Raw genomic sequence first — 69,344 nt, 5'->3', positions numbered from 1 at the left:
GGGAGAGAGAGAGAGAGAGAGAGAGAGAGGATAGGTATACAGTGCATTTATTTGTTCTGTAACAGTAAAGACTAGACAGAGGGAAAACTGCAGTAGTCTTTAGTGCTTCTTGAATTGGCAATGGAGCGAGATGGAGAGCCGAATAACCTGTGCTGCGCTGTGCTTAGAGAGGGCAAATTGCTGTTTACCTGTCTATGTACTCAAGCATGACCCCTACCCTCTGACCCACACTGTTGCCCATGGAGATGGCCAGCAGTTTAAATTATACATGTGCCTCATATATTATGCAGAGGGAGGGTGCAGGAGAGACAGGCAACTAGGAGAGAGAGAGACAGAGAGAGAGAGAGAGAGAGAGAGAGAGAGAGCATAATGCTGAGAGCTATAAAAATAAAAAAAAGAGAGAGCATGATTCCTGTGTTTGGACTGCTGCACCTGCATCGCTATTAATGGCATTTTAAGGTAGCAGATGTACAGTATGGGGGCAAATACTAGCTAATTTTTAATGTTACTGGTATTGTTGTCTTGTTTCATTTCCTGGAACATAAGGCTGATCAATTATTAATCTTTCTTGCTTAGCAGGTGCTTTCATCTCAGGGAGCTTGCATTACATGCATCAGACCTGTAAAATATTCCATTCATAATACTGGCAGGGGATTGGGTTCACGCTTAGTGCTTCTGTCATGGTCAGGAGAACAGCAGCGTTCAGCATTCTCATCTGGGCGGTGGAGCCTGGGATCCTGATGGCTTTGTGTGTGAGGGGCAATATTATGTGCACATGCAAACATACACACCCAAACACACACACACACACACCACAGACCAGCAGCTCAAACAGTAAACTGCTTGCTGCATCACAACGTGGCGCTTTCAAGGACAGAGCAATTGGGATGAAGGCTAACACACGCACACAATCACTGAAATACATGTAACCAGTCAAGGACAGGGCCAGAACGCTCTCCTCACGTAACGAGGCAGAGAAGGTCGTTCAGTAATACAGAAGAGGGCACAGCCCGCCCTTTCAAGGACGAGGCAGAGCAAAGTGTACAATTGCTGTGAATCAGTGATGTCTGTTTTGAAAACCCTGAGGCGGCTGTAATTCCTCTCCTCAGTGCTGTAGTTATGCTGCAATGGCAGCGATAGCGGAGAATCCGTGACTTCAACAAGCTATTCTCCTGAGGCCAGCGAGGCTAACGCTGATACACTTCATTTCCAAACAGTCTGCGAGTCCTGTTGTACAACATGCCTTGCCGAAGTAAGGGCAATGTACGTATGTTATCTGTAACATTCTGTGTTTGTGTGTGTGTGTGTGTGTGTGTGTGTGTGTGTGTGTGTGTGTGTGCGCAGCTCCAGAACCAGGACTCGGTGCGAACCCTGCTGAAGCGGACGGAAGCGGAGCTGAACGTGCGCGTGGCCGACGCCCTGAGGAAGCAGGAGGATCCTCTGCAGAGACAGCGCCTCCTGGTGGAGGAGGAGAGACTCAAGTACCTCAACGAGGAGGAGCTCATCATCCAGCAGCTCCAGTCAGTGACAGTACAAGACTTTGAGTGACTGATTTATTTAAGCAGTAGGGTCTGAGAGGCTTTTTTCATTTTTAATCAATAATAATTAAATCTGATTTTTCTGCCAAGCAATACAGTTCTTCAGCTGTACCAGTATGAGAGGTGATTTTTTTTGTCAGTGTATTGATATTTAAACAGACAGTTATGTGGTTAAAGGTGTGTGTTTATCAGGTATTTTACAACGGCTTCAAACGTGACTCACAACATATATCCGTTTTATAATTAGCTGACTTGCCGGCCGATGCAGTGATAGACTGAGATTATAATTGTAATTAGGCCCGGCATAGAGCAAGATACTTATTAAGATCTGAAGTATGAGATGGTCCAGCAACTAATTGAAGTGACTGCAAAAGCAGAGAGTTACCTGGAGATTTAATGATTAGATAACTTGCCTCAGTTTCATAAGTGGAAATGTTCACTGTGGCAGTACTTCCGAAATTGAACTACATTTGAGTGGCATTTTTATTGTAGGCTTAATTGGTTGGCTTGTTAGATGATCTCTCCTAATCGATGTCTGTTATTCGCCGTTGCTAATAGCCATTTTATTTCAGTTAATTATTCATAGAACTTTGATTCAGCACATGACTTGAGGCAGATTTATTTGACGTTTAGTTTGTCTTTCATTTGGAGGTCTCGCTCATTCTGTGTGTGTATGCACGTTTGTGTGTGTCGCACACACACACACCCTCACACACACACACACACACACACACACCACATTCAGGTTTGAGCAAACTAGCATTTGTATAAATTTGCTGTACTGTTTTAGTTCCTGTGGATGTGTCATGCACTGATTTTAAAATCCCACTTTCTACTGCATGCAACATTGAAATATCCCTCCATGACTGCAGGTCCTCGACAGGATTTCTTTGCAAAGTTAAATTTTTGTTCTCTTTACAACTGTCCAGAATTCACAATTTAGTGATCTAGCTGCCAGTTAATTGAGCATTGAATAATTCTGAGAGAAATATTCAGTAAAATCTGTAGTGTAGCACAGGAATCTGTGGTGTTTAGCCTTCTGTCTGTTCCATCTCAGTGACCTGGAGAAGTCGGTGGAGGAGATCCAGAAGGAGTCGTCTGTCAACCACAAGCTGGTGACGGTGCAGGAGCTGGAGGAGAAGGCCACCGTTCTGAGGAAGCTGGGAGAAACACTCACCGAGCTGAAAAGTGAGTCACGCTTACTCACACGTGTAGAGTATGCATAGGCACAAACATATACACGCACCCCCCCACCCCCCACCCCCCCACCCCACACACACACACACCAACACACACAGTCTTTTACGTCTTATGCACTAATTACTCACCAAGGCACTGATTATCTGTCAGTCACTTGCAGCCAGTTTGTTAAACATTTAATCAGTTTCAAATTGCTCAAAAACTCAATGTCTCACTGTGAACCGCCTGAAGTTATTTACAGTACTTCAAAAAATACTTTGAAATGTCGTGTTTGGGCGTCGTGGTTGGCTTCCTGCATCACCCTCTCCTCTCTCCTCCAGATCAGTTCCCCGGCCTGCAGAGTAAGATGCGGGTGGTGCTCAGGGTGGAGGTGGAGGCCGTCAAGTTCCTGAAAGAAGAGCCGCACAGGCTTGATGCCCTATTGAAACGCTGCAAGACCATCACCGACACCCTCGCCACCATGCGCAAGTATGGACCAGAGCAACAGTGCATCAGTGCCTGCATTGCCCTTGTTCAACCTTATTAACGAAAACCAACATGCATATAGCAAGGTTTCCCTCTAAGTATCTGTGAATTGTGATGTGTTGAAAGCAGCAAATTTTAATAACATATCTGGAATCACAAATGACTTGCTTAAACTTACACTTGCTTCCAGGTAGAAACGTTTTTAAATAATTTGATGAATAATGATGGAAATGCATTTGTCCAGTAAATAATGACATAGTGGCATTTGCAGCCAAAGGTTGTAAAATATCAATCCACCACATGCTCCCAGTAATGTGCTGTTGCTCCCATGTATAAGACATATATCATGGTTGTATGGTTAGTTGTTGCATTAGATTATAGCATTTGTTTGTTTTTATCTTCGGACGTGAAATATGGTGAACATTTGCTGACATGGAAGAACAATAACAACTTGCCCAATTATAATCAATTCTTGAAGACTTTCCATTTTTACCTCCACCAAGGAGGTCATGTTTTTGCCTGTTTGTTTGTCTGATTGTCAGCAGCATATCTCAAAAACTTAAGAATAGATTTCCATAAAATTTGGTGGACAGATAGGCCTCGGGCCAAGGAACAACTGATTACACCATCGTCTAGCATTTTTTAGTCATAACTATGAAACTAACGGAGATAGAGACTTGATTCCAGATTCTAAGGGGATGTTTGCAAGCCAAGAAATTAATTTAACTAATTTAAGCGATTTGAATGATGTCTTTTGGTGTAACAGCAAGTTGGAGTATTGTTCAGCGTTGGCGGAGGTTTGCGCTCTCTGAGTTTTCTAACATTCAGCAAGCATGTTTATTCGCTTCAACCCAGCTGATGGAAGCGCACCTAATTTACATTTAGTTTTTGCTTTTCGCGTGACAGCTGGATGGAAACAAAGTGATTAATGAATTGCTTCTCTGTGTGTTATCAGACAAGCGAATGAGGGCGTGTGGAAGAAGCAAGAGGACTTTTCTAATCCTTCAGCCAAGCATGGCGAGGACTTCCGAAAGACCTCGGACTTTGAGATCCCCACCAGCCCTCCGCTCACCATCAACGACCTGGGTGGAGGCAACAGCCTGTCCAACTGGAGCCCCCACTCCAGCCACAGTCACAGTCACAGCCACAGCCACAGCCACAGTCACAGCCACAGCCATGGCCATGGGAACCCCTCTGGTCCTCACAGGGACAATCACCCTCCTGTCCCCCACAAGGGCAGAGCCCTGGAGGAGCTGGAGCGCCGCGCCGCCGCTGACAAAGTGTCGTCAGTGGAGGTCCGCCTGGTAAGAAACATTTAACTCTCTTTACACCACCTACATGGTCTGAAACCTTTTGTACGGCACCATTCTCATGTAGCAAATCATATGACAACGTACATATAATGTACATACAATACCACATCACTATACCATTACAGTGACCGTGTGTTTATAAAGTGTCTAGACCCGTCTCTCCTCTCTCCAGGCAGCAGAGCGGGACTGGGAGGAGAAGCGGGCCAGTCTGACTCAGTACAGCGCCCAGGACATCAACCGGCTGCTGGAGGAGACCCAGGCCGAGCTAATGAAGGCCATCCCAGACCTGGACTTTGCTGCCAAGCAAATCAAGCCCTCGTCCAACACACCGTCCTCCCAGAACCCCCAGAGCGGAGCGGGGACCCCGGAGCACCGCCCCAACAAACCCCAGCACAAGCTGTCTGGGAAAGAGACTGGATCCAGGCGTGGCTCCGGTAAGACCGAGAGTTCAGTGCTTCAGTACACATGTTTTATCATTGTATTCTAAAACGGATAGTTCTGGTCCTCATTTCTGATTGGCTGAGACCAAAATGTCAGCTTTTCAGAATAACTGCCTTGTTTTCAGCTTGACCACCATGTTTGAGTTTGTCTTAACCCAAGAACATGCAATCCTTTAACTTGATTTAAAACATGCAAATCATCAAAATTTTGCGTGTTTTGTTTGCACATGGCAATAGTGATATTATCGATTTAAAAATAAAGGATTTATTGGAACATTTGTGGTCTTTCTACTACAGTTTTGTAAAAGCAATGAGTGACTCACCGCAGTTTTTTACAGAGATTTTCAATCAGCTAAGTGGGTTATGAACACTCCGCTTCACGTTGTGCCTAACAACGCCTCTTAGCTGTTCTAAGATCACTGTAAAGCTTAATGCTTAATTATTACTCCTTTGTTCAAATGACCCAATTTACTTCCTTTTCCAGATGAGCTGACGGTGGCCCGGTATCGCACCGAGAAGCCCTCCAAGTCTCCCCCTCCTCCGCCACCTCGACGCAGTTTCCCATCATCTCCAGGCTTGACCACCCGCAGCGGAGAGACCCTCATCCCCGGCAAGAGTATAAAGGTGACCATACATTTTCTCGTATGTAGCACGATACATTTTTTCTGCTACCATATACCATCTTTCTTAAATAACCACCTTCATCCCTGTGTTTATGCTTGTAGAAGTCCGAGTCTGAAGAGACAGAGGGCCAGAAGCCTCATGTGAAGCTGAGGAGGGCCGTATCTGAAAATCCTCGTCCTGCATCTACACCCCCCACCCTGGCCTCTGGGGACAAGGAGGAGGGAGAGGAGGAGAAAATTGCTGCCGAACTGGAGGTACGACCTACTACAAACTCAAACAAGTGTTGTGCATTATGTTGATTATATCCTTCCAAGGCAGGTGTTCAGCGAGTGGGAAAACTGTATCATTTTTATTATTTATGGTATCTTCACAACCTGCCGCTGGCTTTTGCAAGCACGCACACACACACACACACACACGCACACGAGTTATGCTCACCATCGTTACCACATGTTCAAGCAGCAGGTGCCATATGTCCCCATGCCCCTGGCACTGGGAGAGCCCAGAGATCACACACAGCTCAGTCACACACATCATCACCCAGCGCTCACAGATCACGGCCAGACAGATGGACCCTGATGGCTGCTTGGGCTGCGTTTGAGACGGCCTGCCTGAAATTTGATGGAAAACAGAGTCATCCAAAACACAGTTTGGCTGTCTCTCAGTTTGTTCAACGCAACTCTGATTATTCCATCACTGTGATCCTGTTTTTTAATCCCCCTTGTCCCTCCCCAGCTGTTTGAGAGAGCCCCTCTCAGGCTCGCTCTGCCCCCTCCCCTTTCCCTGCCTGGTAGCCCTCGCAGCAGGAGCAGCGTGCCCCCCTGCAGCCTGGCCCTGTGGCCCTCTGAGGCCCCAGGCACCAAGGTAACACGCTGGCTGACCCAGCCTGCTGTGGATTGCTGCCCTCTCAGGCCACTGTCCCGCTCCTCCTTAACACCCCTCTACAGCACACCTGCCACCACCCGCTCCTCAGCCTCCAGCCACATTGACACACATACTCCTCTCCTCACCCTGAAAATAACCCACAGCACACTCCACAGTACAAACAACAGTGTCTCCCTTCTGCAGACATTATTGCTCACCAATGTCTCTCTTTGTTGTTGTTGATGTGCATGCATGCTGTGTTTACGGACTCCCAACCAAAAAGATATAAAACACACCATGAAATTCGAAAAAAAACAAGGTCTCATTTTCACATACTGCTGTTATCACCATCGTAACAACCGCATCATTACTTTGTTGTTTAGACTGGTTTGGAGATGGAGTTGTACAACCATATGACAATGTAATTATTTGATAGCGCTGTTACTATTGTTATCATTTTCACACACACAACATGAACATGAACACTTTTGCCTCAGGAAACACAACTGAAACCTTTCTCCCAGCCATCCTTCGCACACAGGTGTTACACTTGGAACACAAACTCACTCAGATTATTTTGAGTTCCTTTGTTCATATGCATCAATCCTTCACAAACACACAAACACATGAATTCTGTGTGAGTGTTTGTCTGCAGTGGGTTTGCAGTTGATAGTGCAGTGATGTGTGTGTGTGTGTGTGTGTGTTAGCATGTGTGACCAGCTATTGAAACCTTACACACTGTATCAATCAGTTGTCCAGCTGTGCTTTACTCGACTGCTCTGGCCTTGAGAGGGAGCAGCACAGAGCGGGCCACACAGCCAGCACTCTGGCATCACATGCAACGGTAAGAGGCCGACACACTTTTACACAGTGCTACGTAATTGACGTTAAAGTCAATATTGATACAGTACATGCTGAAAAACATCAGCATGTATGTCACTAAATCTTTTTTTTCAGTGGTGCTTGTTTATCTCTTCATGCAGTAATCAGTCTCACACAGGCGGTTGTTGGAGTGTGCCGAAGCTATGACCAATTGAATGTGTTTGAATTTAAATTTCAAGCCCTCTCCTCGTGTTACAGGCCAGGCGTGCGTCTCTCCCTCCCGTCCCCCACATCGTGTTGACTGAGTGTTTGCCAGCTTCACCCGCTCCCTCAGAGGATCCTGTCAGAGATTTAGCAAAGGGCCCCACAGAAGAGAACCCAACACAAGATTGGACCGGTCATCCCACGGTCTCCCAGAGTCAAGTCTCCAAGGAGAGGGATCCGGTTAGACTGTCCCGGAGAAGCCCTCCTCAGTGCGAGCTAAGGGTCCAGCGCTGTTTTGAGGAGGACACGCAGTGGAGAGAGGAGCTGGCCCTGGTGTTGACTGAGTTGGAGGTGAGGGTCGTGTCTCCCATGGAGGCCCAAGAGCTCAGCAGGATGGGAGGAGAGGTTCTGCAGACTCTGATCATCCCACCGCAGACTGAGGAACCCTCTGAGGTGCAGCTGAGCGACCGGCCTCTCCTGGTGCTCTTCAGGGAGGGAGTGACAGTCACAGAGGCCTACAGGCTGCTGCACTCACTTCTGGAGTCCAAGCCGGTGCCCAAACCCAGGGCAGGATCCTCCACCAGCAGCTGCAGCCCCGGGGGGCCCAGGATCTCTCTCCACCCCAGCCAGCAGCTCTCTCTGGTGGAAGCTCTGAGGAGAGGAATAGAGACGGGGGACAGGACATTAACACTTCAGTGCCACCCTGAATTTGAGATTATTCCTGAGGTCCAGTACCGCAAAGTAGACACTGTTCCTGAACCCAATGGGTCAGCTAGCTCCTGGAAGAGGGGAGAGGATATCCGGAGAAGCACCTACAGGAGGCTGGACAGCCTTGAGGAGACCATCCGCGAGCTGGAGAACACCCTGATGGAGATCGGTGGCCATCCCGCCACAGAGGACGTCTTCTCTGAGGAAACCTCCAAAAGCACACCTGTACAGATGAGTAGCGCTCCGGCCTCAGAGACCAAGAAGCCACCAGTCCCACCCAAGCCGTCCTCTTTCATCCCTCCATCGATCCAGGTTCATTACTTACACCCGCTGTGTAGATTCCTCTTCTCAAAGGGCATGCTCTTATTTTCTTTCTTTACCTCTTCTCTGGGTGACTCAGTATTGGAATTTCACTTTCAAGCGAGCGTAATGTTCTGATGTCTGCTCCCTGATGAATTGGCATCTAATTGTATTTCAAATTGAAACTGTGTATCACCTATTAAACTGTATTGAAGGGGACAGACAACAGACTCCGTCCCTACTTATCTGTTCTGTGATTAGTGCTGGAGCTGCTCTCCTGCTGGGCCCAGTGTTGTTAATTGTCTTTTCATCGACCTGTCCTGGCATCTGTCTTCTCTCTGTAAATCTGGTCAATTTCACTCCTTGTTACAATAAACAGATAATAAAAAATACATAATACAAACGCTCTAATTTCTTCACCTTTTCTTTCTCTTCTCTTTACTTCTCAGCTTTACCAGGTTTTTTGCCTTCTTGTCTGTTCTGCACTTTTTCCTCCCTGAAATCATTTGCCTTTTCATTGAAAACTGACTACAATGTCAATCTGTATTTGAAAGAGACTTACGGCGATATTCCACTCTGGTGTAACATTTTCATTTTTTAATACACTTGCCTAGTGTCACATCATAATTGCATACACGCTAAATTACCTGGTGAAATCGTGATCCCAGAACGCCAGAGAGAAATATCATTCGAGTCAATCCAATTAACTTGGTCTACGTCTTAGAGGTAGGATTGTCAGACCGCTAAGAGGAAAACAAAAGTTAGGAAGCAATATCATGACTGATATGGGACCCAGTATTGGTATTTGACTGCTCAGGAACTCCCATGAGGACAGGATTATTGAAAACCACCTCACCAAAGTGAAATATTACTTTTAATATACCTTGTTATTATCCAAGGATCATGTAATGAACTGTATTACCAGACATTGCAAGTAGCCAGATTTATTTATTTTTCAGCTCACCTCCAGCTGACCTCGGGGTAATGATGCCTCAAAGCGCGCATAAAACGCAACAAAGATTAGCGATTATCAAAAGCCTTCTTACATTCCTGCGTCAACAACAATTTCAGTGAAGTGTCTTGACAGCTTACAATGAAAAGAAAAGTGTTGCATGTTGCTCTGCGTGTAGCCTCCCACTCAGGGCAGGGCTGCGGTACTTGACAGTCACACTGTCATGGTGAGTTTCAGCACTCTGATGTAGAGCCAGGGAGCGTTTCCCGTGGGCAAGGCAGGGGGATTACAGAGTCTTCACACATTATTTCATCACTCCGACTTCAACCACGTTCATCACTCCAAATATGATCCTATTTCCTACCCTTGTCCTAACTTTGCATAATTTACTGACCAAATTCACGCTGACAAATGATCTACTTTGGAGCCCCATTACAGTTTAGTTCCAATCATTAGACTAGGATGAGGATTTATTCATCAAGCGTCAAGTATATTGTATATTTTATGTCTATATTTCAAAACTCCCCTTCACATTGGGGGATGGGGAGTCGGTGCTGGAGGATGCACAGGCCAGAACACTTCCCAGGCTGTTTTCCACATTGCACATTAGCATATCAATGAAAGACTGGCTATTTGAGGCTATTATAGTTTATGTTTTATCACTTCTCCTCGCAGCTAATGTCCCTGTGTGCAAAAGAGGCACAGTCGGGTGGAAACATGAGTGAATGCGTGTTTGTTTTTGTGCGTATTAGAGGCACTCGACAGAGGCACCCAACAGGAAAGATCATTAAGCGCACTGCCTCGTGGATCCCGCCGTGAAGCTAGGCTACGCAACGTCAGTTTTGATGTTGCATTTCTATATTCTTCTCTTTGTCATCTCTACTGATAGATGGTGAAACTCTGCGGAGTGGATAGTGCAGAATATCAGCAACGAGTGCTGGTCTTAAAAACCTCATTGGTCTCAGGGGACAGACTCGCTTGCTGGAATCAGAGTCTGTATTGAGTTGATGTCTGTCTGATTTATATACTAGAGCCACTGAAGAGGAGAAATGAAATGTATGACATGTCCATGGTGCGATTCACACTTGCTCTCCTCTCTCTCTTTCCCTCTCTCTCCCCATCCGCTCCGCTCTTTTCTGCCTCTCTCTCCTCTTTTCCCATCGACCCACACCTATCTATCCGCACCTCCGTCTTCCCTCTTTCTTCTCCTCTCCCAGGGAGGGAATACTTCCAGCATGGGAAAGGTTCTCCACTCCTCGGCCGCCTCCAGACTGAAGCACCTGCAGCAGAACAGCACAGACAAGAGTAAGAGCGGCAAAAGGGAGGACTTCCTGAAGAGCCAGGGCCAGCAGCAGGTATCATCTTTATCATCACTACCGCCACTCGTCACTCATCACCCGCACCCAGCCCTCTCTTTGCCCCCCCCTACAGCACTTCTTCACCTCCCCATTACACCCCACTCAGAAGATCCCCAGGGTAAAACTATCACACTGCAACACTCCAGTGTCGTACTCTGTCGATAGTTTAAACAGCCAAGGCGGTATAGGATTAGCGGTACAATTATCCAAACAGAGTGTCTGCAGGTCTGGAAAAAAGTCTTCAGATGTCTTAAATTATATTAGCTAAACCCAAAGGCTTAAAACGTTTTGAATATTGTTGAATATAGCATTGTAAGTCTTAAATCAGTTTTATTGCTCTTTAAAAATGTTGAGTTTTTTTTGGTATTTGTTTTTCAGTAAGAAATCAGCCTACTCATGCAGACCTGCGTAAGCCCAGATCTTCATAAATCTTCATTTTTGTTTCAGTTCTGAAATTGGTCTTATATTTCATTGTAACTGGTATTAAAAAGGTCTTAAAAAGTCTTAAATTTAATTCTATGAACCTTCAAGATTCCCTGCTAAAACCTCTTTCCATTCAAGGAACAATATGCATTGTCTGACATGGAGTGGCAGTTGCTGTTGTTTTTCTCCCATACTTTCACAAATTGTGTACCAGGAGATGTAATAGAGTCCCCTGACTATTGATTCTATTTATTTTTTGGGCTTTTATTGGCAAACATTGCAGTGTTTGGAGTAGGATTTGTAGGACTCAACTCAGGGATGCTAGATGGCCTCAGGAGGCTAGGAAATTGAACTGTTGAAGCATGTCAGTCCAGTAAAAGCAAGAGAGAAGTTCTTTTTTTTATTCTCACCCTGTGCACGGGCACGGGGTGGGGGGGGGTGGGGGCTTGATGTCATTGTAATTTGAAAAATAACAGGAGCACTGAAGTGCACCTAAACCTCCGTAGCCCTCGAAGAATTTGACAGGGAGTTCAGAGACAAATTCAGTTCTGAAGATTGCTGAGAAGTGAATGAGTGAGCGAGGGAGGAGAGGATTGGAGAGACGGGGAGAGTAATGAAGCTTAGGTCGCCTCAGAGTGAGAGAAGATTGGAGGAATCTCTTCAGTGGCACCTAATAAGGGGCCCGTTGTGTCACTTGCAATCACTGATTATTCATTATGAAGATTTCTTCAACTCTCCCCGTCTCCCTCTTTCCCCCCCATTTAGTCTTCCACTTTTCCTCCTCTTTATTTCTCTCTTTCCTTCTTCCGCTCTCTGTACCATCCAATTTATGCCTCTGCCTTCTTTCTCCTTCTCGCTCTCTCTCTGTCTCTCACCCTGTGCTGTGGAAGCTGTGGCTTTTCTAGCTTGTCTAATGAAAGCAAAATTAATCCCATTATTTCAGTATGACACTCGGACGCAGCACGCTCACTTTATCCACAAACTGTTCCAAACAATTATCGTAAAAAAGAAGCAGTATATGTGAAAGCGCTATCCTCAGAAGGACAGAAGATATTCAAAACAAACTGTCAGCATGGGCAGTTGGTCCCAAGCCACTTAGGATGGCAACATACCTCAACTGCAAATAGCAAATAACGAAAAGAAATTAAGAACATTAAAGATTCAGTTGAGCTGAACAAAAGAGAATTAACAATCAACTGTGTTGATCTTCACAGTTCCTCTGAACCTAATTTTGTAGCATTGTGAATAAGGGGGTGAGAGGTCAAGTAGTCGATTAGCGGGGAGCTGGGGGAGGTGTCAGTCCGCCCATAAACAGGCAAGGGGAATCTGTTCTGGAAAGCAGATTTCTCAACTGCGCTCATTTTGATGCTCCAGCTCTTTCTGCTGAGTGTCAAAATCGAGTTAAGTGAATATAAATGAAGCCTTAAAAACATCATTCAATGCCTTAAACATCATTCAAAGCATTTCCTAAAAATGCCACTTATGAAACTATTGATCGTTGACCTTACCCGTGGTCTCTTTAGGGAAATCACATAAATACCTTCAAAACTGACCTAAATAAACGAACTGCCGAGCACAAATTGCACTCTAAATGGCTTCATCCTGGGTCTACTTGTAGATTTGTAAACCAATCGAATGTATGGAAGCGGTTGAGACTAGTGTTTATGAAATCTATAAGCTAAAACTAACCTCTGTAACAACCATTCCTGGAACCACAGTGGGGACGGGACCTCTATATAGATCTGCAGCTGAGCAGGGCCAGTGCGGTCACATCAGTCTCAATATGTTTGTTCCATTTCTCAGTGACCAAATGGACACAGGTAAAAACACATGTATTAACATGTAGGAGATGCTCTAAATGTATTATTATTTTTTCGGGATGGTTTTGTGTGTATCTTTTATTTCAAATCTCTCATAAAGCAAACTGGCCTTGTTTATTTTCAGGGGCTAGTAAACACATCTTTGTCTTAAAGCTGTTCAGTAGATACACAATCCCAATATTAAGTTCGAACCCTATTAACCACGCAATGCAACGTAGCATGACATTGTAGAAAATATCAACACGATAATTTCAGCATACTATTCAAACCATAATGAAGCCCAAGTGCTGACGATTTAGCGTTGAGTTGTTGTTTTCCCACAAGTTGTTAATTTTGACAGCACTCATGTGAAGAACATTGTGGGCAGGATTATCTGATGTGTACTCAGTCAAACTTAGGAAACATCCTGACATTTCAGTGTACAGACGGGAGAAAAATCTGTCTACTAAATCGTTTTAAGTTCAGCATAATGAAACAGCTGAGCATGGACTGTGCCGTTCTCAAAAACACGCTGATTATCTGCATCTCATCTCATCAAATTGTAAAGGCGGTTGGCTGATTTGCATACAGCCTTTAAGAGCCAATTAAGGACTTTTGCCTACTCAATGTTCACCCCACCCTGTGCTGTTTAACCCATCACTGACACAGGGCCTGTGATCAATCCGAAGAGAAGTCTAATTATAACGACTTAAATAATGTGATGCATTCTGCTACTTTTTCACGACTAAAAACTAACCAGTAACCCGTATTTTTAACTATATATTCATGGGGATTGTGCCATCCAGCATAGCATCTAAATTCCCAGGACCCCCACATCCGAACTGTCAGATGCCTTATGATGCTGTAACCTAATATTTACCCCCCAAAATATTAGAGGTAAGCCTCCATGACATCCTGCACCCTCCAACTCACACCCATTCCACTCTTGACTGATGTTGTTGTTCTGACAATCAGACGTGCCCTCCATGGGTGACCTCTCTGCTTGGGCCACAGCTGAAGGTAAAGTCGTCTCTTCTCTAACCCTCTTCCTGGAAAATAACCCCTAAACGTGACCCCCAAACTCTTGACCCTCTTGCCAGCTCCTGTTGGTGTTTTAGATCATTCTCCTTCTTTTTGTCTCGTGTTTTCCTCTGGCCAAACAATGTCTTCTGAAGAGACTTAAATCACAGGTGCAAAGATGTCACATTCATGTTAATGTTTTGCACCATGCCTGGGCTGCTGGCCGGGTCCAGCTATATGATGTTATCTGTGTGTGTGTTGATTGTGGGTGTTAAGATAAACTGGTCCTTTCTTTAGATGATGCTCTGCGCCATTGTGCTTGGGCTGGCTGTTAGCTAAGCTTTACTCAGACACGTTAGAGCATTCCAGGCATGAGGATCCTTCAAATCAATGTGCTGGATAAGAACAGACAGTTCAAAGCCACAATTTCTCTCCGTTTGCTTTGGCACAGATCAAGGAGGGCATGACAATGTGAATCACTTTCATGCCGCAAAACTCTATTTCCATTTCCCATTTGGCCTCTTATTACTTCTGGCTGTAAAACAGGCTAGTTAAAGGTGCTGGGCATGAGGTGGGGGTTGGGCTTGTGAAGACCTATCCCAGGAGGCTGTCTTTTGGCAGGCGGCTCTGAGTCCGTGAGATGAAGGGAGGCTGCTTTGCCGCACTAACAGACCAGAATAAATGTGTCGGCCAGGCTTGAGAGGACTTCCTCAAGCAGAAGGAACAGCCCCGCTCTCTGGGGACGGTTGGCAGCACAGGCACTGGAACCGCAACAGAGCAGGTTAAAGCCTCCCAGCAGCCCAGAGTCGACCAGCACACACCTGCTCTCCTACCATACAGAGCTAAATCCTGTAATCCCCTCACAAATGCCTTTAAAAACTTGCAGGGCCACAGCAAAAACTTTACTCCTGTTGCCTATTTATAAAACTGCAATCGAGAGCTTTCACAAGATGTAAACTCTTCAACTCTTGTGTATATTGAAAATTTGTTTTATTTGGATTAGAGTTGGAAGTGTATTTGGGATTTTTTTGTATTTATTTATCCAGGCTTGGTTCCTTGAATAACTATGTGACTTGAAGAAGGTTATATCATTCCTGACCATGGCAGAGTCACACATGATTGTGACAAAAATGTGGTCACAACATAACAGATTCTCACTCTTGTCTCGCCCTGTCATCACTCCGGAGCGTTTTGTCTGTCTCCTGCCCATACACGTTACTGGGTCTCTCAGCTGCCTTCACCCTGTCTCCAGCCATGAAAGAGAGACAAATACCCGTTGTGAATGTGTTATCCAGAAGTCTCACACTGCTAGAACAGTGCCATCTGCTGACTCACTCCAGCATCACACAGAGAGACAGAAGGCGTGATGCTGTCCATCGGGATATTTTGCATTTTTTAATGAGTGACAATCATTAAAACAAGTGTCAAAATAGAGTGGACAACAACAGTGTAATTTGCATTTTCACTTTTACTGTTGTGCCATATTACAGAAGGTGTGTTTATCAGTGGTTTGGTCATCATGTGTAGATGGCAGTCTGTCTCATGGCTAGCATCACACATGCTGATATCGACCTGAATAACGGTCTCCTGTGTTTGTCTCTTGTTCTCATTTCACCCCTCCCTCACCCCCACACCTCTCACCCCTCCACCCTACTTGTTCTCCCAACACTCGTTCCTGCGGCGCAACCTCACCCACCCTGTCACCCTGTGTGAACCTGTGCCACCCTGCGCCTCCTGGCCTGCCCATCCACCTGCGCCTCTGTGACCCTGCGGCAGTGAGAGACCTGTCCTTGCCTGACCTCCTCAACCTCTTTCTCCTCCTATTCAGCACCACCCGACTACAGAGCTGCACGCATCCATCCACCCCCTTACTTAATAAATCAGCCCCCCGTTCTGTCCCTCTGAGGGTCTTGTTCTTGGACCTTCACTTCTCCAACGATTACTCACACTACGAAGTCTACACTGCTCCCCACTCTGTGTGTGTGTGTGTGTGTGTGTGTGCATGTGTGTGGGTGTATGTGTGCGGGTGTGTGTGTGTGCGTGCATGTGTGTGTTCTGCTAAGTGAATGGGATGGTGCTGCAGGGGACAGTCCCCAGCCACTACCACTACCAACTATAAGACTGTACTCTCTTCTATCATTCTCCCTTTATCCCCTGAACGCCTCTCATCTCTTCACGTTCCTCCCCTCCCCCCCACCCCTCTTCCTGCCCCTCATCTGTCCTGGGACCCTGCTGTACCTGAAGGCCTTGGGGACCAACAGCACCAGTGGCAGTATTGAGCCATACCTCTCTGGCACCAGAGCTGGCAATTTCTCAGGCCGGGTGCCCTCCGGTTCGGCGCCGTTCGCCCCTGGCCTGAGGAAGTATCCCCAGGAGGGGGCGCTGTCCTCCCTGACGGCCTCCTCCAGCCAGGCGAAGGCCCTGCTGGCGAGCCTGTCAGCCTCCAGCCTGAGCGCCGAGGCCCTGCTCCTCTCCTCCACCTTCCGGCATCACCGCCTGCTTCGCGAGCAGCGGGCCTCCTCCCTGCCCCTGCCCAGCGGCCGCTCCTCCTCCACCACTACCGCTGCTACCTCCTCCTCATCCTCCTCCTCCTCTTCGACTTCTCCCACCTCCACCACCCCGACTCCCTCCCCGTCCCCCTCCCCCCCGACCCCCCTGAGCTCCCTCACCCTCTCCTCCCTGGGTCGGAAGCCCGGCGGTCGAAGCCTTGAGAGCTCCGGCCTCAACAGCTACAAGGAGTGTGGCAGCAAGGCTCCGCCTAAGGACCTCTCCGCCCGCAGCTCCCACTGAGGAAGAGGTGGAGGAGGATGATGAGTACAATTCAAGCGCCATCACATGTGAGACGCGAAGAGAAACCAAGCGCAGTGGATTCAAATAGATTATAGAAAAGAGTGGGGTGAGCCACTGAAATTCCAGCATTCTTTTTCATATTTTTTTTCAGGACTTTCTCATTTTTTTAATTTTTTTTTTCTGCCTTTGGCCTCTCCAGTATGCAGAATCATCACATATCCATGGCAAGAACTTCTGTACTGTAAATGGAGTCATAGTCTCCTCCTTGGACACGTTTCCTCCTCTGATCTGGTTTCACGGTTCCTCTGCAGCTCTCCCACACAGTCGTACTGCCAGTTCCCCAAATAGAGAGCGCACAAACGGGCCCCCGCTCCCACCAACAGGCTGGTCTAACCTGATGTGGTCTGGATGGATATAGTGACAGCGCCAGTCTCATATGTACCCTCACCCATCGCATCATTTGCCAAATCTCACTCGATGGGTTGTTAGTGGAGTAGATAAAATATATAGACTGTGACTTATAACATAGAGAATAGAGATGCAATAATCACCAAGTGAGTACAATAATTGTGTGTGTTCAGAATAATATCGCTCTCACTCTTTTACTTGCATCACCTGGCAGAATGTGAGCCCGCCCAGAAAAACAGATTTTAAAAAGTAGATGGAGGTAGCGGTTGTGGTTTCAAGTTGTTCTGTGTTTAAAGGGCATCTGAGGCTTTTCTTGCGTCACCTGTGTCGAACTCTGAACTGGTGCTATATTTTCCTCCCTGTTTGTACACACTGTGTAAAGAGTTTACATGAATGTCCCCATTCCCCGAGCCTTTGACCCTGACTTTGTTGCAACTGTACATTCCACTGTCTAATAATAGGGGGTGAAATGGGTTGAGGTTTAATCGATCACCGGCTTTGTTTTCATCTCACCCTGTTTATATGTTTATATGTGTCCCTACAAAATGGAGTGGTGACGTAGACCATTATGAACAGCTTTCAGAAAAATACGCTCTGATTTGAGAGTCTGCACACACATTTCCTTTTGAATTTGATAATTATAATCACAAAAGCACATTGTAGGAAGCAGTATTATAAGAGCACATCTCTATTTAAAATGCTTTGAAGGGACCAGGAGGGGCAATTATACAAACAAATGAAAAAAAACTGAAAAAACAAAAACATAAATGATGATTCATACACAAATGTAGAATTGCCATACATGTGTAATGAATAGTGAATTATGACAATCAGGATGTACCCACAGCAGCAGCTCACAGGTTGCCCTGGTATTCCAACATCAGAGATCAAAACCCCTCCCAAAGACTCAAGCACACACACTGGTAACACACACACTCTTTCACACATGCCCTTCTAAAGCCAAGCTGTTATGTTAAATTTTTTATGTCACATCTGTTGCACCGCTGATAATGAGCACACTGGTATAAAATGCCACATGGACCAGAGAATGATTTATTGGTTTTCACAATTTCTGGAATCTGATCTACAGAATGATATATCAAGTAGTCTCTTTGGGGAAAAAATGGACGCTATTGCTTTTTTAATGCTGCCTGACTTTAAATTGAATTTGTTGGGAAACAGCTTCCGAAGTTTTCGGCAATTTGCAGGCCTCCTTGTAAAACATAATACCTTCTCTGAAAAAAAACAACAACTTTTCTTATCTTTCACTGCAACGAATTGATTACACACAAAAAGCTGTGACACTGCATTACAGCCGAGTCGATTCTGAATAGTGTTTAGAAGGGAAACAATCCTTACTAAATATCATTTTGTGTATATTCAAAGATCTCACACAGCTTGACCCTTAAGGAGGCAGAGAAGAGAGGATAGAAATATAAAGCAGGCACATTTTCCTCACAAACAATTGACCCTTTTCCCCCAATCTTTGACGAGAAGCACAAAGCTACAAATGATTTTGGAAGAAAATCAGCAAACAGCCCCAGGTATTGAAAATAGATCATCGATGTTACTCTTGCTTCACCCAGTTTTATAAACCTGCATATCGTAACATGAAGCGTTTATGAATGTTAGGCCTTTGGTGCTTCAATGACAGTGGTTGAGGTTGTGATTGTAGTTTAAAACACTTGCATCAAAGGCCTGTCAGTGTTTTCCAACAAGGAACTCTGAATTCAAGGAACCATTTTAAAGCTCCCTGTCCTCTGTGATGTTGCCCCAAGGCTGCCCACCGCGGGGGTGACGGGGTTGGATGGGTTTTCATGGACAAAGTGAATTTTCCAGTCGTTCACTACGCCGAGTGTGTAAAATCGATTCTTTGCGGCATTGAGATGAAAACAGTAGCTCGTGTAAAGGGGTTTGTGTCAAAGAGTAGGCAGCTCGAGGAGAGGGGATTAGTTTGGGGACATGTGTTTGAAGGCTACGTTAATAAGGCGGGCTTTGACTGGCCTCCACTGAGAGTGCTTGTGATATGAAAGACCCAAAGAGATGAGAGGAAGGGTTTGTCAGGATGTGACAGTCTGAGAGCCATTTAGTGGCTGTTCTTTCCGTGCCCCTTTCACTTTGCTTTGTCTTTGGTGTGGGCCGTCTGCAAATTAGAAACCGCTCAAGTGAGGTTATCCTAGGACAAAGTTTGACGGGCTTCAATTATGAACAGTATGTGCAATATATAATTAGCAGTCCTGCAATTTTACCATGGCAGTGCTCTTTGCCTCTGAAATAACCCTGCCTCTTTGCCTGCAAGGACCTGTAACCATGATTTTTTTTTCCCAGTGCCTCTAAGACTTTGTTCTTGCAAGAAATCTCCAGTTGATCTAGAGTTGTTGTATTGCAGTATTAGATCAGCAGCTCGGACGGAATAACACTTTAGCCCAAAGAAGAGACTGCGAAAACCGGTGTGTTGGTTTTCGCAGAAACAAGGAGACAGAGCTCGAGATGCAAAGTGTGTCGGGTTGCAGCCGCGGCATTCGACTGAGCGCTCCCCCGGTCCTAACAAAATGCAAAACTGCAACCTCGCAGCACAACGAGTTAAGCCTCACACTGGGCGCTCTGTAGCTATGCCAGGTTCAAGCCCTGGGTTTCATATTGAGTGAAGTCAAATGAAAGAAATTCACTTACTCATGCTGTTCCACACTCAAATCCATAACTCCCAGCGTTAAATTTGCTGCATTTGCGTCTGGTGAGCGTTGGGGAGGAAGTATTCACGCTTCGCTGCTTTCCCCGAGTAAAGTCTGAGATGAAAAACCCCAGAGTTTGCGTGACAATGCTCTCTGGAGTGATTTTCAAGACTAGTGTTATTGGACTGTGATTTCAACATGGCTGCAGGCTCGGAGGGCTTGTTGAAGACACTCACAGTGAACACCCCTGGCAATCAGAAAAACTCATGCAAACTTGAAATGAAATGAAACATAGAAGAATTATACATATATAAATATATCTTAAGTGAGATGTTTGTGTATGATATTATAATTGTGAAGAAAAGTGTGATATATATAGGCCTAGATTAAATTATATACTGTAAAATGTCATCATCTCTTCAGTTTTATATATTAGTGACCATTTTGTACAGATTTTTTCCTTTTTTAATTCATCAAGAGAGATATTGCATTTCACACGGGCAAATTATTTATTCATATGCAGAACATTTTTATATTTGTTTGAAAATATTATCTGTATAGATGACAGTTAGCCTCTGTAATATACACTGGAGTTCATTTTTTAATTCTAGGGTTTTCTTTATTAGCACTCTGAGTTTGATTTTGTTTTGATTTTGATTTATGAAAAGCTTTTCCCTTAAAACGCTTGTCCAGCACACTGTCTGCACCTTTGCCTCTCTATGTAAAGGGTCACCTTGAGGTGTAAGACCAGCGCCTGTGCTTAGGGGGCTTCTCTTGCTACTACTCATTTGTTGTCAGGGGTTGTTTTCTGTTCTTTTTGTCTGTTTTTGGTTCTGCCCCATCCTGTATTTGTGATTCAGTAATGTTGGAGATAGTCAGAAACACAGACGTTGTGGTAACTACTGTGAAAGGTGAGTTTGTGGGCCCACCTGCTTCATATAGAGCCTTGCTGCTGCTGATAGATAGATTGATTTATTTGGCTTTAACTGTCCTCTGTGTGTTATGGCTGCTTGTGAACAGGAGAGGCAGCGATGTGGATGTGGATGCTCAGTGGAAAAGCGTTAACAGAGAATAGAGAACAGGCTCTTTACCATTACAACAGGTGGAAATGCATTTTTGTTGCTCATTCTGTTCCAGTCGTTGCACAAAGTGGCTTTAGGTAGCAGTGAAGCTAAACCACACAATCGTTAACTAAAACCACAGAGATGGAACAATAAGGGAATTATATGGAATTATATGGATTTATAGCTTTTTTTTTTCTCTTATTTTGCCATTGTATCTTTTTTTTTTTATAATGAACCTACATTCTGTAGTATGTATATGAGATTTTTACATGAATGTGTGGATGTTCAAAAATCTTGGCATCAAAAATAGAAAACAAAAACAAATCGATATGTAAATAGACCAAGTCATTCCTAGCGAGTTCAACAAATTGTTATGTCCAAAAGAAAATGTTTTATTAATAAAATATGATGGGTACAAAGGTATAAACAAAACAATGCATGTATAGTCTCAAGCAATCGCACGGTGCAGTTGAAAAAATGTTGTCTACATGTTTTCTCAAAAAAATGAGAAAGAGAGAGAGAGAAAAGAGGTTCCATGTTAGAGGTTTACAACTGTAGAGAATGAAACATTATTTTGGTATCTGTGACACAGGCATGCTCAATCTTACTGTGATCTGTTATGTGGTGATGATGAAGATGATGATGTCGATGATGATGATGGTGGTGGCTAAGAGTGATGAACGATTCAGAATGCTTGAACGCACCCCAACCAGAAAACCCACCAATAATGGTGTACTCTTTCCACAGAGTGATTCTCCCATTTGTAGAGTAGTGTGATATAAGAACAAAATAATACAGAAAATAGATCTATAATATAATGATATATAAATTTAAAAGCCTACCGATACTGGAGATACTAATTTATCAGTGTGGATGCCATGATATTCTGTGAGAAATGTGTGTGTTTTTCCCGTGAGAAGACAGTAGGCAGTTGAACCTGCCTTCTTTTGTACATAATTTGCTGTGATTGTGTGTCTAATAAAGTGCAGCTCTCTTGTACAGTCGTGGAGTCTGGATATTGCTTCATGCTGAGTAGTTACAGTGGGGTCAAAGGTGTCTGGTTGTCTGTTTTAGGATGGCTCTTTGGAAACGTGCATACAAAGCTGTGGATGTTCAGGTCCCAACACTCACATTGTAGAGGAAATGCAAATACTGAAATAATTGTAAAAAAAAAAAAAAAAAGTAGGCCTATTAGGTAAAAATAAAGCTATGGGATCTTATATTTTTTTTATTTTTTAAAAGTAAGAACAACACTTTTTTTTTTACATCTAAAGCCATATGAGCGATACAAAGTATTAAAAATGTATTTGAGCAAGATTTGGAATCAAAGTCTTGGACTGTTGCATTACAAATAATATGTCTGTAATTATTTCTACTCAATTCTATTTACAGAGCAAAAATGTTTTAGAAAAATGAAACTTCCATAGACCTGTTATGTAATTTTATATATGTACAGACATTTTTTTTATGCTCGTTCTCTTCTCTGTATGTTTAAGTGTGATTCCAGTTGCATTATGATAATTCTTGGAGCAGAAGCGGCTCAGGTGTCCTGGCGCTGTGCCGGCCGCCGACCGTCTGTCCGCCTGTATGGCGTGTTCCTCAAATCTGAGGCAGAACACAGACAGGTTTAGTGAGTTTAAAAGTAGGGTTTCAGGAGCTCACAGCATGTAAAACATCAAACATGACAACACACACACGTTTAATACATCCCCATCTGGCTCCTCCAGGAAGTATCACATTACGTTTACCTGTGATGATGTCCTCCAGAGCGCCGTCCTTCCCCTCGCGTACCTGGGGCTTCACCTGCCGCTTCTTCAGCTCCGCTATCAGGTCCATCTGGGGCATCTTGGGCATCATAGGCGACTGCCAATGGTCAAAAAAATAACAGCCGATTATAATCCTAGATATTTATAATATCTAGGATTATAATCGGCTCCATAATAGGATCCCATTATAAAGGTTGAAAAAAGTATAAAACTTAAACTGCGATTTCTCAAAAAGTACAAAAGGTATCAAAAAGCTGAATAAGAGTAATAAAGTGCTAAAAGTGGTGACCCGTTTAAAATTTGAATGGAGTTTCTAGCTTAATGTATGAAAGAATAGTTAGAGTTCAAAGTGGGCATGGTTTGAACAGTCCTCCCATAGTTAGTCCCATACTTACATTGTAAAAAAGGCTAAAAAGGCATTTTGGTAGGATCATATTTAGGTGATTTTCAAAACTTTCCCTTCATACAATTCCTTAGGACTTTTTTTCTCTCATTCAGAACATATTGAGTACACAAAATCCATTGAGTTTGTTTTTGTTGCAATTTGTGAGAGGTTGACCCACATTTTTGGGTAAAATGCCTGGACTATAATGTATTTCTGTACATTTATAATTACACACCAACAACCAATCAATAATAATCTCTATTATATGATTTATATAGTGTACAGAGTGGACCTTAAATCTCCTACCTTTTGTGCCCCAGCCTTGTTGGGAGATGGTGATTCTTTTTCCTTACTGATCTCACTCTCCATTTTCTTTTTCTGCTCATTGTCCTGCTCTGCTTTCTGGGTTCAGTCAGGGACACAGGAAAGAGTTGGGATGATTCAAGCATTGGAACACATTGTAAGGGATAAATATGAGAAACCTACCACACATCCTCACCTTGTAGGCCTTGATGAAGCGTACAAATGTAGGGAAAAACATGGAAGGCTGTGTGGTTTTGGGGTTCTCTCCGAAATACTCTACCACAGAGCCATACGCCTCCTGGAGGGAGAAAGACAGAGTGAGAGAAGATGTGACATGTTTGTTTATAGAAGGTGTGATAAGGTGTGTCAATGAAAGTTTGTTTTGGATTGTGCTCTAACCTGTGCTGTCTTGCTGTCTTTGACTAAAGACTCCAACAGATCACAGTTGGTCTTGATGAAGTCCTTCAGCACCGGGCTGTCGTCCTGCACCAGGAACTCTTTCTTGGTCATCTCCATTCCCCGTTCTAATGAGCGGATATCATGAAGAATACCGTCCAAGGATACTGAAAAAGAAACACAAATACATTTAAACTCATGAATGATTTACAGTAGCAAAACTACATAATTGTGTACGTATGTACCAAGGGCAGCCTTGTCCACAAAGTGTAGATCTGAGTAGAAGGAGACCAGGTCGGGGTATTTCTCCTGGACGATGTTGGTGATGAAGTGAAGCAGTGTCTGGGAGCGATCAGTGGACTTGGTCTCCAGCAGCTGAAAAGTAAAGACAATGATGGAGTGGATTTTTTTTAAGGATTTCAAGGTGTTTTTCATTTTTTTTAAGGTACTCAGAATGTTTGTCTTGAAGTGCAAGAGTCAGTATGTAAAAGAAGGACTACTTACAAGGTCCAGACTCTGCAGACGAAACCCGTAGGCTGTGCCCCTCTTACTGCTGTTCATGTAGTTACCAAAGGCTAGAATGATCTGAAGGAGAACAGATGAGATGACTTACACACACTCACAGATTTTGGATGCTCCATAAGCACGCTGTAGTCTCTTTTACTTACTTCTAAGATCCTCTTCAGTTTGTCGGAAGACTTTATGGACATGGAAGCAGAAATGAGGGAGTTCAATTGCTGTGGATGAGGAAAAAACAAAAGAAATACATTAGTTTTGGAACCTAAATCTCAAATCACACGCACCAGTTGTCACCTTCTAAAGGGTTACAGTCTGCTTGACAAACTCACCGGCTGCAGACGCTTGACAGTCTCCGGGAAGTTGCCCATGAAGGTGAGGGTGTTTATTCGCTGGCTCAGACGAGGAATCTTCCCAAAGCGAATCATAAATTGGTCTTCGTCAGACAGCTCCTCAATTGGACGGCCCTCCTTCTCATAGTTGAGCAGCAGCTTCACTTCATAGTCTGATGGTATGAACCGCTCCAGTAACTCCAGGAAGTCTAAGGTCAGAGTCCGCTGGTCATACCTGGACAGAGAGTGGTGAATATAGTAACATTTGGATAGTTAGGATAGAAATTGCAAAGGACGAGTCTCAAAAATGTCAGGTGGAGAATAGAGAGAATGAAGACACATGGATGGAACAATACAGCAGATGGTCAGAGAAGTTCGTACGTCTCTATGGCAGTGCAGATGTCAGGTGGGCTCATTCCCCCCTTGCGCAGCGTGATGGCCAGATTCTTGGCCTTGTTGGGCTCGATCAGCGCCACCTTGCTGGGGGTCTTCTTGGCCACCTTCTTTACAGAGGACAGGTCTGCTGGGGCAGCCTGGGCCTTGGTCTTAAACTGTTCCTCAAACATCTCCATGTTCAACTCCTGATATACACAGAGAGCGAGAGGTGGATGGTAAGAGATAGGAAGCAGAGAGGGTTAGGGGGGAAAACAAATTGTTGTTGGGTATTCTCACATCAAACTGCAGTATTCTGTCAGGATATACAGTGCATGTAGAGAATGGAGTGTGGGCCCTCTTACCCCTAAGATCTGCTCGTCATCCAGCTCGTTGAAGACAGTGCCTGACACCTGGTTGGGTTGTAAAGCCTGCCAGTTTAACAATGGCATCCTGAACTTGGTCTGGACGGGCTTCCTGCTCTTAAACCCTGAGGAAAGAGGGAGTGATACAAAGAGAGAGAACACGAGAGAGAGGACAAATGGTGTAAGATCTTTGTTAATCCATTGCATGACAGACGATTGTTTTCCAACTTATGATGCTTGTCGGTACATCTTAGAGCCTATCGTCATCCCTTTCCCTCTCAGTCAGTCTCCTTACCAGACTGAGCGTTGGGTGCTCCAGGTGGAGGCGGGGGTCCACCGCCAGGCGGGGGAGGGGGAGGTGGCGGACCTCCTCCGGGAGCGGGAGGAGGCGGAGGTGGAGGTGGGACAGCTCCGCCAGCCCCCGGTAGAGGTGGCGGTGGAGGTGGGACAGCTCCGCCAGCCCCCGGTGGAGGTGGAGGTGGAGGAGGAGGAGGAGGAGACGCACTCTCCGCTGGACAACCAGGCAGGGGAGGGGGTGGAGGGGGAGGGGGCGGAGCGGCGGAGGGGGGAGGCTGGACGGTGAGGATGCAGAATCGGGAGCATCGTGGCCTGGGGCGCTGGGCCGGGGGGGATCAGAGGCCAGCGCCGGGACGTATTCGACCACGGTGACGGGCACCACCTGGATGTCCAAACCCCCCGAGGCGGTGCGTCCCAGCCGGATCAGACCCTTGTCCTGCAGCTCCTGGACCTTCTGCTCCAACTCTGAGGAGCTCTGAGGGGTAGTTTGTGTCAGACGCTCCCTGTCCCGCTCCCTCTCCCTGTTCAGCTCCTGCTCCCTCTCCCTCTGCTGCAGGGCACTGACCTGGGAACAGGACTCTCGCAGGCTTTCCTGTAACACACACACACACACACACATAGATACAAGAAGGAAGTTTCGTGTTTAAACAGCAGGAGGAAGTTATAAGATTCACCTGAGAAGATAGGTGCAAATGCTCTCTTATCTTTGAATTTTGTAAATTAAAAAGATGACTTATTGAAATAAAGTCAACTGCCATCATTTTAACCTGATTTCAGTAAATCATTGCAAGAGTGGTGCACCTCTCTTGGCTAATTAATCTCATTATACCATGTACAGGTCATGGGGCAGTACTTACCTTGAGCAGCTCAGTCTCCTTGGTGGCCTGCATGAGCAGAGTTTCTAGCTCAGTCATTCTCTCTGCAGTCTGACCCTCAATCTCCTGTAGCCTGGCACTCAGCTGCAACACAACACATGAACAACACCAACAGCATTTAACAACCTACACCATTATGGACAATTTGCAGGAATTTGCCTCTCCTTTATCTTGATTTTCTTATTTTCTTCACTTTGTCTGTGTATTCATGGCTGACCTGTGAGTTGTGCTCCTGCAGTTCGTCCACATGCTCCAGCACCCCTCCTCTGTTCTCAGCATCCTCCAGCAGGGCTCCTACATCAAACACATTGTCCAGGTAGGCCTGGATCTGCACCTGCAGCTTCTCACTCTCTGTCAGCTTCAGACTCTAACACACACACACACACACATACACACACACACATTAAGTATCATAGCACGAGTGAAGTCAATTAGGGACTTGAGCGCTCAACCATCTCGTGAAAAAGCAAAAAAACCCTGCTTACCTCCAGATACTGGTCTAATCCATGGTGGGTAAACTCATACTGCAGATGGACCCGGAAGTTCATGTTCTCCACTGAATGGACCACAATGTTTATGAACTGCATGCAAGCCACCTGAAGACGGACGCAATCACATATGACCATTAATTACCAGTCAGCCTCTCAGTATATGTGGGAAACTATCAGGCAGATTTGCTTGGTTTGTGGACCTACCATGAAGTCAATGTTGCTGTCATCACTAGTGAAGTACTCCATCAGTTTCTCAAAGCGGTTCTTTTCTCTGCTCACCTAAGATAAGAGGATAGGCATATCTAAATGTTTACAGGAATATTCATTTACATTGCTGCCCACATGGGGGCGCAAGCAGCCAGGTCGCCTGACTTAATCCGACCATAAACACAGACTGTTTTTTGATAACTGATATTCATTACATGTGGTAACTTCTTCAACAATGCATGCATCAGGTATATTTCGTAGTTCTTCATTGTACTTGTGTTTAGAATTCCAACATGCACGTACATACACACACACACACACACACACACACACAGACACACGCAACTCAGTTCTACACAAGTTCTAAACATGACCACAGTGCATGTGAGGGGTGGACTGTGTCAGTCATAAGATGAGTAATAGGAGAGGGGAAGTCTGGAACAATGGTATGACTGAATGACCAACAGTCAAATGGGAACATGTAATGTGATGAAATTAATAATATAAACTCTTCTCACCTCTTTGAAGTTGTCAAAGGCAGAGAGAATGATGTCATGTCCCCCTCTGACAAGGCACACGGCAGCCAACAGCTCCAACACGAGGGCTTTGGTCCTGTCACAGAGGAGGGGGGTAAGATATGGATCGACAGATGGATAACACACACACACACACACACTCACACAAATGCACTTACCTGGGATTCCTGCTGTTGAGACTGAGGGTGATCTCGTTGACACAGCGTGGATGAGTCATCACCAGGTTAAAACCAGACTGCAAGCAAAAGAAGAACATAAGCAGCTGACCCAAGAGAGCTGATGTGTTCAAAAAAGTGCAGAAAATGTGTGTTGTGTCTTTTGTTTCTGTGTGTAGTCGGAGTGTAGGCTTGTCAGAGAAGAGCTACACTGCAAAAACCAAGTTATTTAATCAACAGCAAGTCATTTAATCTGACATTAAGTCTTAAAATCTTATTCCAGCAAACAAGTGAAAACAATGTACTGAAACAAGTGAAACTGCAATGGAGACAAGTGGACTTATGTCATCCCATTGGAAGAATCTAATTTCATGACTGAATATGAGATGAATGACTTGTTCAGATGGACTGGTTTTGCAGCATTAAGGGAAGAAGTCCGATGTAAGACTCTACCTGGTAGTTCATGATGGCTCGCAGACACATTATGCATACATGCACGTCGTCTCTCTGGGTGGCTAAATGGGGCTTTTTATGAATCTTGTTCACCAGAGTGGTGCTTAACCTGCAAAGGGAATACAAGAATAGGTAGACGTGAGCTAATACTTCTAGAGAAGAAAAACGACGCGCAAATGGTTACATGCTGAGGCCCAGATCTGCTAAGAGGGGTACAAGTTATTACCACATACAAAAATAATGGTTGTAACTGTCTGCAATTCTGTCATGCAAATGAGTTTGACCACAGTTAGTAGTTAGCCAATTATAACAAGACCCCAGGCGCTGTTTTGATGTTCTAGTGTGCGTGTCTGACAGCTGAAACATGGCATCAGGTGGAAGGGGAAAAAAAAGAATGAACTTCTCAACAAATGAGCGAAGAATATGTGTAAAGGAGGCTGCGAAATATTAATGTATTCTTCATGGTGGCAATGTCTCCATGTCAAGAGGAACTGCTGTCTAGCAAAAAAATACCCCTGAAATTTAATGAGGAGCAATAAAGAAAGTGTTGTATAATTAATCTCTGTAACACTGAAACACCTGAAAAGGCATATTGATTAGGTTAAAAACACATTTAGTCGGCGCCCCAATTTGCTGCATATTTTATAGTAATAAAAAGCTGCTACATTTGGTTAATTAATCAGAGCCATCACTTTTTATAAGTGCATCTGCATTAGTGAAGCCACACACATTTAGTCGATCCGGGCCTGAATATGCAATTAAAAAGACTGATTTGCGGAAAGACAGAGATAAGGTTTGGCTCGACACAGTTCAGCCCCTCTGAGAAAACAGTCCTGTCTTGTGGCACCACATCACACCGTGATCACGTCGTTTCTCCCTTGATTGATTCGGTTATATATGTTTGTTTGTGCAATCAGGTAAGTTGAAAGTTCCCTTTTGGTCAGAATTCATAATGTGGAGTTCACCATGTATACAATCTCATCATGTATACAAGATCTTTGGGTTCTTCATATGATCTTCTTTATTTGTGTATTATGGATTGTGAATTATCATAATTTATTGACTCAGCTGATCCTTGCTGCTGTACCTGACTAATCCTTCATGTCAGGAGGTTCCTACCTTACAGTCAGGGCTCGAGCCGCTCTGGTCATGCCATGTGACTGGGAGCTGCTGGTGCTCTTATTCAAGTCTTCCATTGACCTCTCTGTAGGCTTTCCTCTCTCCGACAGTGTGCCACCATTCTCAAGTCCCTCCGTGTCAAACCTGCGGAAACGTTTACACATACAGGATGAACATACATACAGATATATATCATTTTACTGCACAAACGCCACCGGTTTCTGAGAGAGTTCATATGTTGCTGGCACTCACGTGGCATCGCTCTGTGCATGGGACAGGTACTCCACCAAAATATCCAGACCTTTGTTCTCCTCATTGAGAAACTCCTGGGCCCATCTAGAGAGAAACAGAGAGAATGGATTGAGCACAGAAAGAGAGACATTTTTGTTGTTATGTACTGTATATTCTGTGCTCAGATTGGTTTTCTTTGCTCTGCTGCACACTGGACTCAAACTGCCTATTAAGCATCAAACCAGTGGGGCCCATCCTGACTTCACATGCTCACCCGATGTGATTGGTGCGAAGGGAAATCTCCAAGTCTTTAAGGACCTGGGTGGCATCCTGGATCCGCTTCTTCAGCTGGAACAAGAGAGAGTCAGTATTCATGAGCCTTTGTGGACTGAGAAGACTTAAAATGTGTTAAATGTGAAAACAAGGTGAGGTTTTGCACCCACCCTGCGCGGCACCCCTCCTTGGTCGTGGTAGAAGCTCTTGATCTTGGTCAGATAGGTGGAGGGGGGGCTCTTCACCTGGAAGCGCTCCTGGGACAGACGGCGTCACAGAGGACGGGGGTCAAAGTTTGCTTTTGACAGAACTAGCAGTGCACAGCGTCTATAGTTAGCGTCGCTTGTGCTATTAAACACAACAGCCACAAACCGCTCTCTGTTTCCATGCCGACGCCTCCATGGCATCCGTTGCCACCACAGAGCCTTGCTGCAAGGTTTTACACTGCGCTCTGCTCTGTACCACACATCCATTTGGGAGGTTTATGTAAATGTACAGTACAGTACAGTGTTTCATTACTGTGCTCCAGTGAACAGAACTGTAAGGCTTAATAAGATATCGGTATGTTAAGGTCTAAATGTGAAACCAGCTCTTAATCAGTGCTTTAGGTAAAAGTGCTCTTACCTGATCACAGACCAGCTCCCACTTCTTTTCATTGTCATACTGACTCAATAGCTTCAGTTTATCTGGGGGCAAGTTCATGTAGCTCTGAAAGAGAAGAGAGAGGCCGGTAAAAACCTACAGAAACTGAAGTGATCAGCTGGATTATGTATTTCAGAATGTGATTTTGGGAGGATGCAGTGGGAATATTATATGTATTTATTATTTCTATCTTATAATTGTCAGCTTTGTAGCTTTATATGATTTTTAAGGATTCTTTTTGTTCTGCATTTCATGTTAAGGCCTCTACTGCCGTTCAGCACCTAATTATTCCACATTGTCATTTGTGTGTCGCTCCTGCGTATGCAGTGATGTCAAATGTTATCAGACCGCAAATGCTTCTTCAGAGTAAAGCAGAAGGATGAAACTGCCAGGCTGAACCACAGAGATGACTCAGTGTTTACATGTATGTATTGATGGTTGTCAATGGGTACGATCTGCTGCAGAACACACAATTTTGTACTGGTACATAACGTTTCGAGAAATGATTGACTCACCCTTTCAGAGTCTATATGTATGTGACAATTAAGTCTAAAAATTCTCACTAGAATGCCCATACTGAAGCCCATACTGAGGATTGTCCTGGGTTAATGAAACGAGGCACATACAGTGGCATGAAAATGTATGTGAACCCACTCCACTACTAAGCAATTCATTATTTTTTTTTAACAAATTTGAATTAAAGAGAGATCATCATAAAGGTTCTAACACTCACAAAGAATAGTGTGGTATGGCAAATAATGCAGAAGTCAAAACCTTTCATCATTCACTCATCGAAAAATAGTCAAATTCAATGACCTACATTTAACTAAATACTCTCACATGCTAGAGTTTTTTCTTTTCATTATGAGTTTGTACTGTCACGCACATTTCTATAAGCTGCTCTCCACTTTATGAAGCACTTTGCACAGATCTCAGGAAACCCCACCTTCACAAAAAAAAAAGAATCAGAAACTATGCAAATGAATATAATTTGAGCGGCTATATACTGAAAGCAGGTGGGGTGATTTTCGTAGGTTTAGCTCAACTCATCCTCTGCCTATAAATGCCATTTCTGAGTAATCGCTCTCTTCCTATGGTGAGGCGTGACACTTGTGTGTAATGTATTTAGAGACAGCACCCCCATCCAAAGGGAATGAGTCATAAGTCATTGAATGGCTTAATGAATGTGGAAACAATATAAACCGTACTATGACTGTCCCATTCACCAGAGCTCAACCCAATTGAACAATTATGGAAGATTCTGGACCAAATGAAGGAATTTCTCGGGGAAGAAAGATGTAGCATCCTTCAAATAGACTTAAAATCTATCTCAAATGCCACTCAAGCTGTTCTGCTTTGAGCCAATCACCCTAATGAGACATTCAGTGTTGGTGTTTATTGTGATAGTTTCCTGTAATCTCAACTGTACATATGTTTAAGACAAAAATAGAGCAAGTATGCATGGTCGTGAACTGCTACTCAGCATTGTGAGAGACTGACCTACGCTAAAATATGTTGTTAAAATTATTGTTTTATTCTTTTTTTAATTGGTGTGAATCTGTTACTAAAAGTTACTCTTCTTGGTAAGGAGTATGTTTGATCATATTCTGATGAGTAACTTAATAAAGAAAGAAAATGTCATATCGCATCATCCTTTACCTTTTAGAACTTTAGGATTATTTTATTCAGTTTGGATTTTAAATAAAACAAAAGTTGAAAGGTCTTTGGCTACTGTTGATGTGCATTGAGCATGTAATCCTATTCTTCATTGGGTGTTATTAGAAGGCATTTTTCAATCTTGACTCCACCAGTGAGGGTGTGGTTGTACAGTGTGCATGCTCAAGCAGCAGTTTGTGGTTTCTTTTTAACACAAAAGAAGAAAAAAGAAAGAAAAACGGAAATGGCCTCTTGCCTTGCTGGGGAGTAACAGGTTTGTGTTTGGTGGGGTGAGGGAGGGGTCTCATGGTGGTTTTTGTGGGACAACACTTATAACAGAAAAAACACATAAGACTTGTGTGCATGTTCATTTGCATTGACTGCCATGAACATTAAGAGTGTCACAATTTATAGACACAGTGTAGAAACTAAGAGGAAGTCCAGTTCTCAGGTCCTGGCTGAGTGACACAAAATCTGGACTCCCAATTCAACATGATCACCCCTCTCTCTCTTGCTGTGCCTCTTATACACAGTTAGGGACAGATGGCACAGGATGATGCGCGTTTAGATTTTAGATTAATATGAATTTGGTGAAAGAGGGAAGTGAGGTCATACTCTCACATCACACAGAGGGACTGCAGGGCAGGAAACAGGCAGAGGCCGCCCTGGTTCAGTTTCAGAGAGAATCTGCATGATATGTCACACATATATTCCTAAATAGTTTCCCCAAAACCGTAATGATGATTACAAACATGAAATCGCTTTGTGACTCGTGTCTTCAAGCATGATGACATGTGCATTCTCAGAGGAACAAAGGGTTTGTCATCTGAGTGTAAATGAAAAGGTTGGTGGATGATATTTAGGAGAAGAAAGTGTTTAGCAATGAGTCAGACATGAACTTTTGTCAATTGTGATTATTGTGAAATTCCAGAAACTTTCCCCTTTTTCAGGATTTTTGAGACAACTTTGGGAATTTTTAGGTACATTTTTGAATATATGCACACTTTGGGAATCTATGCATTATTTTAGAGTATTTTTAACATTATTATTGATTGTCTTTGTACCTATATTATATTAGAAAGGAGAAAAAATACTTAATGAGGGAGAATCCTGAGAAGGGGTGATGTTGTTTTAAAACTTTTCATTTTCTTTTACAGCAAATGCCACTACTGTCAGTTAAAATAAGGATCATTTCTCAGACAAAGGGACTCTCACACTCAGAAAAGGTTACTAAGACAAAAAAAATAAAGTTGTTGGCCATACTCCTTCTAGTTACCATCCTCTGAGGAGGAAACATCTTGATGAGCTGTTGTTGTTCTCTTTATGTGGCTCCTGCTTCAGCGTTGTTGTGTCTGCAGACATTGACAACAACCTGCTGATGTCACTAATTAGTTCTCCTGGTTGAACTGATCAGCTAACAGGTGAAGTCAGATAAAGGGGGAGTTTGAGTTTGAGCTCACAAGTCGGAGCTAACCTTTAAAGATCAGTTTTGTCAGAGAGAAATGTTTTATACATCCTCAGATTCCCTGGACAGTTCATCCTGTGTGTCTCCTTTTGAAAACATTCATTATCGTCTCCCATAGCCAAGAGACAAAAGAGGAGATTTTGTCCCACCCATAACCTGTGATGTCACACCAAAGCACCATATGGAAAGATGGTGAAGTGTATTTTTCTGGGAGGGAGCAGATAGCAGCGCTACAGCAGCACCGCATAAAATAGAAAATATATAAATCTAATTTCGATTTCAAACTTCAGACAAACTTTGTATGAGTTCACATTCTCAAACTTCTAATCGATGTTAATGGAGCAGCTGCAGGCTATTTGTCAGCCTGACATAACAGCTTAGAGCCTTGGTTCTCTTGGTTATTTATGTTTGTTAATACGAGTTAGACTATCCTAAACCATAAAAATCAGATTCTTAAATTGATTGGTATTCCACTCAATTTGGTGTTTTTTCCACCACATCTAAAAATAATGTATCAAAAATAAAGTCAGATTCAAGTGCTTTGTCATCCCTGACACTAAATAACATAGGTTTTGATAGTCTGCCTTATTTTGAATACTTAAAATATTCATCACCTTCATCAGGCTGCATGTTTTTCCAAGTTGTTGCAAAAATGTTGAAATAATGATGAAACATTTTGCCTTCCGGTCTCATGGTCTTTCTCATGTAAACTGTGTTGCTCAACTTCCTCTTGGAGCCAGCTGCCCAGGCAGCTCCAACAGACGCTTTCAAATGAACAAGAGCAAATGAAACAAGCCACTTTGATGAAGCCGACCACAATTGTTGGTCAGTTTGTTGATGACTTGTCTCCACTAGTCTCCACTGGCTACTACCAATTTTCCACTCCACTTTTGTGCGAACATCATTGGGCAAAGTGACAGGTCAAATCACGCCTTGCTAGATCTTGTGCCATTCAGACGGCTTGTTAAGTCTGGCTCTCTGAGCTCACCAGACACACCGCCCTCTGGATCCAAGTATCTTAAAAGACTATGTGAGATTGCAAATGGGAAAAAGAGGCCAACATAATGTCCAGTGTGTTCAGTCAAATTGCTGTTTGGCAGCACAAACCACTATAGTCTGAGTGCAAAACTGCTCAAAACACAAATCAGAGTACTTGCTACTTATTATAAGCTGTAAACTGATAAATTTGATGTATGTTTTTTTTCTTAGCCTCTTTGCCATGTGTACCTTCATAATCTTCTTAGCCTCTACATGTAAATACCTAACTGGCATTGTGCAAGAAATATAGCAAGTGTATGAAGTCTGTATTGTCATGTGCTGTCCAGGGTGTGTGCCCTCTGCCCTCCTCTCTGCTCACTCACCAGCACCACGTTGAAGCGCTCCTCCAGCTCCTCCTCCGGGGGCATGGGCAGTTTGGGGGGAGCCGGCTGCTTCTTCTGCAGGGTCGGCGTGGGGTCGCTCAGGCCCGAACCGGCCCCCACAGAGTTCCTGGCCTCCCGGCCCTCGGCCTGCTCCTGCTCCGTGCCCCCTGCCGCCGCATTCCCCATCACTAATCTCCACAAGTAATCCAGGAGGAAAGGTTGAGGCAAACTCCCTCTCCTGAGAATTCGGTGTATTCCGAAACAAGAGCGAGCCCGCGACTCTACAAACACTCCAAAACTCAGCGAGGAAAAAAAATCGTAAAAAGAGCAAGCAGACCTAAATCAAACCACGTCCTCTGTTTTCTGCCCTTTGGCCTTTCAGTGAGAGCAACATCAAGCCAGCGGCCTACTGCATCTGCCTCGGTCCTGAGGAGAGGGAGGCTGACGAAACAAGGCTGCTCGCCCTCATGTCTGTCCTCTCTTCAACCTGTTCCTCTCTCTCACAACCTAACAAACCTTGAAAGTGCCTGCTGTTATGGCACTCTGAAAACGACCCGCCTATATCTTCCCTCGCTGCTCTTTACACCGGTTGACCGAGAGCTCCTCTGGTGAAATCAGCACAGAGGGCTGCGAGAGGAAGGAGAGGGGGACTTTGACACACACTGCAGCACAGACAGAAACCGCAGCAGCACAAAAGCAGAAGAGTAACTTCCTGTGCGAGGTAACAGCAAACACACAGAGTGCTGGGGGTGGAGAGGGCCGGGCGGAAGATGAACGCGGTACAGGCAGGGCGCATGGCAGGAGGATGGACGATGGACGATGGAGGTGAGGTGTGGGGACGGGAGAGAGCAGTGACAGTGTCCGAGGATGAGAGACACAGATATGCAGGCATTACACAAATGTAAAGTGAAGAAAAGCAACTCGCTGAGACAACTTTTCCTCCCTTTACCATGAATCCACCTGCTTTGAAATATAAAAGTTATTCATTTTCTTGCAGCTAACTTCCTTTCCATTTAGCCTAAGGTCAGATAATTCTGACCATTCCCATTCACATGTGACTGAATTGTTTGTTTGTGTGTTGTTTTGTGTCAGGTGAGGTGCACTTTGGGTAAGGCAGAGAGGATTGTCCAATAGCGTCCCTCTGTGTTTGAAGCCGACTCCTACAGGGAGTGCTGCTGCCTTCAAGGTCTCCTCGTGAATTCCTGCTTCTGAGTTTGGAAAACATAAATCAAAACAGCGGCAGAATGAAGAGGAGAAAGTGTGCATCAAGGATGTAATTTATATTTTAATTAGTTAAATGGAAAAAAGCTACATATCATAGTAGAATACATTACTTTTATCATCAGTTGTTGACATGGCTTCTGTGCTCGCCAGAATGATGCCCTATAAACATCATATCTCTGCAACTTGGATATCACATAGACAACTACAACTTTCCCAGTTGTATTTACCACTTTGATGTATCATTCATGTGCATTTTAACTCCTAACTACTATATTTCAAACAACACTTTGAGGCAACATATCTCAGGGAGTGCCAGTCCGTAGTTGGTATTATTTTTCCAGGTGTAGCTGTGAAAGTAACAAATTATTTATTATTGATTAACTTGGCTGAACATTGCTACCAATAACAGCTATTTGAATGAATAGAAACTGTTATTCGATACTAATTCCACGTTGCGCCCAGCAGCGGGCGCACTTTCTTCAGTCTTTCACCCTGTTGTTTATGATGCCTTTAAGTGTTGTCGGAAATATTGCATTTGTGAGTAGAAAGTACGTTGAAGACCCAGCAGAGTGGTACATACGACTGGGAAAGTCACTTAGGACGTATTTTTTTTTGACTATTCGACCGCAGCCTCGGAGTTGTCCGGTGATATCCAGGTTGTCGTCTGTGACGTTTAGGGGGCGGGGAGCATGGATGGCGTGCCAAAATTTGCTGGTTAAAGTGATGTTTACAGCAAATTTTGGTTAATAATTACAATAGCAATTGCACGCCTGATGTGAATTTATCTTCTTCATTCTGCCACTGCAGCCCAGTGCCACTTGAGTTCTAAAATCAATTTTCTCTCATTTTTTACTACTTTTAGTGTTAGTACTTTCGACAAAAAACACTTGAACCTCGATAAGTCTTTTAAGTAGGAGTTTACGAGGAGAACGTGAAGGCAGCACAAGTAGTTAGATAGCATTCCAAGATGACGGATCCAACGTCGCCGGAGGACCACTGGAAAGTAAATAGCTTGCTAACTTCATAATTTTCTTTAAATGTTATGTTCATTTGATGTGTCACAGCGGTGATTTGTGATGAACACTGTGTCAATGACAAGCAGCTGAAGTTGTGCTATCGAGCAGATGAGCTTTGTTAGCTTGTCAGCTAACGTTAGCTAGCTAACTTTTGCTAACGTTGCAGTGCTGTAACATTAACTTTGTTAAAGGGCAGCAACAGTAAAGTTAGGTGTATGTGAGGTAAGAAAGTGGTTTGGTCTACTTTGCATTGTCAAGAGCATTGACTGAAACTTTACATGAGGTGCTGTGTCCTCATTATCTCCGTGTGTTTGTAGTTGACCACTAATTAGCTAACGCTAGTTAGGAAAATGCAGCTGTCACAAAGAAGGATGTGTCACTGTGCCTTAACCTTAGTTGTGGTGGTGTTAGTGTGGTTTGTGGTGTGGTGTCGTGCATCAGCCCCCGTCCCCCAAGTACCCCCAGATAGAGATGCTGTAGACTTCAGACCCCCATTTGATAAAGGGGTTTGTCTCAGGGATCCTCATCTGAGACGTTTTGTTGTCTGTCTCGGCTGTATGTAGGGAGATGACGGGGGGAGTGAAACCTCTGATCAGAATAGTTAGTATAGTAACCTTTATTTACACAGGGAAAACACATTGAGGGCAAGCCCTCTCATACAAATATGCCATGTTTACAAAATAGCAATATAACGCAGTAATACAATAATAAAATACGATGATAGAAGGAAATGTGGACAACACCCACATACACACACCTAACCCCTCTCTCATTTAGACGCATAGACCTACATACCTAATCTCAGAAAAGTTTATTTTTATTTATATACACTCTGTGTATACGTAAGCCATTCAGCTTATAGTGAATGGCATAATGGTGTGATTAAACTATTCGTTATTTTTCTGGGGACCCCCTGGAACCCCTCAGGGACCCCTGGAGACTCCGGACCTAACCCGAACCACTGCTGTTGTGTGGTGTGTCCTAGATTAGACAAAGGGTCTATGCTGAAAGCACAGGTCATTCCTGATTTAGCCAAATCAGGACAATTGTCAGTGGGGGTTTAGACTACCTGTCGTCAGGCTGGCTGTTGGTCTATTGTTGAAGTAGTTAAGGCAGCATCATTTCCCCTTGTTGTTCCACTCTCTCAGTCTCTCTGTTTTCTCCTCTCCACATCTTCTACTGTTTGGTGATGGCTCTGCAGACTGACGGTGCTTTCAGCGACAATGGCTTTGACCACAGTGAGTATTTAGTGAGTTCAACTCCCAGTGTTGGAAATCAGCTGTCATGTCATTCAATATTTATACTATGTGATGTCAACCTTGAGTTTCTGGTCTCAGGGATCTGTCTGTCAAGCTATGTCTGGTTTTGCATCTCACAATGAAATTATTTTGACATCTTCCTTCCCCTGTAGGTTTCTTTACTGAGACAAGAAAGGGTACCGTTGTCTCCAGAGCCAACAGCATCGGCTCGACAAGTGCCTCTTCAGTACCAAATACAGGTATCATGTTGATAATGCACTGAATTTGACAGACACTGTCATAGAAAATGTCAGAATTTGTGCTACTTTTAGATAGTGATGTAAATGTCAGAAATAAATCATTTGTTTGTGCGACTGCCTGAAGAAATTGAGTGATTTAATAAAAATGCATACACTTGTAGGCTTTATTATGTGTCTCTCACACTTTTTTACATTATTTTTTTAATGCCTTCAAATTGAATTTCCAAGTGACCCAGTTCAGTTTGCCTTTTGAATGTGCTTTTGTCATTGAGCACACAGTTATTCTTAGTGTTGTCACGGTCTGAGCTCAGCAGCATGTTTCTTCATCAGTGTCTTGCTTCTCTCTGGTACAGATGATGAAGACAGTGACTACAGGCATGAGACGTCGTATAAAGACTCCTATAAAGACCGGCGGAGACAAGCACACACACAGGCTGAGCAGAAACGTAGGGACGCTATCAAGGTAAGGCCACAGTAGACAGCGGTAGGACTTAGGTCTCTGTGACTCATCTCAAATGAGCTGCAATCATTTTGGAAAAGTTTTAGAATTGGATCGTATTTTTAGATTTCCATTTTCTCTGTAGTCATGAATGGATTTCTCTCTTATTCTAGAAAGGCTATGATGACCTCCAGTCAATAGTACCAACCTGCCAGCAGCAGTCTGAATTTGCTGTGGGAGCTCAGAAGATCAGCAAGGCTACTATTTTGCAGAAAAGTAAGATGTGGTTTATAGTGTCTCTCTATGTACAATGAGATCCATAAGCATTAGGACAGTGACATGGTTTGAATCTTTGGCTACCTACAACGATTACTTTGGATGTTAAATAACTCTGTGACTATAAGGTTAGAATGAAGATTGTCGACTTTAGTTTGGGGAGAATTTTTCTGCCTTATTGGATGAACAGATAAAGGACTACAGCCTTTTTTGTACATAGCCCATCTATTTCAGGGTGCTAAAACTATTTGAACGGATAAAGATTACCCTTTATTACAACCAAATACATCTCTCAGGACTTCATCTTGTAAGTGGGATTGGGTATACAGGTGAAGCACAATTTATACAATAACAGTGCTATAAAAGGACTATAATAATGTTCCCACAAAAGTGTTTCTACAGCCTTCTTTAATTTACAGACTGAGATGGAAAAAGGGAAGATGACAGGATTTCCAGATACAGGAAACGACTGTAGAGAGATCACGCCTATGGGAAAATAGAAAATTGCCACCAAGTCCTTTTTAATGCTTGTATAAGTCAGTAAATCCCTGACTGGTGCATTTTTTTTTTTTTACAGCCATTGACTACATCCATTTTCTTCACAAAGAGAAGAAGAAGCAAGAGGAGGAAGTGTCCATGCTGAGGAAAGAAGTGATGGCATTGAAGATCATGAAAACGTAAGACAGTGGTTCACAAACTTTATCAGCCAAGCCCCCTGTTGTGTCTTTTCTGGTGTAAAACAAAGGCCCAGTGGCTGGTGAAACAGGCTCTCCCTGCTTTAGGATGAAACCCATAAAGACATTTTGCTTCATTTGCATTCTAAAGTCATCTATGTCCGACATTCATAGACAGATGAATACATACATGGAAATGGAAATTCTGGTGCCAGACAAGCAGTGAAAGCGTTTCTTAGCTGATGGCCTACTGAGTTTGATGCTGGCACAGAACATTGTAGAGGCAGTATGAGATCTGCTGTTCCACATATGAAATTCATAAGCTGAGGGAAATAACGTATAAGAACTTAAAATTATGCGTTAGGATATTTTATGTTATCAGAATGCGCTTAAAGGGATAGTTCAGATTTTGGGGAATTGGGCTGTTTTTCCTACTAGAGTCAGACAAACTCGTGGGTGCCTAATCTCGAACCAGTTCTTTGCATTTCGACAGCCAAAAAACCGGCTCTCAGCCAGGAAAACTGGTTCCAGAGTGGCACCAACACTTTGCTGGTCTAGAATAAAGAACTGCTTACGTCAGGGGCTGGATTATCGTGACCAATTCCGCCATTTTGGTTGTTGTGCTTGAAGTTGGCGCTAGTGTTGCTGGGAAAGCGGAGACGTATACAGATGTATACAGTGACGTAATGACGTGGCTCTCTAGCCCGTGGAAAAGCAAACCGGTTCTTAGGTTTGCAAGTTGAACCAACTGCGAACCGGCACCAGCACCAGCACTGGGTTCCAGTTGGTGGAAAGGGGGTATTTGTGCAGTTTGAAGGTGGATCAAGTAGCAGCTCTTCTCAGAAGTAGGGAAGCTGCAGAGGCCAACCAATACATTTAGGGTGTAGGGAGAGTTTAGGATTTCTTTGCTGAAGAGATGTGGCCACTACTCCCATTTTGACTTAAACTTGTTTCTGTGGACCAGTAGCAGCTAAACTGTAAGTTTTGCAGCATTGTAATAATGCCAGTGCCTTGTGGTTTATCACAGGAACTATGAGCACATAGTGAAGGCCCACCAGAACAACCCACAGCAGGGAGAGGAGCAGGTGTCTGACCAGGTCAAGTTCAGCATCTTTCAGAGCATCATGGACTCGCTGTTCCAGTCTTTCAGCAACTCCGTTTCAGTGAGCAGCTTCCAAGAACTCTCTGCCTGCGTCTTCAGCTGGATTGAGGAGCACTGCAAGCCCCAGGTAAGGAATATTTCCGCACACAGCGGACAGCAGATTAAACACCATAATAACTTGTACTGAAGCTAGTGGCCAGCACTGCTTTGTCCATTTTAAGATGTTTAGAGACTGTGGCAGTGTGGTTAACCTGTGCCTCCTCTGTTCCTTCCTAGACGCTGAGGGAATTTGTTGTTGGAGTGCTCCGGCAGCTCAACGGCCAGCTGTATTGATCCTGTACAACCTCTGGACCCAACTCACTCCCAGAAATTGACTCTGGGTTTACTCTGGCCACTCAGGGTGCGGTAAAAACTTCACTCAGCCAGTTCTGTCGCCCTCAGGCCACACTGCAGTATTTACACTCACTTCAGCCCACCAGTGACTTGCAGGCTGCAATTGGATTGCCTCAACCCAAACCGTTGGTTGAGATGAAACGTTGCATTGGATTAAGTGGTTATATGTGTGAGAAAGAGCCCATGACAGTTTACATAAATGCATAGCCTGGTTATATTTCAGCCTCTGCTGACTAGTCATATTCCTTACTACTATTCTGATAGGAAATGCAGGAAAGCTTTCTCATCCAACACAGGAGCTCAAAATATTGTCAAAATGACATCAAGAGTTTGCAGCTGAATGCTTTAGATGCACTGGGTAGACAAAATACAACTGTAGCCTGCATCTTAATGTAGTCTCTGTCTGCAGGAGCCACAGAGGTGCCTCTGTTCAGACAAATCAAACCTGTAAATCAGGTGGCATAAATGTTTAAAATTTAAGGATCATTGACAAAATAATTCAACCATATTGCAAATATAAAGAGCGTTTTAAATATGGGGAGTGACTTATAAAAAAAATAGTCTAGCCTACATGGAAAAAATTTGTCGTGTTGAACTTGTACCAGTTCGGTGGAAGAGTTGCTGTGTTGAACATGTAATTTTCAGTGTTCACTGAAGCGTCGGGTTCAGTGAATAATGACTTGCATTGTTGTTTGAACCAAGACTTCAATATCGGCTGACTTTGCAGCCATGGCTTGAGCTCTGACATTTTATGCACCTGCTTTGTGCACATTTTCTACTTCTCCAGTTGACAGTGCTCAAAGGTAGGAGTCAGTTATCAAGCAGAGGTAGGATTAATCTGGCCGTAAAACTAGAGTGCACGTTGTTTTCCTGCAAAATTCAGCTGTTAATTTGAACAAGACTAAAACTTGTGGAAGTTATTGAATTGGAAGTACATGTGCCACCTGTTGTTGTTGAGATGTCAACAACACGCCTTTCATATTGCAGTTTGCTCATCAATGGGCAGAGAATTATTGTTGTTTTTTTTAATCAACAGACTCAACATAATTTCTTCTGTTGATGCAGTGGTTTTAATGCCAACATGCTAAATGACAGCCTTTGCATTTATTTTGTCACTGGCTCTCATGTTATGATCAGGGAGGGGTCGTTTCAAATGGTGCAGTATGGTGCAGCACCACATGTGAATTTTCAACACCACTGCGTTAATGTCCTGTCAGACAATGTAGGATTGAGCAGGATTGATTTTTGACCCCTGTCTCGTTTTATTGCCTGTTGCTGGGACTGTTGTCCTTTTTAATAATTCTCAAAAATTTGCCTAGTATATCACCATCCTAAGAGTGAAGTCAACACTATGTGAAGAAATGTATGAAACTGTTGTCCTCGCTGTTTAATTTACCTAAAATATAATGTGGAAATAAGAAGTCTACGAAAACAGAAGATGGGGTAAAAATCCAAGAGCTGGACAAGGTCTCAGGTCTCCATCTTTACAGCCAGTGTTCCTGTGAAACCTCTTACATGTTTTCAGAGATAAAGGAGGAAGATTTGAGTTTGGTGATTTTATTGGAGCAACATTCTGTTCGCAGTTCAGTGTCAAAAGTTATCATCAGGAACATTTAAAGTCTTTACAACTCTGACTGTTAGAAATATTCAATGAAAGAATGTACAATGGGATGATCAACACAAGGTGAAGTGAAAATGGGACAAAGACCCACAAAGTAACTGAAAATTGTGAACGACTGTCCATGCTTTGTACGTTACAAGTCTGTAAATGCAGTTTTCAAACACTGGCACCAAGACAGACTTGAAACGTTACATTTCAGTGACATGTAAACAATAAGCAGAACAACAAAGGATGTGAAGCTGTCAAAGGTGTAATGAATAATTTGCAGAGATTTTCACCGTGAGCTCAGGACATCATTGGTTTTATGTTCAGGCTTTAAAAAGGGAATTTTTGAGTAGATATTATTTGGGAGATGACAATCTCTGTGCTGTCTAATGCTGTAATGTAGTGTTGGTGTCTTGCAAATGCAGTCAACAGATGGTGATTGAGCTATTTTTGTATACTTTCAACTACAAAAAAATGTATTGTTTTTCCATGTCTTGACTTTTATTAAACATTGTTCAAAAAGATATTAAAGATATTTGTTCAAAAAAAATCTTGAAAGTTATAAATAAACTACTTGCTCTGGTTTATAGATAGTTCACACATGTAATCTATTTCCACAGCTTAGCACTGCATAGGCTTACACTGATGAATCAACTAAAAACAAGTATTTTCCTGTTCTGTCAAGTACTCGGTACAACCACCTTACAGTCCTCATCCGTCTCCACACCGACTTCTTCCTGTGAGGAGAGAACCAGGAACATCATTCTATTGTTACCAAAAATGATAGCATACAAACAAAATAACCATATCTATCATGCTATTATTTTCCATGAAGTTGTGGCTTGAATTGTAGCTTTTCAACTCACTAGGAACTGCTTCTTGCTCTTGGGATATCCCTCCAGAATTGCATTCATCATGTCTGATGCCTGAGAGAAGCACAGCACAAAGCAGTTTGAACATTTGGTTGTGAAAAAGTATATAAATATTTGTTTGTCTTAGTTTGTGTCAGAAGGACATTGTAATCATGGAAATTATGTAATATAAAGGTCTATGGCAAATACAAGAACTCTATCTACTAATGTACTTGTCATATTAGCCTTGATTTGAGGAACAAAATATGTATTGCATTTTATAAACAAACTGCAAAATAGTTCAATGCATCATTTATTGTTTAGCCCTCATTTTAATGTAAGTGGGTAGTCAGAATAAACATCACCATTCGCTTCCTCTTTTTCCACTCTTTCACGTAAACATTGCGATCTTTGTAAACCTACAACAAAAAAAGGGAAGATGGGGGAAGAAAAGGGAAAACACTAAAAGCCATGTACTACATTTTATAAATTGGTAAATTACAACAATCTTTACTAGATTTCTGAGATGAAGGTTCACTCTAATTGACAAGCAGGAGTGCATCCCCCCCACCTTCTCTTTCTCTTCTGGTGTGACATGGTTTGTGGCCGACTTTATCTTCTCCAGACGCTCTCTGTACCCAGAACACTCTGCTTTCAGCTCGCGGATCTCTGACATCATTTCCTCTGTAGTCAGGGAGCTGCTGAGCTCCTTCAGCTCTGTTACCACAGATTACACAAGATTGCACAACATCCCCTTAAAAAAAAGGCAGTACAACAAAAACAACATGGTGCCTCAGGCTTAGAAAAGTCCCATCCAAAATATTTACTGTACTTGTTAATGAAACCGCAACAACCCATGGCCTACAACAATGTAGACTGCAAACATCTTGACATTGTGTAAGCTTTGACAAAGATAAGCCACAAAAAAAACAACCTTTGAAGAATAATTTTGTCTATCTGGAAACCATACATTACAGAAAACGGTGTAACCCACCTGCATCCAGCTGTCTGCAGCTCTGACTGATGGTCTGCACCTCTGTGTTGAGCTCGGAGATCTGACTGTCCATTGCCTTCAGATCTGCATCTTTCACGTCTTTGAACTGAGCCTGTGGGGACGTGTGTGGTCAGTTTGAATTGAAAATACATCATTACTCCAAGGATCCAGCTGTACAAACGGGATGTGTTAATTCAGAGCCGAGTCTCGTAAGGCCACACTAACCTGATCGGCGAAATAAATCTTTTGCTTGCCGTATATTTTCTCCTTGATCTTGCCCTCCAGAGCCAGCTGCTCCATGGCTTTGACCACCGCCTGGGAAAACAGGAATTGGCAAATTCATCATTAACTGTAGCTCAAGCACGCACAGCATTTTTACAGATTAATTTTAACCTCACCGTTTTGCCAAATCCATGCTGCTTTTGTAAGTTACAGAAGACATCTTGGGCACTGTAAGGACGGTTCTTGTCATTCAGGTAGGCAAGGATGAGCGTCCCGCCTGTGGATGACAGCAGGACAATCTGATAATATGAGCATAAACAAAAGATCCCCACTCTTAGATTTTATATAGCTCAAACACCTCTTACAGTCCTTGAGATTAATTGATAACAATACGAATGTGACCTTCCTCAAGCACTTTGATAAGTTATATGACCCTCCTGCCTTTTGAAGAACAAATCTGAAATGTAGACACCGACTCTCCTTATCTATCAGACTCTCCCCATCTATCAGACTCTGATAGATAAGGAATTGATTGAGAGATTTTGTTAATATGTACAAACTTTGTGATGTAGTCACTCTTCCTTTGAATTCAATTGCCTGTCAATCTGTATTTTGTGTTTGCTTATAATAAATGAAAAAAAAAATCAGATAATACAGTATGAGGGATGCCAAGAGTTATGCTCAGAAACATTACACACACAGAGAGTCTGTGTCAGTTCACCAGACAAGCACAATATTTTAACAAATAATAATATTTTCATATCATTCATATAATAAACATCATACTTTAACATTTAAGCGATAACTTGGAAGTTTTGGTGATTTTATGAACACAAATTCCTGATGGACTAACATTTTTTTGACCGCCTAACGCTGAAGGCATAACGTTAAGTATGAGATTCATTCACGTCCTTGTGTTGATATCAGCTTGTCCCACATTGTTAGCCCAATGACAGAAGAAAAATAAATATTGTTTTGATCACAGGTTTCACTCTCCCCACTGTGATCTCCTCAACTAGAAGTTATGCAGTTCTTTTCTAAGTCATATCAAACACAAATCTCCCCAGATTCGGTTATTTAAAACATCAAATCTGGCTCCGTGGTGAAATATGAATATATTTGGGGTCCTTACCTGCGGAGCTAGCTTACCTTGTTGGCTGTCTGGCTAACGTTAGCTAGTATCGCTTCATTCAGTGAATACTGTCTGCTAGCTGTCAGATCTAACGAACGTTGTCAGCTGGATAACAATGTCAACAATACTGGCTATCTACAGTCACTATATCCAAACATCTAACTAACGAGCTAACTTGAAACTTACCGTTATCCTTCTTGCTCATTTTCCTTGATTTTGACTCGAACTCAGCCGAGTTTCGCGCGGAATATGCGTCACAGAAAAGATCGTTTATGTTTTAGAACGAGGGCTCACTCGACAGTACAGAAAACCGTTTTTAGGTCGGCAATGTGGGCGTTATCCCTCACGCCCGCCTCCATGCCTCTAAACATCCAATTAAAAATTTTAGCTCTGGATATTAACCGTACTTTCAAGTTTATGCGCATTTGCTCCAAATATACGGAGCCCCTAAAGTCCCGAAAGGTGATATTTTTTTATCTTGTGCGCACAAGTTATTATCTTGTGGGAACAAGTTATTATCTTGTGCGCACAAGATAATTAACTTGTTCCCACAAGATAAATATCTTGTGCGCCGCACAAGATAATAACTTGTGCGCACAAGATAAAAAAATATCACCTTTCGGGACTTTAGGGGCTCCGTACAAATAAACCTAACATGTTTCCTGAAAATACCTGCCTCATCAGCCATACTTCGTGATGAGGTTTGTGGTACCCGGAAATCGGGTCGGAGTGAGAGCTCTTCGTTTTTTCCTACTCTCATGTCACAATAAAAACACAGGCTCGGACTCAGACCGTCACAGCAAAAACTCTTATTTGATGCAGTCCTGTATGTCGACTGAATAAGCCAAAATTTGAAAAATGACAGTGAATGACTAACTTGAAATACTATTTTGTCGTCACTGCATTTCACCATTAATAAGCGAATATACTGTATATTATAAACATGCGGTTGAACTTGGCCCTGATTGCAAATGCTTGCTTTTTTGCCTGGAGACTTCTGATTAGTCTAAAGAGCTTTGTTCATCTGAGATTACGTTTCTGTGTGTGGAGAGCAACGGCTTCACACATTTTTTGGCTTCATCAATTATTTTGGATGTGAACTGACAGATGATAAATGTATAAATCCAGTGTCCAACCACTGGAAATAATCCCCTGTGGCGCTTCCGTGAGCTTCTTTTTGATCTTCTAGCTCAGTGGCTGTGTGTGGTTATATTGTTCCTAATCGCTCTAGGATTTTATCTATTCATTTCTTTTCCCGTGAGGCAGTTTCAGAAGATATTAAATCTCCAATGATTTTGATTTTGATTTGAGTCTAGTTCCAACATCATTATCACAAAACATAACAAACAATTATAAAACCATTAATCATTAACATGAAAGTATAATCCACACAAACTTAATTGCAAACATTTTATTTAATAAGATTTGCACATCAAAACATATCAAAACCAATTACAGAGATGAAAATACACTACTGTGCACATTACATTATTATACTGACTATAGATCACTCATATTGAGGAACTGGAGCAACAATGAGCAACATTCTTGTTAAAACTGAAGTGATCGAAACAAGTCATCCTCTTCTTCAGCCTCAAAAGCCCAACAATTTCCCATCAATTCACATTATTTCTAGTCCATCTCCATGAACGTGGATCCAGCAGTTCTATCTATTGTACTAAATCCCCCACAGCTATGATTTTCTTTTCAAAATGACACAATGAAATGGAGCAATTTGTTTTTCTCTATTAAAAACCCAGCATTCTCAGTCTGATTGTTTGAAGTACGTATTTCAGTAAATCCCAGCTGTGGCTCATTTAAGTTTGAATGACCAAGTGCCGTTCCCATTTTAACGTTTTGACATAAAAACATAATAGAGGGCTTTGTTTGTCCATCACAGGGAAATCAGGCTGACCAGCACAAAATAATGTTTACTGCACCCCTGTTTTCTTTTCATATACAATAACAAGCTGATTTAAACCTTTACAAACTCACACTTTTAAATAGGCTATCAGGAAAAGTTTCTATACCAGATTTTCATGTAAACATGTTTCCCCCCTACAACAGTAAAAGATCCATGAATTGAAGAATGTTCGATTTTTCTCTTAAAAAGATCAGCATGGCTGTCAACTACATGAGATACAAAGATGGGGACAAAAATATAGTAATTTGCTTAAATATTGCTATTGAACAAGAAAGAACAAAACAAATAAACCTGTGAGGGCTCATCCAAGGTATTAAACATGGACACAATATGTTCACTGAGCTGTATTGAAGAAAATGAAACATATTTAACTCCTCCTTAATTCACACAGAAAGAAAAACGGGATGCGTACCACACCTTGAGGGACACATCCATGAATGCAATGAGCATCAAACATTGTAACATAACATCCTAAATTCCTCTGGGTCTGGTACCTTAAGACTATACTGTCACATTCTCTCTGTAAAATAGATAAAATAAGCTTTCTAAAATGTATGAAGATGCCTTCAAAGGATAAACAGAGGAAGAAAAATGGAAAACAGAAATGAAAAATGCACAAAGAGCAGTAATTGAAGCTTCAATCCAAAGAGTATACCATGCTTCATCTTCGAAGACTATGCTATCCAGATCCACAACTACTGACAAGTGCTTAACAAAGATGTGAATTCATCTCCGTAAACAATTCACATCAAATACACCATGTTGTCTTCAAATAGACCAGAGCCACATGCTACTTGAAAAGACAGTAAGGGCACTAAACTTCAACAGCAGCCTGGTGAACTGCTGTTTCTGAAAGAGTGCCGGGAAAGATTTAACAACCTGGGTCTTCTTCTTGATCGTTTCGCCTTGTAAACACCAAATGAAAAAACTCTGCTCGATATCAACTTCATTACCACTGTTTCCAATCACTAAATAAACTTGAACATGAAATGATGTCAATACCGAAGAGATACTGCTCAAACTTTTCAGTTGGAGGTTGTGTAAAGTTGTAAAACAATTTGTCAGCGCAAACCAACAGGAATGTCATATTTGGTCCGATGTTAAATAGCCCTGTGTGTCTACACCTCCAGGCAGAGGACAGTTTATCAATATGGGTACTGTTATGTTTCATTCCTAGTGATCAACAAAGTACCCTTATTACCTACAGGCGCCTAAAATCACAAGACTGCAACAAGGTTCAATAATGCTGGTTCATTTAATGTTTTGAGACTTTTTTGTTTTGTTTCATTTCCTATTGCTCAGCCTACAACATAAAAGTTTTCTGGATGATGGTGGTTTACGTTAAAAGCACGGGAGAAAGAGGTTGAAAAGTGAGATAGAAAAAAAAAGTACTTCACAGTGTGATATCAACTGATGCCAATCAGAAGTAGGGCTGCTGGAACCTAAAATCATCTCTCACGTGTGTACACACCACACACACACACACACACACACACAGCTCATCAACATGTATACTGATCATAAAGATGTACATGTACACACGCACACACGCACACACGCAGTTCATCAACATATATACTGCTCATTAAGATCCACGCATGCACACACACACACACACACACACACACACACACACACACACACACACACACTCACACACACTCACACACACTCACACACACTCACACACACTCACACACACACACACACCCCTTACTGCGGTTTCCCCAGCAGGCTGGACAGGAAGTTGGACCCCTGGCTATCTCCCCGTCTAGTACCCCCTCCTCCCCCAAAGGGATCCATCTGGTTCAGTTCAGACTGATCCAGCATTTCAAAGTCCTCTCCGTCCAAGTCTGTGTCCAGCTCAGAGCTGGACTGCTTGCGGTAGCTGCGGTGGGCCCCGGCCCGGGGGGGGCCCTCTCTGCGCTGGGCGGCGGGAGGCCGAGGCTGCATCGCCCCGGCCAGCGCCGCCTGGATCATGTTGCTGGCGATGACTCCGGCCAAGTCGCCTGCGAAATCAGAGGCGGGCGGCAGGCCGCTGAGGGAAAGCTCCGTATCCAGATCCTCCTGGTCCGAGTCCAGGTGAGCGTCCACATCCAGCACCGAGGCCCGGGGACCGGCCATCCCGGACGGACCCAAACTAGGCAGCCCGATGCTGGTGTCGTCGTCGTCGTCCATCAGAGTGGCATCTGGGTTTATGGAGGGGAAGTCTGGGAGGTCCCGAGCAAAGGATTCCTCAGGGTCACTGTGTCTGTCAAGATCTGATCAAGGAGAGACAGACAGGGGAGAGGTCAGGCACAAGAACTCTCTAGAAACAACAACCCACATCAGCAGTAAGTGTGTACTTACCTTCAGAGCCCTCTGTGAGCGGAGTCTGGCCGCGGGACAGGTTGAACGTCCCGTTATCAGTGTAGGACACCTCAGCATCGGAGTGCTCAGAGTCGGTCAGCGCCAGTTCCTTGGCAACAACAGCATCATCAAACTGGGAGAGACGATAGATTGAAAAGGTTGATTATATTTTAAATTCAGCACTGTGTCGTTATTCAGATGTTAGTCTGTACTACACCATAAATATCGACCACCCTGTGCTGCCGTAGAGGGCCTGCCATCTTTCTCTCTTTAAGTGTCAAGTTATTTTCACTCTGACACTCTGCAGGCTTCACTACAAACACACTACTCATAAACTGAGCGATTGGTTTAGAGTCAGATATACAGGAGCAACAATCTCTCTTAAGAATCACACAATAATTGGCTTTTCACAATAGTAAGGATTTAAGTATGACAAAAGTTAAATAACATAATATTGTGTTGGAGGCTATAATCAAAGAAAACACTGGATTCATAATCATTTGGTGGCCATTAGTGTATGGACTACTTGCTACTAGCTAAACCTGCTTTCAATAAGTAGATGGCTGTTATCAAACAAATATATCTGCCAATTTTAATTGTCAACTATTGATGTATTTGAAAATTGCAACCAATGTCAGTGTCAGCGTCCACAATTAGCATTGTGATGCATTTCACTGATAAAAACGGCACAGGAAAAACTAATATTTGTAACACACTACAGAATAATTAAATTATTAATATTTATTTAAGGTTTTTGTGAGAAGTGAGCATATAATGGTAAAGCCTAGTAAAAGCGCTGCTGTGCAGCCTAAAAGTGCTGTAAGTGCAGCCTGTTGTCACAATTATTGTGTCAGAGTCCAATTTGAGGAAAACCTTTGAAAAGCATGGCTATCTTTAAAGCTCTAACAGAATATTTTTTCTGTTGGAGCTTTTAAGATAGCCATGTTTTTATTTGCCGACATATTTTAGATTTATTATGTCCCTTATTATCTGTAATGGTTTCACACCTAAAAAGGCCCATGTAAGTCGGGCCCTAACACTTGCGAATTCTGGCGACAGTAGAGAGAACAAGAAGGACCATGTTCAATAACAATGATGTCAACGGAAACAGTGACAGCTTAACTAAAATACTGAGCAGCCTCTGAAATGAAACAGACTTACCGCTGGGCAGAAAGCAGCCAACTCCTCCTCACTGTCACTGGCTTCACCGGAGGCTGCGCCGCGGATGGGTTTACGCAGGACTGCAGAGCAAAACAACAAACACATGCAGACCAAAGTTCATATAGATTAAGGTACTCACTGGAGACAGACAGATTAAGGTGGGAGAGAGAAAACTGCCACTGGTTCATAGTTAAATTCCAGTATCCAGGATAACTGGTTTAGGTGGGATTACATTAGTGATGCCAAGACAGGCTGTGATATGGCCAATCATGCTTACAACTACATGCTCTTCATCTCAAGTCTGACGTATGAAATATAGGAAAACCGGGGTATTCAACTCATGTTCATCTGCACGGTCTTAATACTGCATACAATATGATGATAAACATCGGATGTACTACTTACACTGATTATCAATAGGCTTTGACATCATGTATCCACGGACACTGAAGTCCAGCCGCTGCAGGACTGGCTCCAGCTTCACAAACACATGCTGCAAAACCCTGTGGTAGGCTGCCAGAGGAGCCAGGAGAACAGCCAACACTAGAGGAGAGAGGAAAAGAAAGGAAGAAAGAAAGAAGAATTGCTGTTTTGTTGTTTGGGACAAGGGATAAACACATTAATTTGTGGTTTATATAGACTTTACTCAATAGATTACATTCCTGAGTTACTCTCCTCAGCATAGAGACACACCCACAAGTCCATGTAAGATTCAACAGAGAGGCAGACAGAGTGAAGCAGAGGGAGCCACAGGGAGTTAACATGGACAAGCTGCTGTGGATTGTTATAGACGTCAGAGCAGAGGGCCTTGGCAGGGCTTGTGTCCCGGCTCTCCAGCCCGCACTGCTTGGAGGTTAGGAGATTAGCCCTTTCTCAGCCTGACCTCCTTAGCCATCTAGCTGGCTCCCTCCCTCCTTCTCTCCCTCCTTGTGTGCCTCATCCTGGCTTTAATCACCTCACAGGCTAGGCCCCGGTACTAGCGCCCTGCAGATCTGGTTTCACCACCCATGCATTTTTAACAGGACCAGTCAGGCTGAGTTTCCCTGCCAATATAGTCCTCTGAATGGGCCCGGGCCTGTAGATAGGACTTGGTAAAACTACTGGGACTCACCAGCAGAGTAGGAGAGCACCAATCCAGGAATGTAGCGTCCTACCACAGCCAGACAGGTGAACACTCCACAGGTCATAATGCAAAACTGACAAAAAACAAAATGCATGTGCAATTAACTCAGCACCTACAATGTATGTAAACTATGGTGTATGACTCAATGCTGACATATGAAACTGGGCAGATTATTAATGAATTTTGTTGGCTTGTGCTATGTCAAATAAATGCTGTCAGAATCTCATGGCACAGGTGAGTTTGCGGTATTTACCTTGCCTGGTTTGAGTCGTTTGTACTGCACCATGCTGGAGGCGAAGACCGCTCCGCTGACCCAGGCCTCAGCAATGTGGTGGCACAGTTCAGGCACACTGAGGACGCCAGGCTGCACCAGACCCCAGCTACAGAGACAGACAGAATTACCAAACACCTTTATCCTCCTCCTCATTATCATCACAGTCATCTTCATGACAATACTGGCTGGTGGTTACAGTAGAGGAAGAACAGCAGCATACCTTTCATTTTCTGATTCATCCAATTTTTTGACTGTGGAGAGAAAGAACATCCATCACCTTAAGAACCCTCAAAGAACACAATGCACATCAATATTATATCAACATACACTGATTGTGCTAAATATTACAAATACCCTCATTAAGTTACACCTGCTTTTGCACAGTGTCTCAAATCCACCTTTAACTTGTCTCCTCTTTTTCATTTATGATCTCCACTTAAGTATAAAAGTGAAATTTGTATGTGAAATCAATAGCTTTCACCTGGATTCAGCTGGTCAATCGATTTTATATTTTATACACTCAGTGTGTAACACCAGCTCAAGTGAAAACAAAATTAAGGGGAAGATTAATTGTATCGAGTAGAATATGTAGGCCCCTATCACTTGCGATGTCTAGAGTGACTGCTGACAGCAGATTGCAAATCTACCCTAATAGTAAAAGTGCATTCATTTTCAATCACAGAAAACAGAGGAATGACAAACTAGATCTTTGGTACAACTAACACAAGAAAGCCAAGACACTCAGCAGGGAAAGTAAAAGCACAGAGCAGGTGAGAGACCCGTGAACCTAACAACACAGAGAAACAGAGAGAAACCCCACAGAAGTAACTTGTGGCACCTCTAATCTCAGGCCAAATCTTATTCCTCCAGGTATCAACACAGACAACCACAGCCAGACCAGAAGCCAGCAGGAACAGCAGGCGGAACGAGGTCAATGCAAAGAACCTAGAGGGAAAAAAACAAAGGGAGCACACAGATGAACATGCGGTATTCCCAATAAAAATTAACAAATTTCTATTTATCAGTATTGGATTCAAATGAATCTCAGATAAATTATTTTTCATAACCTCTTTGGCTTAAACACATGTACTTGATGCTGTATCTTAATTTAACCACAAAACCTTTTGAGTGATGATAAAAAGTCTTGACAAAACAATTACATGTCACTAGTAACTAATAATATCACACATTCATTTCTCCATAGACAAGGACCCTCTCCTCTACCTGAACACTGTACTAAAGCAAGTACAATGGACAAGATTTTGCTCCTGTTGAACATGTTCACACACACTTTAAAGAGTACCAAGAATATCACTAATATTCAGCATTACAATGTTATTCATATGTTCGGACAGTGAGTAGTTTTGTCTGTATTTGTGATCCACTGTTTTCTTCAATCAGAAACAAGAAAGAAGAGTTTATCCCACTCCCTGATGTGTGTTACGCTCATGAGTAACTCCATAGAAGATGAATTACAAAAGATAGTAAAGGTGACTTGGACAGTACCAAGGATAACAAGAACATGTTCTGGGTCAGACCTGATATTACTGCTTTAATATAAATTACATTCGGATGGAACAATTCAGACAAGTGTTATATGAATCCATTTGGTCTGTCGCCCATTCACTAACAATGGAGCAGCTGCAGGCCGTACATCTTGATATCAGCACAGATAACAGGCTTTGTTTCTCTGGTTTCTATCTTTGGGAGAGAGTTGTCCGTGTTCACACATATTGATCGGACTGCCTTGGGCCTTAGGAATAATTCAGGCTCTGTGTGAATTCTTAAACCGAGTGGTGCTCCACTTTAAGATCACAAGGTTTCACAGTTTCGTGGCCACAACAATGTAACATGATTCTGCCAATCAGCAATTAGAAGAGATTAACCTAAAAGAATTTGTTGGTAGAACAAGGCCTATTAGTACTTGGGATAGCGGTGCATATTAGGTGCATATTAGCAGCTACACTGAGAAAAGTAAATCACACAAAGGCAAAATGTTTAAGTAGAACTAGACCAACATGTTCAAAGTGGATTGTGCTTTCGGAGTGAAAACCAAGATGGGGAATTCCCCACTGTGCAGCCTACTCTCAGAAAGGTTACCCATATCACCTCCCCATCCCCATACTACATGTGACTTGCCATTTTCAGTCACTTCATGCATTAGTCTGGGTTAATCTGCATCTCTCTGGGCTGAAACTAGGCTGTGCCACTGAGTGTGTGCTGAAGCACAAGTAAAAGGGGAGAGAGAACGAAGGGCCTGACATGCCCACTGGTCTAATCAAATAAAGACTGCATGCCTGAGCCGAGGGAACAGGCTGACCGGCCTCTCTCTCCCTCCAGGCCTCAGGTCAGTGGTTCTTGGCACACAACAACCTCAAGGTCACCAAATTTAGCCAAAAACTCTGATGTACAATAGATGCCCCACACATTCTACCTTTACTTTCTTCTCTACTACATGTTTAACAGGGGATTTTCTTGTTTGTGCAGTATACTATAGTTTAAGGTTGGCCTAATGTGAAGGTGCCTGTGTGAAGTTGGGTATACATGATGGCACATACAGGACAGACTGCAACTCACTATCTTGTGTCAATACTTGATGTGTTATAAAGAGCTAGTTAACCTTATGTCACATACAACGAGAAACATCAATAATGAAATTCATGTTACTTCTGTTCTGAAAATACACTTGATTTCTTATAAACTACAGATTCGGCTATTTTTCAGCCTCCCAACCACAAGTATCAACAATCAAATTAGCAAATAGGATAATCAACACCAACACACTGAGATTAAGATTAAGGAAATGCCAGACACCACAGTTAGATTAGTCTTTGTACTGTATTTTAGCCTTGCTATACTCTCTGCTTTGCCTGTCTATAAATAGCAACACGGGTGAGCCATCTGCCTTTTCTTGAATTGACAGGTGAAACGTTTACATTGTGGAAAAGCAGTCACGCTGTCTGTGGCGTAACGGCCGAGCGCGGCCTTTGTACTGTCTGTATTTAGGTTACCATAACGCTGTAAAAACACTAATGAAAAAGCAAGCTTGATATCAAGTAGCACTAACATTACAGTTACATAGCGGAAACTTACCAGAACACAACGTTGACCACTGTGTACAGGAGTATACACTGCAAGGGTCGTTCCCACACTAAGACGGACTGCAGGTAGGTCAGGACGGGCTCGTACGGTCCTAACCTCGCCTGAAGAGAGGCTTTGACAGCCCGCACCTGGCCGTCTCTCTCGCTGGAGCATGGTCGACTTCGCAGGCAGACATTTGACCCCTGTTTTGCAGAACAATCCCCCTTGGGCGCATCTCCCATTGTCCCAGTGTGCGCCATCTTAGTGTCTAGCATCGATTAAGTAAACCTGTAAAATAAAGACTTTAGTGGAAACCGGTAACCAGCTTGAGGGGCAAGACAGCGCCACGGAACAGCTGAGCTGACAAGATCGGCTACCGTTAACAAACGTATGCTAACGGCTGCTAAGCTAGCGCGACTAGCTGAATCATCGTGCTAGCGTCTAACACTAGCTGTCTGGCTATGTTATAAGCAAGCTTGTCGCTAGTAACTAGTGTGACAACATTGTAAGAACACCTGGCACTCACTATATTGACATTTTTGCAGAAGTGTAGCGCTCTCAAATAAATATTGACAATATGGCGTAACCTGTTTTTCTGTTACTGTAAGACAGTAGGCTGGCTGTGAACACATGTGAGACCTCAGTCGTCCAATCAGAATCCGCAGGCCGCCTCTGTCATGCTGCATTGAAGTCGAATGGGAAAAATAGACGATACAACCCAACGGTTAAAAGCAACGATTTGTCCGTTTTCTGCTGTTTCATACTTGTACATGCACTTAGAAGGTGATGCATTAGATTTTATGTTTTTACAGTAAACCAGACATTGAAATGTCAATCACAAACGAAAAATACAACAAGCAATCCAACAAGTAATTTAAAGACTTTTAGTTTAAATGAAACCAGCATGCCCTAACTTGACTACAGATATTGCATACGTCAAACGAAACAAAGTCGTCCATCACCAAACCTGAGTGCTATTTAGTGGTCTAACATAACATGGACCCACAACACCACAAAACTGGTCAGAATAGCGCATGTACTTCCTTGGGAGGCGAAGGAAGTTTGGCATCTCTCTAACTTCTACCGCTGCGCTGTAGGAAACATACTGACTGGGTGGATCACAGCATGATATGGCAGCTGCTCTGTTCAGGACCTCAAAGCACTGCAGCGGGTTGTGAAGGTGACCCAGTCCATCACTGGGACCTCTCTCCCATCCATAGGACATCTATAGCAAGCATTGCCTGAGGAAGGCCCACAACATCATCAAAGTCCCCACACACCCCAGCCATACTAGTCTGTTCTCCCTCCTTCCATCAGGCAGGCAGTAGAGGTACATTAAATGCTGGACCACCAGACTCAGGGACAATTTTCATCAGGCTCTTGAATATTGCCTAAACAGTTCAAGTTCTGTGTCACACATGTCTGTGATTACACACTTTATTGTATAGTATATACAATACAATATCTATATTATGTGTCCTACATCTACAGGCCTATATATGTGCATATAATGGTATAGCATATATTTTATACATTATAATATATATTGTACATGAAATATCTATAGGCTATCCAGATCAGATTTTACATTATTTATCTTATTATATATTTGTATCTGTATATTTGTATATTACTTTATCACATCTCCCTATTATATACTATACAAATATCATCCAATTCACACTTTTGCACAAATAGCCTACTGAAGGGTGCCCCAGTGGATCACCGAGTAGAGTGCGTACCATATCAGGCTCAGTCCTTCCCGCAGCAACTGGGGTTCGAATCCAGCCCGCAGTCATTTGCTGCATGTCCTCACCTCTCTCTCTCCCATATACCTTCCTGTCTCTCTCTCACACTATCTCTGTCAAAATACCATAAAATGCCTAAAAAAAAATCTAAAAAAAAAAAAAAAAAAAAAATAGCCTACTGTTACATTGCACATCCTGTGTAGGCTATAGGTTCATGCCAATTTACCTCTGTTATACTTGCACATCCTGGAGTTGCACAACTTCTAGTTTGTATTATATTTGGTTATTTGCTTTTGCTTTTACTGTAAATATTTTGCACAAGTATTGCTACTCTATATTAGTGTCTCTATGTTTACTATCTGCTTTTTGTTCCCTCTTGTCTTTAATATTTTTCTTTTTTACTATCTGAAGATCCGTAAGTAAGCATTTCATTGCAATGTCTGTGCTATGTATAGACTATATGACAAACTTGAACTTTATCACCTGCAAGCTCAATTGAACGCTATTTTCAAGTACGAAACTCATATCTACCACCTTTCTTGTGATGTGAATGCAGCATCAGTGCCGCATTCTTAGCGCCCCCTCGCCCCTTCCAGTGGAGCTGTTCCAGGGCAGATTGTAGAAAAAACGGGCCAGTGACCTCGGCCACGTCCAAAGACAGTTCCCCAACCGCAGTCCCTGTATGCTAGACGGCCTGGAACGCACCCAATACCCACGGTGACGCTGTAGTTGTCGTTACCAAGCGGGAAGGAGCGGGTTGTTGCAGCAGATTGACCCGCCTCTGTTTTTCTTATGGTATTTGGCTAGCTGGCTAGCTAGCTAAAGAAGAAATATGCCGCGGGAAATCATAACGCTTCAACTTGGACAATGTGGAAATCAAAGTATGTTTAAAAAGCGTACAGTTTAGCTAGTTTGGTAGCTCTTACCTCGCAAGCTAGCTTGCTAGCCGTGCAGGGGTTGTAACTTAGCTAAACATTTAGCTGAAATGAATCTGTCATGCATACTGCTAGCTAACGTTAACCGCTTTCATCTGCTAACTTACTGGTATCAGGTCTAACTTAACTAACACTTTGTTTTCGCTGGATCAGAGTCGTGCGTAAGTTAGCGTTATATGTCCCACCATGGAATATAAGAGAGCGGTAACGTTAACGTTACTGATTTAGGGCTAACGTTACGTATTTACTAGCTAGCAAGGAGCATTTCAATTGATATCCAACACAAGGTACAGTGTCATTCCAGTAACGTTATAATTGCTGCGTTTACTATCTGGCTAGTCGGCTAACGTTATTGTGACAGCAGCTAATTATAATAAGTAAACGTCCCGTTAACGAGCTCCCTTGTACATTTTGCAGTTGGTTTTGAGTTCTGGAAGCAGCTGTGTGCAGAGCATGGCATCAGCCCGGAGGGGATTGTTGAGGAGTTTGCAACTGAAGGGACCGACAGAAAGGATGTATTCTTCTATCAGGTAACTGGAGCATCCACGGACTACATTATTCCGTTCGCTCTTTTGTCGTGGCCTACAGTACTAGTAGGCAATATGACATTCAGTAATAATCTCATAGAGTATAAGAGGAGAAAATAGATCTATTGATGCATGTGACCTACCTGCGTCTCTTCCACACATGCTATATTCAGACCCTCTTCATTTGGTAGAGGCAGTGATGATGCGTGCAACCCCATTGTTAGCCACCAGATGGAGCAGTTGCAATTTAAATCGGAGCAGCATAGCCCTTGCAAGGGCAAAGTAACCTACAGACTGCAGATCATGAACATAGGTTGATGTATTTTGCTCAGTATTATCACCTAACCCCTACCTGTGTCTATAACCCCACAGGCCGACGATGAGCACTACATCCCTCGTGCCGTTCTCCTGGATCTGGAGCCCAGGGTGATCCACTCCATCCTCAACTCCCCTTATGCCAACCTGTACAACCCAGAGAACATCTACCTGTCTGAGCACGGTGGAGGAGCCGGGAACAACTGGGCTAGTGGCTTCTCACAGGTGATCGTCGGAAATTACAAGTTGCGATTCACTTCACTCTGTGTGGTTAATCCCAATTGAACAGATAAAAACTGAATAAATCTAAAAATGTGCTTTCCCAGGGTGAAAAAATCCATGAAGACATCTTTGATATCATTGACCGGGAGGCGGATGGCAGCGACAGTTTGGAGGCAAGTCCCCAGTTTATCACAATGCGACTGTCCCTGTTTCACACTTGTTTCATGAGGGTTTACAGAGTGTGAGGGTGGGCTGGTCAGGGCTGTGACAGTATGGAAATCGCTATGAAACTGATCAAAAAGTAATGTAATATTGCTGTATGTAGTAGTATCATGGTATAGCCAGCTGAATATAGTCAAATTACCCTCTCACCCTCAATTTAGAACTGGTATAATAAACATTTCTATCCCTCTCCCACCCAAGAGCAGCTGAGGTGTATCACTGCATCAGGAGCCTAAACCAAACATGGCAGACAGTATGAAAATAGATAAAACATCACAATTATTGTTAAAGGCTTATCTGCAGGAGTTTGGGTGGGCTCCAAGACCTCCTACACCTCTGTTCACACACTGACTGTCCTGCATAAGGAGAGCTTCGGTGGGAAACGAGAAAGGGAACAGATTTTTCTATCTGTACAGAAGGAGATAATTTGTGATTGTAGCCATATGTGACTGACGTGTGAAACAAGTCAACTTGTAGGTTTTTTTTTTTTCGTTCTTTCAGTCTTATCCCCTTGCATTTCTACTGTGGTAGAAAACAGACTTCCTTTGAGCATAGAAATGAGTGACTTGATTGAAACTACTTGTAAAATGGGTGCCCACGCGTGTCATCTTAAAACCAGCAAAGCCCCAGCCATGCCTCCTGTATTATTCCAAGACTTTTTTTTTTTTTTTTTTTAACTTTCTTCAACTGCCAGCCTCCCATAAAACAACACTCGCGTTTCCCCTTGGAGGTCTGCAATTTCTGTAACTCATTCACATTATGACCCCACATTATTATTTAGTGTGTGCACTCGTGTGTGCATTGGATAGGAAGGTGGGCCGAGCTGCCGTGTGTGTGTGTGTGTGCTGGCAGGGTGTGGCGTGTAGGATGTCTGGTGATAATAGCTGGGCAAGCGTAGAAGGCAGGTATTACAGGGCCGTCTTGGGGGGAGAGGGAGCCTATTTGTGAGGTGGGGCTGCACTCCCATTTATATAACTGCCTAGGAAGAGAGGCAATTGCTCACCCACACACATTCAGCTTTTTGCATCTGTACAGTATACAGTAAGCTTAACACAAACGTGGCACCCGGCTGTACATTTGTCTTGAAGTGCAAGTAATAAGTAACCTTTTCTCTTTGTAGGGGTTTGTCCTGTGTCATTCCATTGCTGGGGGGACAGGCTCAGGGCTGGGTTCCTATCTACTGGAGAAACTCAATGACAGGTCAGCACACACACACGCACACACTGCTGAAAAATGGCATTTCTTTACTTTTTATTTATTATTACTAATAATAACTGAACATCGATGAAAAATTGAAATTCATGTCTCATTCTACAATTGTGGCACCTTAATTCATGTGACCTGGTCTGTCAGATATATCATATGTGTGTGTGTATGTACATATTTTCCCACATTTTTCTCTGATCTGCAGGTACCCAAAGAAGCTAGTGCAGACATACTCTGTCTTCCCTAACCAGGATGAGATGAGTGACGTGGTCGTCCAGCCATACAACTCACTGCTCACACTGAAGAGGCTCACCCAGAATGCAGACTGCGTGGTGAGCAGCACTCCTAAATGGATGTTGGTTAATCCCATTGCTGTCTTTGTCTTCTCTCTGGGATGAGATTTAGGGTGCCTCAAACTCTGGAGCGTTGACTCCTGTAGTTCGGTTCATTTCTGTAAATGAGAACAATGACATTTGACCTTGTGTGGCACCAAATAACCGCACAGCACCACGTGAAACTGTGAGTCAGTGTGACTTTTGTTTACAAACCCTGGTTCGCTTGAAATTGCACAATGTGAACCAGAGTAAACCAAATACAAAATGCAAAAAAGTTAACTTTTCCACTATGATTCAGACCAAAGAAAACAAATGTGATAATCGCATACTTAAAACAGGAAACAAGAAATTATTTTCCTGGGAAAGAGTTGAACCAAATTCCCAATAAAATTACTGTGATGCCAGACTCTTACATGAATTTGGCTTCAAGTTTTCTTCTGATGTAAGAGGGAGGTGTATTAGGTTGTAAGTACTTGTTAGGAGTGTAACAATATGTTTACAGTTTTGCTATGTCTTATAGGTTTATCTTACACTGTTGTCACAGTGCCATAAACGGAGCTGAATTTTAAAAACAGTTGCCTATACTGCACTGGACAAGTTTAGGCAAGACCTGTTTCAGTTTTAAGGGATTTGAGGGATTTAAATGGATAGTGACTGTTACTTGAGCGTGGAATTGTGTGGTTTGTTCATTTGTTTACCCAGTTGTAGCTTGTCATTTTAAATTATGTAATTGATATTACAATACATTTTCAGGTCCACAATTCTGACATTGACTATGCATTAATACATGCTTTGATACCATTGATGAATGTAATTCTGTCCAAATGAACAGTGTCTCTGTAACAGTGGTTCTCAACGTGGGGGTCGGGACTCCCCAAGGGGTCGCAGGATAATTTTGGGGAGTCGCAAGATGATTTATGGGATAGGAAAAAATATATTTCTACTATACAAATGTATTACTGAATAGGTTTCAGCCTCTAGGCCTCCTCTGATAATTAATGATATTTAATGTGATAATCTCTGTGTATGCTCGCCTGTGACGGGGTTGTGAGGCATCACTTCATTTTAAGGGGTCACAAGCAAAAAGGTTGAGAGCCACTTCTCTAACACACCATCGACTAGGTGTTGTCAAGCCACTCATTTGAAAATGCACTGGCCTAATTTGTGACGCCATATGACTGATATAACCTAATGTTTTTACTTTTAACAGTCCCTCTGTATAAGAGCTCATTCTTATGCTACCTCACTGCTTGTGTAGCAGGCTAATAAGGGAGCAAACCTCAGTGCCAATGTTGAGGCATTACAAATCTAGCTTATTAAATCTCAGTCTTAAATTGATGATTGTATTAGTCTGAGATGCTCTGACAGTCTAATGGTGTTTCCTCTCTAATACCTACTTCCTCCAGGGCCTTACATAAGGCCCTCACGTTGATTAAATTAGCCAGAGAGCTAATAGAATCTGCCCAAGAATTGGTCCCCCTGTTGTGACTGTACAGTGTGCCTTTTATGTTCAGCCCTCCTGACAACAGCACACTGTGTTGCTTCTTAAGAGGTTCCCTGACTGCTTCATTACTCTAAGGCCCTCTCACTCTTTCTTTAACATCATAGCAGCGTATTGCCTTTCACCCTGTTCTAGTGCTGGAAAGAATCTCAGCCTCCTATCTCCTCTTGGTTTGTTTGATAATTGCCTTCTGTCTTTGTGTGTGTTGTGTGTCAGGTGGTGTTGGATAACACGGCTCTAAATCGCATCGCCACAGACCGGCTGCATATCCAGAACCCCTCCTTCTCCCAGATCAATCAGCTGGTGAGTGACAGATATCTCTCAGGGAAACAGCTTTCATCTCCTCCAGTTATGTTCCCAGGTCACAGTCATCAGGAGGTTTTTCACATGGGACTAGTTTGCAGTCTACCTGTGTTTGACCAAAGACAAAAGCCGAGACAAACTGTCTGAGAGAGACATCTTGCTCGTGGCAAAAATTACAAGATTTACAAACCAGTTTGGCAAGCCACTTGCACGTCAGACTGGATTTCAGCTTTCTCAGAAATGAGTGACACATAGGTGCTTTTTAAAAAAGGTTTGTCAGATGTCACTGTCGGTTTGCTTTCAGGGAGCCTGCACTTCAACATTTTGAATGTAGGCAATATCTCTGCAAGTCATTTGCAAGCTCTTCCCAAGCTTTGTCTCTAACTAAACCTTTCAACACGCAGGTTTCCACCATCATGTCTGCCAGCACAACCACCCTGCGTTACCCAGGATACATGAACAACGACCTTATTGGTTTGATTGCGTCCCTTATCCCCACACCCCGCCTCCACTTCCTTATGACTGGGTACACACCACTCACCACTGACCAATCGGTGAGTTGAGTTCATTGGCCGGACACAGGGATCCATTTTTGATGAGTGATACAGCGAAATGTGATGTCGTGCTGCTGTTGTGTCTGTGTGCTTCCCAAAGCTTTCCACTACCACTCCTTTCCTTCACTTCCTCACCACAACCCGTCTCGGTTGCATGACATGAGACAAGAAAAGTGATTCAGCATCACTAATGAGATGTCAGTTGATGATCTCATGCCAATAAACATAATATCTTGTATTTGTAGATATCAGGAAGGTAGGGTTTGGAAGGAGGTTGTATTTTCTGATGGTGTTCAGTCAAAATAATTCCAATTGCAAGTCTGACTTGAGTCTCTGCTTTTGTGCAAGATGCTTCATGTGTGTTGCTTTGCAACAGTTTGTAGTTATTAGTGTATTATTGGTATGTTTGTACTTATTTTACCGCAAAATTCGATTGTTGATTGATAATGAAAAATGATTTTTGCAAATGTGTACTCTACATCCGATCAACAAAATACCAAGTCATTTTGAATTACTCTCCCTCCTGCGTCTCAGGTGGCCAGTGTGAGGAAAACCACAGTGCTGGATGTGATGCGGAGGCTTCTGCAGCCCAAGAATGTAATGGTGTCCACAGGCAGAGACCGACAGACCAACCACTGCTACATCGCCATCCTCAACATCATCCAGGGAGAGGTCGACCCCACACAGGTAGGTGTGTGTGTGTGTGTGTGTGTGTGTGTGTGTGTGTGTGTTTTAACGTGCAGTGTCAAACTATCACCTCAAGCAATCCAAATTTCCTAGAATCCATAAACAGCAGTGTTTTGCATGTTTGGAGAGTATGCAAACCTGTTTCTGCGAACTCTAGGTGCATAAAAGCCTCCAAAGGATCCGGGAACGTAAACTGGCCAGTTTCATCCCGTGGGGTCCCGCCAGCATCCAGGTGGCCTTGTCCAGGAAGTCCCCTTACCTGCCCTCCGCCCATCGAGTCAGCGGCCTGATGATGGCCAATCACACCAGCATCTCCTCTGTAAGTGCTCAGCGTAGTTATGTCACCCTAGGCCTGTTCAGTTACATTCTGTTCTAGTATGTATTTACAGAGTAGATTTACTAACAAGCGAGACCTGTGTTTGTTTTGAGTAAATACTTGAGGACATGCATCGTCCTAAAATTGAAGCTGAGCTGCCACAGTAGCAGTTTAAGGGGAATTCCACAAAAATTAAGTTTTGGGTTGTTATGCTGCAAAAGTAGACATTTTCTTAAAATACAGATTTTTTCGCTAGTTTGAATCATGAGCTGTCAAGATCAAGGAAAATGCAGTCCAATGACACCATCAAATTACATTGTCTGAGATGGCTGTAAGAAACTTTTATGGTCAGTCATGTTGCAGAGCCTATATTAAACTTTATTTTTTTCATAATTCTAGATCCTTAACATAGGTAAGGGAAAATTACTGTCCATAAAATTTTCTTTCAGCCATCTCATGGAAGTACAGTTTAATGATGTCATAGGATTGTGTTTTCCTTTATCTTGACAGCTCATAAATTTAAACTAAAACAGTAGGAAAAAAAGCTTGGGAAATTTGAGAAAAGTCAGGATAAAAGTTATTTTCCGGGAAATTCCCCTTAGCGATCACACGGAGCGGTGCAGTTTGGGTGTGACCGGTCTCCTGTCCCTTCTGTCGCTATCCCACAGCTGTTTGAGCGGACGTGCCGGCAGTACGACAAACTGCGTAAGCGCGAGGCCTTCCTGGAGCAGTTCCGCAAAGAGGACATATTCAAGGACAACTTCGACGAGCTGGACAACTCTCGCGAGGTGGTGCAGCAGCTGATAGACGAGTACAGCGCCGCCACCCGACCCGACTACATCTCCTGGGGCACGCAGGAGCAGTGAACTGACTTCTTGTCTTGTGTCTAAACGGCAGCCCAGTCAGCATTAAGCGCTGAGCTGGTTACCTCTATCTCAAGTCACGTTCCCTCACTCAAGGAGATCTGAAACTTTTCCCCACATGTAGGCCTCCCAAATATGTAGACATTGGGCTACAGCCCTCATCTGAGAAACGTTTTATTTATAGATTTGATGTAGCGTGGAATGGCATAGCCGGTTAAGAAGAGTTATAACAATACCTACTCTCTCACTGCACTAACCAGTAAATGAAATGGTGAAATTTATTCATGTTTTTTTTCTGGGGCCTTCTCAAGAACCACCGGATTCCCAAACCCCATTTAAATAAAACAATCCTGCCCTAAGAGTGTTGGTAAGAATCCTGTCGCCTCTTCCCCTCGAGTTTGTGCTGAAGAATCAACATCTGTATTTCTGTCCCTGTACACAACCCCTTACGGATGGATATTAATAGTTTGACGTTTTCCTTTCTCCTACACTCTGCCTTTCCCCTCTTGTCCTGCATTCTTTCTTTATCTGTTTTTAAACAATGTAAAAGAACCTGTTGCCTTGTTTTGGTGATTTTTTTTTTATACTGAGTGCAGTTTTTTTTTGTGTCGTTGATTTACAGTGGCACAAGCCTACACAGCATAGGAAATGTTTGGGTTAAGTAATGGGATTAGGACTGACAGGATGTACGACATGATGGTTAATGACATGCCCTGAGTCCCAAACATTTCTGGCACGGTGTGTCGTACTTCTTGTCTGCTGCTGTGTTCTCATAAATACAAGCACACACACACAATCATTAGAACCCAAGACGATAATCAGGCTGTCGTAAAAAAAAACCCAATATATATTGCTGATTTATTGCTGCAGTGCATGCCTAACGAGATCGTCACAATTTGACGTTGGGTTTAAGCTAAAAACTGGTGGTGATGGTGTCATACAAACCGCATCGACATTCAGAGAGCAGCTGCATTTGTGTCACCTATAACAGAGAAAGTAACAATTTGCACAGACGGACATGCGTGTACAAGGATGGAACTAGTTTTAGCACTTCAACCTCGTGCCTGTATATATATATATATGTTCTCAAGGGAAGTTGGTTTATCTGTATTTTCTTTGAGTCATCCAAATGTATATACCGTTTCCTGTTGTTTGGCTTGTTGGACCTGTGTACAATGATGAATAAAGATGTTTTCTACTATTCTCTCAATTTTTTTTTGTTGGCATTGGTATCTGTAGGCATAGAGGAGCGTTAAAGTGGAACGTGCTCAGCAGGATGTGGAGGTAATTTTGCACCCTAGTAGTTCAACCAAAGCTCTTAAGGTGTGTACAATGTAATGAAACCCTGTTCTGTACCTCACCTGGAGCTGCTGTGTATCAACCAGTGGCTGTTCATCTAACTCAGTTAAGGCTCATTACCACGGGGGAACGTAGAGGCACTTAGCAACGCTTGCTCAACCAGCTATTGTTTTTAACCAGAAAAGTCATTGAAGGGGGGGCAGCTTTCAGAGCTCTGCTGCTGGCGCCAAACTTCACCCTTTTATAAAGTGTCCCTGGTTGAAAACAATAGTCTTACACTGCTCGACTAGTCTAGGCACAAGAAAGCACATTTTTTGGAAGGAAATGAGGCCTGAATCTGAACAATAGTACCAAAGACGAAACATATGGTACAACGGTGCTGTTTTTTATTAATTACATACAGTATTTATAGTTTTTATTGCACTTCCAAGTTAGTTAAAAACAAACAATAGTGCAATTAACTATACAGACATTACATAAAAAGGTACCATGCAGCATACAAACAAGCTTAATACAAAGCAACAACATCCGCAGTTTGATTTTTTTTTTCCTTTTCATACATGTAGCTCGGAGCTGCCTGCAGCTGCAGTAGAAAAAGCAAGATGGGGCTGACTGTGCAATGACTTGTCCAGGCCCTCCATGGAGAGAAGACTGAAGTCTGGTTTTTGGGGCTGGTTATCGCATGTTGTGTAGCAGACAGTACTGTAAAATGATCCTTAGAAAGTCTATCTATGGTCTCAGATTCTAAAACGGTCGTCTACTACAATAAAATAAGATGTACATTGTACGTAAAAGAGGATGTCTATATTTGTCAGAAGTTCTTACTCAAGTCTAAGGAAAAATGGCAATAAATGAAACTAAATTGGGGGATTTGTCTGCTTTGGGGATAATTCCTTGTTATAAAAGCTTATAAAAAAACATCTTTGGTCCATGCTCAAACCCATGACTTGGCAAAACTTTGGCTTCACAAGTAAACTCAGAGACAAACACCCAGATAGTGAACACAGAGGCCATTTCTTTGCACACAGGGGGAGCTACACAGGATTTACACATCTGACCTGCTTGAGGGAACTAAATAAAAAAAAGCATTCATAGCTCTGATCAGTGAAAAAAACCCAATATCGAAATGAAACTAGGTCCGCATTTAAGACATAAAAAAGTTTAAAAAAAACAAAAAACTATGTCACAAAGTACGCATAAATAATACTACAGGAGCATTCATGGCCTGATTAGAATAGTTTCTGTTTAAAGGCCAGAAGAGAGATGGGGATCTGCTTGGTAAATATGCCTTGTCACGTTTCAAATGGTCCACATCACTGACTGGGGGTTTCATGTATACTGTAATGCTGCTTAAAAACAGCTCAGTTCCATTTCTTCCAAAATATGTAAATTGTGAAAAAAAGCAAAATGGGAAGCTGTCATTTTCAGTAGAAAAATGTTGCATTAGTATAGTAAATGATAAAAGCAAACGGACATTTGAATGCTCCAATGAATTAAGTGTTAGCTAAAGTAGAGACAAGGTTTATGTTGAGGATTACAGCCCAGACAAGCAGCACAATGAGGGACAAATCAGAGCATTTGGTGGAAACAAAATAGACACAGCCCCAAAATCCTTTGGTTTCTGTTAAACAGAATTAGCCCAGATCCTGAATGTCCCATCCAGGAAATGGTTTCCCATCCTTTATCGCACACACACGCACGCACACACAACTGATAATCCCAGAGGGAAGAGTCTATATGGCTGTGGCAGCCAAAGTGACTTAGCTACAGAGCTCAACATCTGTTTCCAGTTCCAAGTTCACATGGCTCGCT

The 69,344-nt window shown here is 43.1% G+C and overlaps 6 protein-coding genes across 6 annotated transcripts; 3 read left to right on the top strand and 3 right to left on the bottom strand.

Moving 5' to 3' along the window:
• Positions 1–1,239: 1,239 nt before the first annotated feature.
• LOC139653584 (sickle tail protein homolog) lies at positions 1,240–16,820 on the top strand. Its single transcript, XM_071530470.1, has 12 exons — positions 1,240–1,263; positions 1,345–1,520; positions 2,596–2,726; positions 3,059–3,206; positions 4,159–4,507; positions 4,689–4,950; positions 5,441–5,580; positions 5,682–5,834; positions 6,316–6,444; positions 7,525–8,490; positions 10,648–10,785; positions 16,275–16,820. Exons 1-12 carry the CDS (start codon positions 1,240–1,242, stop codon positions 16,818–16,820), a joined length of 3,162 nt encoding a protein of 1,053 aa, XP_071386571.1.
• Positions 16,821–20,911: 4,091 nt separating this feature from the next.
• fmnl1a (formin-like 1a) lies at positions 20,912–35,788 on the bottom strand. Its single transcript, XM_071530476.1, is given in 26 exon segments — positions 20,912–22,569; positions 22,713–22,827; positions 23,422–23,517; positions 23,615–23,716; positions 23,818–23,981; positions 24,060–24,189; positions 24,319–24,399; positions 24,483–24,551; positions 24,663–24,897; positions 25,044–25,243; positions 25,400–25,536; positions 25,680–25,977; positions 25,980–26,288; positions 26,554–26,655; positions 26,789–26,938; positions 27,057–27,167; positions 27,267–27,341; positions 27,788–27,881; positions 27,964–28,040; positions 28,414–28,522; positions 29,533–29,676; positions 29,785–29,868; positions 30,038–30,111; positions 30,186–30,293; positions 30,661–30,744; positions 35,161–35,788. Coding segments are annotated over 26 exon segments (3,399 nt in total). The 5' UTR covers positions 35,347–35,788; the 3' UTR covers positions 20,912–22,504.
• A 1,539-nt stretch (positions 35,789–37,327) lies between these two features.
• Positions 37,328–41,796, top strand: mlx (MAX dimerization protein MLX). Its single transcript, XM_071530478.1, has 8 exons — positions 37,328–37,387; positions 38,602–38,638; positions 38,812–38,898; positions 39,252–39,361; positions 39,511–39,613; positions 40,191–40,290; positions 41,315–41,516; positions 41,666–41,796. The coding sequence occupies exons 1-8, from the start codon at positions 37,352–37,354 to the stop codon at positions 41,720–41,722; spliced, it is 732 nt and encodes a 243-aa protein (XP_071386579.1). The 5' UTR covers positions 37,328–37,351; the 3' UTR covers positions 41,723–41,796.
• Positions 41,797–43,989: 2,193 nt separating this feature from the next.
• Positions 43,990–46,834, bottom strand: psmc3ip (PSMC3 interacting protein). The gene is made up of 8 exons (XM_071530479.1): positions 46,774–46,834; positions 45,632–45,732; positions 45,459–45,548; positions 45,234–45,345; positions 44,811–44,956; positions 44,605–44,658; positions 44,255–44,314; positions 43,990–44,125 (listed from the first exon to the last, which is right to left on the bottom strand). Exons 1-8 carry the CDS (start codon positions 46,790–46,792, stop codon positions 44,069–44,071), a joined length of 639 nt encoding a protein of 212 aa, XP_071386580.1. The 5' UTR covers positions 46,793–46,834; the 3' UTR covers positions 43,990–44,068.
• A 1,185-nt stretch (positions 46,835–48,019) lies between these two features.
• retreg3 (reticulophagy regulator family member 3) lies at positions 48,020–57,097 on the bottom strand. Its single transcript, XM_071530481.1, has 10 exons — positions 57,026–57,097; positions 56,512–56,787; positions 54,257–54,363; positions 53,639–53,669; positions 53,398–53,524; positions 53,133–53,217; positions 52,427–52,564; positions 52,022–52,101; positions 50,861–50,993; positions 48,020–50,772 (listed from the first exon to the last, which is right to left on the bottom strand). Exons 2-10 carry the CDS (start codon positions 56,772–56,774, stop codon positions 50,225–50,227), a joined length of 1,512 nt encoding a protein of 503 aa, XP_071386582.1. The 5' UTR covers positions 56,775–56,787; positions 57,026–57,097; the 3' UTR covers positions 48,020–50,224.
• Positions 57,098–58,976: 1,879 nt separating this feature from the next.
• Positions 58,977–67,416, top strand: tubg1 (tubulin, gamma 1). Its single transcript, XM_071530480.1, has 11 exons — positions 58,977–59,128; positions 59,600–59,712; positions 60,082–60,249; positions 60,351–60,419; positions 61,589–61,668; positions 61,880–62,006; positions 63,727–63,813; positions 64,218–64,367; positions 64,902–65,054; positions 65,212–65,373; positions 66,039–67,416. Exons 1-11 carry the CDS (start codon positions 59,080–59,082, stop codon positions 66,234–66,236), a joined length of 1,356 nt encoding a protein of 451 aa, XP_071386581.1. The 5' UTR covers positions 58,977–59,079; the 3' UTR covers positions 66,237–67,416.
• The last annotated feature ends 1,928 nt before the right edge of the window (positions 67,417–69,344 follow it).

The sequence above is a fragment of the Centroberyx affinis genome, unplaced genomic scaffold, assembly GCF_046629955.1.
Source record: "Centroberyx affinis isolate AG114_WGS23_722 - 3 ecotype Tasmania unplaced genomic scaffold, CSIRO-AGI_Caff_v1 ptg001929l_1, whole genome shotgun sequence".
Taxonomy (NCBI): domain Eukaryota; kingdom Metazoa; phylum Chordata; class Actinopteri; order Beryciformes; family Berycidae; genus Centroberyx; species Centroberyx affinis.
This window is presented reverse-complemented; position numbering and strand designations above follow the sequence as displayed.

Excerpts from the sequence above, each read along its gene's own strand:
- LOC139653584 (XM_071530470.1), top strand. The coding sequence starts at position 1,240 with ATGCCTTGCCGAAGTAAGGGCAAT. Across the intron at positions 4,951-5,440 it reads TGGATCCAGGCGTGGCTCCG|ATGAGCTGACGGTGGCCCGG; the intron begins GTAAGACCGAGA and ends TTCCTTTTCCAG. Across the intron at positions 6,445-7,524 it reads CTGAGGCCCCAGGCACCAAG|GCCAGGCGTGCGTCTCTCCC; the intron begins GTAACACGCTGG and ends CTCGTGTTACAG.
- mlx (XM_071530478.1), top strand. The coding sequence starts at position 37,352 with ATGACGGATCCAACGTCGCCGGAGGACCACTGGAAA. Across the intron at positions 39,614-40,190 it reads GGCTACTATTTTGCAGAAAA|CCATTGACTACATCCATTTT; the intron begins GTAAGATGTGGT and ends TTTTTTTTACAG. Across the intron at positions 41,517-41,665 it reads AGGAGCACTGCAAGCCCCAG|ACGCTGAGGGAATTTGTTGT; the intron begins GTAAGGAATATT and ends GTTCCTTCCTAG.
- psmc3ip (XM_071530479.1), bottom strand. Across the intron at positions 45,346-45,458 it reads AGATTTATTTCGCCGATCAG|GCTCAGTTCAAAGACGTGAA; the intron begins GTTAGTGTGGCC and ends ACGTCCCCACAG. Across the intron at positions 44,315-44,604 it reads GGAAAAAGAGGAAGCGAATG|GCATCAGACATGATGAATGC; the intron begins GTGATGTTTATT and ends TGCTTCTCTCAG.
- retreg3 (XM_071530481.1), bottom strand. The coding sequence starts at position 56,774 with ATGCTAGACACTAAGATGGCGCACACTGGGACAATGGGAGATGCGCCC. Across the intron at positions 54,364-56,511 it reads GTGGTCAACGTTGTGTTCTG|GTTCTTTGCATTGACCTCGT; the intron begins GTAAGTTTCCGC and ends TTTTCCCTCTAG. Across the intron at positions 53,525-53,638 it reads GATGAATCAGAAAATGAAAG|CTGGGGTCTGGTGCAGCCTG; the intron begins GTATGCTGCTGT and ends CTGTCTCTGTAG.
- tubg1 (XM_071530480.1), top strand. The coding sequence starts at position 59,080 with ATGCCGCGGGAAATCATAACGCTTCAACTTGGACAATGTGGAAATCAA. Across the intron at positions 62,007-63,726 it reads CCCAGAATGCAGACTGCGTG|GTGGTGTTGGATAACACGGC; the intron begins GTGAGCAGCACT and ends GTTGTGTGTCAG. Across the intron at positions 64,368-64,901 it reads CACTCACCACTGACCAATCG|GTGGCCAGTGTGAGGAAAAC; the intron begins GTGAGTTGAGTT and ends CCTGCGTCTCAG.